The 72,089-nt window shown below is 34.0% G+C and overlaps 1 protein-coding gene across 1 annotated transcript; it reads left to right on the top strand.

The window, feature by feature from the left end:
* Positions 1–41,898: 41,898 nt before the first annotated feature.
* On the top strand, positions 41,899–70,661 carry LOC100460476 (phospholipid scramblase family member 5). Its single transcript, XM_054552816.2, has 8 exons — positions 41,899–42,119; positions 46,699–46,874; positions 52,093–52,135; positions 53,084–53,304; positions 55,342–55,503; positions 57,391–57,552; positions 61,098–61,180; positions 70,492–70,661. The coding sequence occupies exons 1-7, from the start codon at positions 42,107–42,109 to the stop codon at positions 61,134–61,136; spliced, it is 816 nt and encodes a 271-aa protein (XP_054408791.1). The 5' UTR covers positions 41,899–42,106; the 3' UTR covers positions 61,137–61,180; positions 70,492–70,661.
* The last annotated feature ends 1,428 nt before the right edge of the window (positions 70,662–72,089 follow it).

The following is a 72,089-nucleotide window of genomic DNA, read 5'->3' as shown; positions in this document are numbered from 1 at the left end:
ATGTATATTAATGGCTAGCAATGCATTTCTAGTTTAGAGCCTAAATATAAATCTTAATTTCTGATTTTACTAATTATACACTAGCATTCATTTGCCAAGGTTAAATAAAGACTAAATTGAAGGTCACATGGAAAACTAAGAAGAGTCACTTTTTTAACTTTTTAAAAATTTTTTATTATTTTGTTTAGTTTAGTTTTGTTTTTTGAGACAGTCTTACTCTGTTGCCCAGGCTAGAGTGCAGCAATGTCATCTTGGCTCACTGCAGCCTCCGCCTTCCAGGTTCAAGCAATTATCCTGCCTCAGCCTCCTGAGTAGCTGGAATTACAGGTGCCCACCACCACACCTGGCTAATTCATGTATTTTTAGTAGATATGGGGTTTCACCATGTCAGCCAGGCTAGTCTCAAACTCCTGACCTCGAGTGGTCTTCCCACCTAGGCCTTCCAAAGTGCTAGGATTACAGGCATGAGCCACTACGCCTGGCCTAAGAATGCCAACAACCAGGTTACTAAGGATTTGAACTTGGCATATCACTAGAAGAGACTAAATTTCAAAACAAATTCAATATCACATGCTAATAAAACTCCTATTTATCATTCATTCCAATCAGTTAATGATCAGATGGCATCAATAAGTCAATATTATTTATACTTCCCAGATTTCTTAATAAGTATGCAGGAAAGAACGCACAGAATTATGACAAGTACACAAAAATCTAACAATGCATTATTATATTTTAAGAGGCTTATCCCTTTAGGTTTATGTTCTCACTAAAATTACTAGATTAACTTTTACATAGGAGAAAAATAATTTCAAAAACACTAGAAAATTCAAGCTGTTTTAGCTTATTAATTTGGTAAAACAAAAATAAACCCTACAAAATTGTTGTTTAAAATGATGCTCCTTTGATTGATATTAAAACGCTTTTGTATAATATTTCAGAGAAGAGTACCTGAGAGTTAGGATGTAGGACATTTTCAATCTCGTTCGAATTTCACTTTCAATGTCTGCCTTAAAAAAAAACAAAACAAATGGTTGCTAATGTCATAATGATGTTTAAACTCTGCTACATATTGAACACAGTGTCGGAAGTACTCCTAAATGCTTTGCATACAGTATCTGACTTAATCCCCATAATAAACAAATAAAACATACATTTTGTATCCCAGTTTGTCAGATGAAGACTGTGGTTCAAAGACCTTAAGTAATTTGTACTAATTAGTGGCTGAGATAGAATTACAATGTCTCTCTGACTTCAGTTATAATCCGGTATGCTGATACAATATAATATCTACGTAAAGCCTGCTCCAAGCTGGCCTTGGTTGAAATTGAGTCACATAACTTTCCCTAAAAAGACACAGTCTTTCCATTGGCCAGGCCTAAGTCACTGCCGACCTCCAGAGTTGGAATGGAATCAACACCACCAGAACTGCATGGGCTCAGAAAGAAAAATACGTGATTCCTTCTAAAGCAGCACTGTCTAGTAGAAATATAATGTGAGCTGCATATGTAATTTTAAATATTTTAGTAGCCACATTAAAAAGGCAAGAAGAATTAGGTAAAATTAATAAATTAATTAAAATATATTTTGGCCGGGCGCGGTGGCTCACGCCTGTAATCCCAGCACTTTGGGAGGCCGAGGTGGGCAGATCACAAGGTCAGGAGATTGAGATCATCCTGGCTAACATGGTGAAACCCCGTCTCTACTAAAAATACAAAAAATTAGCCGGGCGTGGTGGCGGGCACCTGTAGTCCCAGCTACTCGGGAGGCTGAGGCAGGAGAATGGCGTGAACCCGGGAAGCGGAGCTGGCAGTGAGCAGAGATTGTGCCATTGCACTCTAGCCTGGGCGACAGAGCGAGACTCTGTCTCAAAAAGAAAAAAAATATATATATATATTTTTTATGTAACCCAATATATCCAAAATAGTATCATTTCAATCTTTTTAATACAGATAATTATTAATAAATGAGATATTTTGCATTTTCTTTATATTTAAAGTAAGTTTTCAAAATTCAGTGTATATACACTTTCACCACATCATAATTCAATTAGGAATTCTGTTCCTCAATTGCACCAGCCTTATTTCAACTGTTTAATGCCATATGTGACTAGCGGCCACAATATTGGGCAGCACAACTCGAGTCTAGAAGGCACTTGAAATATAATGTTATTGAAAGAAAATTAAACGCCATTAGTTCACAAGACAACACACTACGGCTTCCTAATTGGTTTCCCTGTTTTCTGTCTTTGAACATTCTGATCATATCAGTAAGACCAACCATAGACCAAGAAGTTAAGCAATACAGACTATAATTTAAATCTTTTTATCAGTTTGTCTCAATTTAGTTTTCAACCAATATTTCTGTGTCTAAGTTCTGACCCAGCCTGAGAGTTTTCATTACTGCACTGCCACATGTTGCTTAGTCAACACTGCAGGACTGGGTGTCATTTGGAAGGGGTGATATTCTCCTAGGGAACATTTAGAAACCTGTGGGGGCATTTTTACTGACTTGGTGACTTGGGTTTGCTCTTGTCATTTAATGGGCAAGAAACAGAGATGCTAAATATCCTGTCAAGGATAGGAAAACCTATTTTTTTTTTTTTTTAGGTGGAGTCTTGCTCTGTCGCCAGGCTGGAGTGCAGTTGCACGATCTCCGCTCACTGCTACCTCTGCCTCATGGGTTCAAGCGATTCTCCTGCATCGGCCTCCCGAGTAGCTGGGACTACAGGCTCATGCCACCACGCCTGGCTAATTTTTGTAGAGACAGGGTTTCACCATGTTGGCCAGGATGGTCTCGATCTCTTGACCTTGTGATCTGCCCACCTCAGCCTCCCAAATGCTGGGATTACAGATGTAAGCCACAGCGCCCGGCCCAAGAAGACATTTTCTAACCAAAATGCCAATAGTTGTTCCAGCTAAGAAATATGCAAGCTCTCCAGAAAAAGGAGAAAGAGCCAAGATGTGTACAATTTGCTGATTTTCATGGTGTAAATTCTCTCATTATAGCTAATTTCAGGCAACCAACCTGACATTTTTAAAAAATGGATATAAAATATTTTTTAAAATGCCTTTTTTTGGTGTAAAATTAGGGCTCCCAATGCCAAAAAACGTGTTTGAAAAGTATATTATAGTCACTTTTACTTAAATCATTAAAAAGTTAGCACATATAACAAATTCATAATAAAGATTAACTTTATCTGATAAGGGAACTGCGAACGGGAAAAAAATTAAAAGTTGACTTTAGAATATTATTTAATGTTTTATTTTTTATGAAGAGATAAAGAGAGTACAATAATGTAATAGTTATGTATGCATACATATATACATTATGTGTGTATATATACAATTTTAACAAAAATTTAAAAGCACTGACAACTGTGATTCTATTTGAGAGGGAGACAGAAATTATAATCTTACGTGAGAGTTGTATTATCTTTAGTTTACTTGTATCTGCTTGAAGAAACATGGAAAAGATGCTTCCCATTGAAATATATATATTTTTCTATCCAAAACTGTCAATTTTGAACTTAAATATTTAACTTACAAATTACTACTTTATCCTATATTCTTTCTGAACCTTAAATCCCGTATAAACTTTGAAAATATAAAATATCCAAATACCCTACATTGAAAGAACTTCTTAGTTGATTTAAGAAAATCATGTAACTTTGAAAAAATTTTTAACACTTTGTATCCTTGTTGTCTAAAGATTTCAAACTTTTAAAAGGCCAGGTAAATAGTTTCATGATTTTAACCTAAAATTGAAGTATAACTCTACATTTTTGCATTCATGGTAGTATATAATGAAAAAGATTAATGAAAAACACCTGAAAAGGTAAAATTTCTGAATTTAATGAGAAACCAAGCCAACGTATATTTGGAAACTATTATCTCTGGATTAAATATAAGTTTATTGGATATTTGTATCAATTTAGAAATACATACATGTATTGAAATACTAATAAACTGGCATAGAATTTTTTCTCTAAGAAATTACATCTCCCAAGTATGTATAATGAGGCTGATATTTATTGCCAGTACTGTCATAATAAAACAAATATGCTTTTCATTTTAGAGAAGCATTGTTATCAAGAAAAAAAAAACGGGGCTTATACTATGAAAAATACTTTCATAGAGAAACCAAAAACATGACATCATATCGCCCCCTATTGTTTATAATGGGGTATGCGTCAGAAATAGTTTCCAAACTGTATACAAATAAATGGAAATTTTGGTAACTCGTGGTGACTTTCAGAGTAGATACAAACATTTAAAAAAAAAGAAACTGGGTTCTTAAGAGGGCACTTCCAAAGAGTTTAAGATTTACAACTTGAATAATTTGCCCACTGAAAAGGAAAATTTCTAAGAGCTCCGGAAGATACAAAGTAAAACCCAATTGAGTGACAGTAACAGAAAACTTAATTTAATGTCTATTTTGATTTAATATGCTTAAATATTTTCTATTTTATGAAAATAATTACCCCAATAGACACCATACATGCCCATATAAAATGGGCATCATATAACATAACCCAAACTTTCAAGCACCATATAAAAATACCCTGAAATACAATCTTTCCCAGAGCAAAGCAGGTGTGATAGACGGACTAGCCACATGATGGCAACATTTCACCATGTAAATGCAGATAAACCAGCATTTGAGAGTGGAAATCTCGTTGAGTTAAAGAAAGTGCTTAAAATATGAAGTAAATAAAGGTCTATCTTCTGAAGTAAATATTACCTAAACCCCTACCAACTATCTCCATTTTAGTATGAATCCAATATACCCTTTACAATTTTATTTGGTGGCTATGTTAATTTTCACATATAATCTACTCTACATGCAATGCATACGTTATTTCAACCTTTTAAAACATTCTATTAAATTTAAATTTTCAATATGCGAGGAATATGATGACCCTCCCTCTCAGAACAGTTACGTATTATTGAATACTATGTTGTAGAGCTGAGCTATCTCCCTAATCTATTCCAAACCTGAGACCGCTCCCTCAACCAGTCCCCCAAACCCCTTCCTAGTAGGAGAACCCGACACACACCTTCTGGACTCCACAGCTGTTCCTGGCATCCAAATGGCAAATAGCCCTAGGGTTTGTGGGAATCTGATTATCCTTTAATGGAAATGCCTAGAGTGGGGAAATAAGACATTCTCATTCTCCTGACAGCTGGGCCCAAAATGGCTTTCTAAGAGAATCTTCAATTGTCTATGATATTGATGACAATTAAGCAATTGGGTCCACAACATTTAAAAGAACCAAGAGGGAATATTTGATTAATTACTGTGATAAAGATAAAAGCAAGTTGACTATTTTTCTACCATGTAATACCTTCAAGTTATATCTGTAACTTTATATGTAGTGAAAGTTAACTCATTTTCTGAAGTATTCTCATATATGCACTATTTATTCATTCACTGACTTATAAGGTGATAAGGGTGATAACTTCTCTACATATTAGCATACAATCCAGATCAAAGATGCTATCTTCTTAGAAATTAACTTATGTCATTGTATCATTCTGCGATCAGAGGGCAAGGTCTCAGCCCTGTCACATATAGTTACCCTGCATCATGAGGAAATTTATTCAAGAAAAATATTAATTTCTTTTTACAAACCCACCACTACTGAAAGAGAAAGCTGCACACCACATTTCAAAAACTGACCAATAGCAATATTTTGGCTTAAAAAAAAAATGTTCCATCATTCAGAAATCAGTTGGAAAGCAATGAGTATAAAATACACACACACACACACACACACATAAATACATAAAATTAGGACTACATTACAGTTTGCATGACTAACGTTCAAGAGGACGTAATAATAAATATGCATTTCAAGGAAATCAATTAGACATGAAAAATGACTAACCACATAACAAGTAACAGGTTACTGTGAACATCATAGTCATATATATAGATGTGTGTATGTGTGTGTGTATAAATATATATATTTGAAATTACAGAGCAAAGATGAAAGAAAATATACTGAATTATTCATAAACATTTTTGTACATTGATTCCACTTGTACTCAAGATCCCAAAACCTGTGCACCCCCAAAGCAGATGAAGCAGTTATAGTACAGAAATTCAAACATGAGAGAAGACTGCTATATATATTTACAAAATAAAGATATATTTTCTTGTTTCACTGATGATTCAGAATATTTCTAAAAATACATTTATTTCATAAGAAAAAATGTGCCATTAGAAATTTTCTTTTAATTTACAGCTAACTAAGAATTTTAGGATGCTTGATCAGCGTTGTTCCGTAGATCAGCGATCTGAGGAATCATTAGTAACAGTAATTTACACGCAGGATGACTGAGATGTAAAAAAGCCAAGGAGTAAGTTTTGTCCTACTGACTTGTTGTAGAGAGAAGAGGGGAAAAGGATTGTAAAAATTTTGTACAGGGGAATTTTGTTTCTTGGCAATAAGAAGCTCATACACACAAACATAGGTATTCTCATCCTTTACTAATATTATATATGTATATACAAATAATTATGGATTAAATTATTTCATTTACCATTTAACTGTAAAAGATGAAATGTTAATGACAAGTTACTAGCAAAGTATTTTATACTATTTATATCTTATAAAAATAGTTATTATTTGCATCTTTAATTTTATTCCACAGAACTGCTCTGAAATATCAAAACAAATGATAATAAGTTTTTGTCCTCATAGCATATTCTTCTTCCCACTAGGTGGTTCTGTTCTGAAAATTTCTCCTCTTAATTTTAAAATAATGAATATTTATAGTTTCTGTTTTTAATTGTATAGATACTTTTTATTAAACACACATTTACATTATGCCAGGCACTTAACTAAATGCTTTAATAGTGTATCTAAAGAAAAAGCAAAAATAAGTAAGTAAAAAATAATTTAAGTATTTATTTTAGTGCAATGAATATTAGCTACCTGTTCTTGGACACTATTACATATCAGGGATCCAATCTTTTGCCCTAATTATAGATCTGTTAGGATAATTTCAGCTACATCTTACACAGAAGCCAGTTCAAAATGGCCAAAACAAAAAGGAAATTTGGGGGCCTATATATTAGATAGTCTAGGGTTGAATAATCTGTGTGTTCTATTCTGACATTAAGGACCAGCTCTTTTGGTCTCTCTATTCTGCCATTAGCAGTATTTTCTTGTTCCTAACTAGCTCAAGAGAAAGAAAACACCTCTGCCCTAACAACACACCAAAATTTCATTCTATTGGACTAACTTGGCCAATTTGGTTATATGCCCAGTAATGTCACCGGGGGAATGCAATGCACTGGCTGCCGTATACCTAAGTTTCTGAAAACTGACAAGAGAAGCAGGAATTTCAGGATTACCTGGGAACCCTCAAGTATCTCCTCTTGGATTTGGGGACAATTTGGTAAGTCGCATGACACCTACATGTATGTGAGGAATGTACAAATGTTGGGAAATCAACCACAATCTCAACTCCCTCACTGAATAAATACACCATCCAACCTAAATTACTTAACATTCATACCTGATATTTACCATCCCAACTCTGAGTCAATGTTTTTGTTTCATTTTAAAAAGACTTCCCTTTGAAGTCTTTTGAGGGTTTGTTTTTTTCCACAACAAAAAGTTACCTTCAACTCCTGAGCATACCTTTTTATAATAAAGACATAGGTAAAATCCACATCCCTTTGAAAAAATGAACATGAAGAAAATATTTCACTTTCAAAGTAGCAAATATCCTTAGCTCTGGTATATGTGTACACTATGTATTTTTTGATACATAGCGTATACATACATTATGTACTTTTTGATAATTTAGACATAAAATCAATTACCTATTCTAGTTAAACTTTCTTGTGCCTTATCCTAGACTGTGTCAAATAAGGCTAGTTTCTAACAGTGCATTTAAAGATAATAAAGAGCCCACTTGAGGTAAACATGCATTTTGAGGGGCATTGTACACAGGGTTTGAGGTCCAACAGGTTCAGACATTTGCATGTAATGAACACTGGTCATGTTGTTTTAATTTTTTTTATTCTTCCATTGCGTCTACTATTTCTTCACATAATATTTGCCTCAAAAATAGTTAACTAAAGTTTTTAAATCAAATATGTACTTGTCACAGTCATGATTACACTTAGAGCAGATTCATATTCTAATTACATTTTTTTCAGTTGTTTTAGATTTATTTCATTATGCAAATTTAAGATCAAGATGATGCTGAGCACTTCACAAAAGAAAAAATGCTATACAAATTATTTTAAAAAGAGAAGGATGCTTATTCTACAAATTAAATTACTTACTTTGCTGAATTATCAAAGAACTCCTATTTTATAATCCCCAGTGAGAGTGATTTTTAATTTTTTACCATTTTGTTGTAATTTACTTTGCATTTTTAATTTATGTACTTTTTCATACATACCACAAGGGTATATAAAGTCTTGACTTTTTTAAGTTATAGACATTATGTATTTCCCATCAATAGTTAAATTGAAGATCAGGCATTTTCCATCTCTCTCTATTCTGTTAACTCTAGGATGTGTGTTTCACATGCAATAAGGAAAGTCTCCATGTTATTCTGCTCAAATCTGTATTACCTTTCATTGGTTCTTTTACATAAGGAGAACATCTGGCTTTGCCACCATTCAAATGCATGAAGTACTCTTTTGGATGCTTACTCTTAAAGGTGGCTGAGTGGCCAAATGCTGGCAGTCTGGTAGTTTACCAAAGGTCTGTGGTCTTGTCTGCTGTGATGGCTGTCGAAATTTTTCCAGAGCTGTTCAACCATCAGGCCTGCAATTCCTGCACCTTTACTATCAGTTGAAACTCAAAAGCTGAGAACAAAAGAGGATAATTCTTCCCATGTTTAAAAGAGAGATCAGAGAAGCTGTGTTGGACTTGCTAAATGATGACCCTAAAACAGTCAGACACCTTAGCCCACCACCTACCACAAGGGTGTATAAGAGGCCGAGGAGAGAGTGATTCTTGGATGACTTTGAGAGAACAGGTTTTTCGAGAGAATTGTCAGAGACCCCTGCTATTTTCTAGTTCTATAGAAAGGGGGAAAATGTGCTTCCTAGTCACCTCAAAACAACAGGAGAGTTTCAACCCTGTCACTTGGAAAACTTGATCTCAGATTTTGGGAGTTCATGGGTTGCTAGAGTCAGTGCCTGATTCTCAATTGGAAATGTGTGAAAATTAAAAATGCAACAGGAGGCATTTTGATATGTGAGTGATGGGTGTGAGATGGACAAGCATGTGTATGTATACTCCTTATAAGCCACATTGACCCAGGGAGGTCCCCAAGTAGCGGGACATGAAATGTTTGCAAAAAGGATCCAGCAGAAAGCAAAAAGAAGTTTGACCTATTATAAAATAAATGAATTCAAGGAGAGTCTAAGTCATCAGGAATAGAATAACTTTTCTATTTTCTGTGTGGTTATGCAACCAATAATATTTAGTTAGACTTATTGTATTTTGAGTTTGGCTTTTCAGCATTGAATCTTTTAAATTTAAATTAGTGATACAGTCATGGAAACAAGTAGATGGTTGAAAAGCCAAATCTACAAAACAAAATATATTCAATGACATCTAGCTGATATCTTGTCCCTTCTGCCCTGCTCCTGCACTCTGTTTCCTCTTCTCCTATAGGTAACTATTATTTTGTGGTTGCATTTGAATACACACCCATAATATATATGACATATAATATTTACACACATAATGCATATCCATATGTGTGTATATATAATATATACATATAGTATATGTGTATATGTAATATACAATTTATACATATATAGTATATATTATATATACATACAATATATAATATATACATATAAGATATATACATATATAGTATGTTGTATGTACATATATAATATATGGTATGTTGTGTATACATATATAATATATGTATATGTGTGTTATATATTTATATATCTCTAATATACATATATACATATATAGTATATATGTATATTATATATTGTATATATAGTATGTTGTATATATATAATACATGTATACATGTATATATACTATATATTTATATATAATACATGTATACATGCATTATATATATAGTATACATATATACATATATAATATACATATGTTACATATTATACATATATTATATATTATACGTATATTATATACATATATAATATAAGTATATTATATATGTATATGTGTATATATAATACACATATATAGTATATATAATATATATTTTGTATATATAGTATATATAGTATGTTGTATATACATACATAATACATGTATACATGTATTATATATTTATATATAGTATACATATATACATATACAATATACATATATTACATATTATACATATATTATACGTATATTATATACATATATAAGTATATTATGTATGTATATGTATATATAAAATACACATATATATAGTGTATATAATATATATTTTGTATATATAGTTATATGCATATACAGTATATTATATATACATATATTATATATATACACACACACATACAGAGAAAGTGGTGAAGTTTTCCATAGAACTCCATTGTGTGGATATACCTTAATTAATTCAAATTATTCCTTATTGATGTATATTTGGTTATTTCCAGTTTTTGCCATTACCAATAGTTGTTGGAGTTAAGAGAGAAACTTGGAGAAGGGAGGAAGATGAGCCTGGGAGCTAAGAATGGAACAAAACTTGTAAGGCTTAGAAGGTCATAATAAAAAGTTTTGACATTTTTTCCAAGGGCATCCATAAGCCATTGAAGAGTTTCAAGCAGAAAACTGACATGATGTAATTTTGCCTGGGTCTGTGTGAACTGAAGAAAAGAGCACCAGGAAGGTGGCTATTGCACGAATTGCAAAAGCAGTTCTCTGGTAGGAAGATAATTTTTATTTTTGAAGTATGTTCTTTGCTTATCCTGAAGGCTGCAATTTGAAATCATTTCCTAGGAGAGCAGATTGATATACACAAAGTTTGTAAGATACTTCAAAATAGGTTTCCAAGAATAAAAGCTCAAAATAAACTTTGATATTATAATATATTGCCTCGTCGAAATGCATATATTTATCTAATATATTTAGAGTATATCAAAAGTTCTATATAAGTTATAAGCTGTTTAAGAAATATGCAGAGTAATTTCTATATGTATACAAAGATATAAATCTAAAATAATTTTGTGGTCAATTAGACCTCTAAAAATTATTTAGTTTTTCAGAATCTCTGATATGATTTGGCTGAGACCCAAGTCTTTTATTTATCTTTCTACTAATCTTCAGTAGCTACTGTGGCTAATTTCATTGTCTACAAGATCTATGTATATCTCCGTAAGTACACTATGGCTGCTCAGAGTGGTGGCATATGACCAGCTGAAGGAGGAGAAGCCGGGATTTGGTTTATTAATGGGTTAGCTTAGGATATCAATATAGAATGAACATGCACTATATTGCAGTCATACTTATGTGCAGCCTTGAAGATATTGATGGAATCAATATCTGATTTCCAGATGGAAAACTTTCCAACATGCTGAGCTGCAAGCAGTATTGCTGTTCATCTATTTTGTGAAGAAGAAGTGACACAGAGTCCACTTATGGTGGAGAGAACATACACAGATTCCTTGGCAGTAACCAGTGGCCTGGCCTTCTGGTCAAGGAACTAGAAGGAAAGGATTGAGACAAAAAGTTATGGGGTAGAGTTACATGTCTGGCTATATGGAGTGGCAGAAAGTATGTATATTTTTGTGTCATCTTTAATGCCCACCACAAATCATACACCATGGAAAGGGACTAGAAAAACAAGTAGTCAAAATTGCTTGACAAATTGACATTAGCGTATGTCATCATCAACAACCCCAGATCTGTCACAAAGGGTACATTAAAGGAATAGTCATAATAGCAAAGACGGACACTACATAGGGACCCATGAGCATGGACATCCACTTATCAAGTTCTGCAAAGCTTTTCCTGTTTCTGAATGTGTAACTCGTTCAACAACAGAGACCAACTGTGCACCTGATTGTTGAAAAACAACTCTCCATGTGTCTCTCACATGTCTGCATGTCTGCATGTCTGCAGTGGCTCTGGTTTTGTTCAGAACCATCTTTTCAAGGGTGTTTTTACAGCAAATAACCTTGAAAGACAGATCTTGTCTTTCATTGGAGGAAAGGGCAGGTTTGTTCACTAGTAAAATAATTACTCCTCCCTCTAGGGAAAAAATACAAGTTACTTGTCATATAAAATATCTGTGTTCCCTAAAATTGTCCTGTAGTTTAGCTTACTGCATGTGTATTCCTTTTCACAAACCTCTTTGGGAATTGGAGCTGGGGAAACCAGAACAAAAATGATGATTACTTTTAGAAGAAGAGATTTACCAGAGGCTGGGGGTTCGGGTGGTGAACAAGGGAATGGGGAGTTGTTGGTCAAAGGGTGCAATGTTTCTGCTACACTGGAGGGATAAGTTTTGAGATTTATTGCACAGTTGGGTAACTATACTCAGTAGTAATATATTGTATATTTCAAAATATCTAAGAGTGTAAATTTCAAATATATCAACACAAGAAATCTTAAATGAGATGATGGATATGTTAATTAGTTCAGTTGAATCATTCCACATTGTATACATGTATCAAAACATCACATGGTACTCCATAAATGTAATACAATCATGATTTGTCAATTGAAAATAATATTAATTTTTAAAAAATGATCCTCTGACTAATGCTATTCCTTTAAATATTAACTGGCACATTGTCTCTTATCCAAGAGTCTCATTTTTTCTTCCAAAATCAATGAAAAGATGGCAGACAAATTAATTACTGACAAATTAGGTAAAATGTCAGATCCTTCACAGTTCCCGACATCAATATGTCCTTATTAGTTGGGGAGAGCAACCAACCACTTGGCCCCTCCCATACTGGAAAGGTCATCCGTATATTTCTCTTAGAGGGATATATGCCTGTTCTGAGTTTGATTTTGCCTTTTTTACCTACACAGTTTCAATCAGTCACTTTATAAGAATTTATGGAATTTCTAATCTAAAAGCAAGAATTTCACATAGCATAGCATCTGAGCAGGGGTTCTACAGAGCAGAAGTATAAGAGTGGGCCTATGACCATGGAATCTACAGGTTAAATCACATACCTAACATCCAGAAGCAGCTGGTTTTATCAAGGCTGGAACAACTTTTTAAAGGCAGAGATTTAGTACCAGCCCAAAGGTAATTCTCTGAAAGGATCGGATGCCATTCTTTGGTATGTTTTATATGAATTAAAACTGAGACCTCGGTATGATATTTTGTCCTCAATAGTAAAAATACATGGATTCAAGAACTAAAGGATATACACAACAGTGACCCTACTTATCATCGCTCCCAATTACTCACTGGGGGATTTTGTGTTACTCATCTCTACAATTCTGGGCTGTACAGGAATGGGAGTCATGAAATCCAAAAACAGTATCCTCTTACCTAGTAAAACAGCAAGGGTCTCATTAAATTATAAGCTACAACTGCCCCAGAACACCATGTCTTCCAAGGCTCCTTATATCCAGGGACTAAATAACGAGAATAGTAATCAACATACTAACAAGAATAATTGACCCTGAGCAACAGGTGAAGGTAGGGGTGTACTTGTTTATTTGTTTGTTTGTTCTGCAATGGGGACAAGGAGAAACACATGGAACTCAAATTATTCACATGAGCACCTCCTGGTACTCCCTTGCCCATTGAACATGCAGCAACCCAGACTTGAGTAGGGTATATTCATCAAGCATTCAGATCCTCAGGAATGAAAGTTTGAATCACACCACCAGGGAATCAATCAATATTTACTGATGTGATAGCTGAGCACAGGGATTTAGAATGGATTTTGTAGATGGAAACGAGTAAGCACCAATTGCAGCCCAAGATCCCCTGCAGTGACTGGGGCTGTAGGAGGAAAGACCCCTGGAAACAAAGATGCAACTTCTCCCAAACCAGGGTGGAGAAGTAAATCTATTTGAAGGAAGTGGTGGACTATGGCAGCCATGAAAATGCACCACTCAGACCTCTTGGTAAAGGGAGTGTAATTGACTGACAGCCATAACTGTTGCACCCAAATCTGCCAACATTATTATGCTGAGGCCACACTTGAGCACAGCAGAAATTCCTCTGATGGGTGGCTTTGGCTCAAGGGCTCCCCATTGGCTTGACCAAAACTTTTTACAAACTACACTGCAGACACTCATTTCTTCTTTTATTCATTCAGAACAGCATTGTGTATAGTCCAAAGAATTCCCCGTCTCCTCCAGCTCTTTTACACTTGTCCCTTATAAATGTTTTCCCCAATACATTTCTTGCATGTCAAATTCTATCTTAGTGTCTGCTTCTTAGAGGACCTGAACTAACTCAGTGACTTATTGTCAATAAATACAACGAGAATAAAAGGTTTTATATTAGGTAAGCCACTACCAATAGCATCAACAGTGATCCTCATTGGCTCTCGTGGATACAATCATCATTAATTTTGTGAATTTGGATAAGAAATAAAATCTGAATATCCTGACTTGCATTCTAAGTTCAAGGGATATTTCCATATTTTAAAATGGAAGGAGGTTCTATCTAACCTTCAATTTTAAGTAAATAATCTGAAATGCAGTGACATACTAAAAGGCAGTATCTAGAGAAGAATCCATCATAATTCTTTAAGTGCTTTCCATATGCTCTTGAGTTAATATCAGTATTTGGCAGTACCTGTCTGTGTGAAAGATATTTTCAAAGATTAAATACAGAAAATCTCATTACAGATCAGCATTAACAGGTGAACACTTGCAATTTAATTTGATCATAGAAAACACTAATTTTGAACCCCAATTAAATGACATAGTATTCTAAAAGATAATCCCATCTTCCTAATTAGTAGCCTTGGATTCCCCAAAATTATCTCCAATTTTTTTGTTTTATAATTTCATAAATAAGATTTGTAGAAACCTATTTTCCCATTTGTTACAAAAAGACCCGTAAAACATTCTTGATTTTGCCTCTTGGCTGGCCCACAAAACCTAAAATATTTGTTATCAGTCTCTTTAACTGTGACAACATACAGTACAGGTTATAACTATGACAGAGTCAAAAATTGAAACCATTTAAAAATCTTGATTTTTTGTATTGTATATTAATTGAATACCAGAATTTTTTTTTGAGAGCAACTCTATGATGCCTTTTTATTTAAAGGCATCATACTGGCAACAAAACAGATATGTGAATGGAAAAGTTCAATGAGTAGTTTCAGAATGATGCCATTTAGGTTTATATAACCCAGTTCCTCTAATACCACCTGAAGCCATTCTTTGTGACTTGACATAAGACAAAGTTATTTGAAATTGTTCAATATTTTCCATTATATTAGAACTTTCAATATGCTAACAGACGCACTATTAATTTAATTTGTTATTATGTTACTGCCTAAAATGTTTTAGCTGTATTTAAGACAAATACAAGGACATACCAATAACAGTAATCTAGGATAAAATATATAAGTATGCAAAAATTACATGTCTGGTCAGACCAGGAAATTATTCATAGATTCTACCTGTTTTCTGTCATACTCAGTGGCACATCAAAAAAAAACTATCTCAGACTGAAATAAATATATAGGTTATACACAATTGAGAATTTAATAATATAACATACTTAATGAACTTGTGTTCACATTAGTAATATTTAAAATGTATAATGTTAGAACTATGGTGCCCCTAATAATGATGGTTTTAAAAAGTATGCACACCCAAAATAAAGCTTTAAATTAAAAATAATAGATATTACTTATATTGCTTTTCTGAATGGAATTTCAAGACTGTTAGTATAAAACAAATTAGACTGAGATTGTTAATGTCCTTTTTATTATTATAGAAGATAAATGCTTTGTTAGAATTAAATTCATCTCAAACTTATTCCTTCAACATGCTAATTAACAGAACAGGATCACGGATTTGTTAATTAAAATGAGATACCTCAAGGAATTGAAATTAATTTTGATGTCCTAATAGATACCCTTACATCAATAAATCTCCCAGATGTTTTGTCAGCATTACATAAAAATGTACAAAGGCATTTTTAGTTTGATTTTGGCTAAAATTAGAAGGAATTATTCATTTTAGGCTAGTTACAATGTATGAGGTAGATTAATGTAGTTTTTCATTAAGACTAATCTCTATGGATATGTTAGAAATTTTAGAGTAAGCTCTCAAACACTATATATCTAAGTCATTTGTTCAAATGTGATCCTGTTTAATAGTTACTGAAAGCTATAACCATCTGGCGGATGTTTTCTGGCCTATGTGAAATGAGTTGAGGGGCTCATTTCTGTTTCTATTGAACACATGTCCAGGTCACCAGAAATACCACCACAATTTGTACCCTAATTAGCAATCTCAAGCATGTTGTGGACTGCATGGTAATGGAACATGGGCTACTCTCCAAATTTGGATGTAAATCTATTCAGATACAAATAGAAATGCCCTTGTAGGGTCAACATCAAGAGAGCTTGCATTTCTGTGTAGTGTAAATTTAAAGAACAAAAAAGATATTTTGGCTTATTCATTTGGCATTTTCTCTGAAAATTCTTCTTTCTCAGTAATAACTGTAAAATATAACACAGAGCAAAAGAGTATTGTGGCTTTGGTTCTTAACATTTGGGAAACACAGACCCCTTTGAGAATCTGATAAAAGCTACTGAGCATTCACCAAAAAAAAAATGTATATACATACACCAATATTTCTATATAATTTCAGAGTTTTCACAAAATATCCTTACTTTAGCATAATTAAAAATCTTATGATCAACATTTTCACTATGATGCATAGGCTAATATCAATAAACAAGGCTTTTCATTGCAATACTAAGGTCAATAAAAATACATGGTAAGAATTTTTAAATAAAAGGATTCAATAAAATCTATATCGTTTCTTTTATATCCTAGCTAGAATCACTCACACACGCACACGCGCACACACACACACACACAAATTCCAGATGATTTCCGAAGTTAGTAGTTCTTTAACATCTGAAGCTACATTTAAAGGTCTGTGGTCATATAGGCCACATGTTTATCAAGTCACCTGCATTACATGAGTCCTTGTATTTGGTTCGTAAATATCAAACACATACTATGAATGGCTAAATAGAATGTTCTTGGCCTGCTCAGAGAACCATTACCAGAGTATAAAAATAAAACTCATTTCATTGAGGGAAAGCAAGAATTTTCCTTTTACATCAAATGTATATAATAGTCACATGGGTGCTATGATCCAAATATTTGAGTCCTCTCTCTTCCAAATTCATATATTAACATCCTAACCCCCAAGATGATGGTATTTGGAGGAAGGATCTCTGGGAGATGATTAGGTTATGAGGATGAAGGTCTCATGGATGGGATTAGTGTCCAGACATCAAATCTTCCAGTGCCCTGATCTTGGATATCTCAGCCTCCAGAACTGTGAGAAATAAGTTTTTGTTGTTTATCAGCTTCCGAGTTTATGGTATTTGTTTTGGCAGCCCAAACACACTAAGACAGTGGGTATGTGGCACTTGGGAAAATTCATTCAAAAACATTTATTGAGTCAGAATGAAAGAAACAAGATAGGGGAAATTTCTGTCCTTTTGACAGAAACGAACATAAGGAAATATTTGGTTATAGCATAGCATAAAAAAAGCTTTGCTGGGGAAGGACAAGTTGACATGGTAGCCTCTGAGAAATAGATCTAAGAGAGAGCTGAGGGTCTCTGGACTTAGAGCTCCTAAAGGGTCATGTGTGTATTTCATTTGATTCTAAGTACTTTGTCCAGGACCATGACAGGTCCATAGAAAGGCTAAACAGAGATGTATTATTGTTAAAAATCCAATTAACAATGGAATTGGTGGTGGTGATGGTGTGTGTGTGTGTGTGTGTGTGTGTATGTGTGTGTACGATTTATAGACCATCCAAGTTTTTTGAATAATCAATATGGATAATTATTTTTACATTTTATAAAAATTTTTCTAGAAATCTGAAGACCAGAAGAGACGTATGAGGTAACATTATAGATTTTTGAGTTGATAGAGATTAGAGCCAGCACGTAGATACAATTGTTCAGGGAGAGGGTATAGAATGAGAAAATTAAAAAAGAGGATCAAGGATGAAGCATAGATAACACCAAATTTAAAAGTTAGGTAAAAACAAGAAAGCCCTCAGTGTCATAAAAGCAAAACTAGGGGGAAACACTATCAAATAAGCCAAAGAGGGAAAGTGTTTTGAAACAAGGGAGTTGTTAACAGTCAATGCCAAGAGAGGTCAAGTGAGTAAGGATTTCAAAGCATATTTAGGTTTGGCAACCAGAGGGCCATATGTTACCTTGGAAACAGCAGTTTCAGAGAAGCGATAGGCCTTTGAAATAGCGAGCGGAAGCAGATTGCACTTGTGTCAGTAGAGAATGGTGGGTGGTGGGTGGGGAGAGAAAGTTGACAAGGCAAATATTGACACATGTTTTAGGAAGCTTCTACTCAAATGAAAGAAACAAAGGGTTTGACATTGCAGAGCTGCAAAATAGGAAAATATTGCTTCACAGTTTCCACCATATAATATGTAAATCCTGAGCAAAGAATTCCACACAGATTTATGATCTTCGTGCCAGGAACGAGAGGTCAAGAAAACATTACAATGAATTACTAGAAATAGTTTATGGAACCACCCTTCCTCTATGTTCATCTGTCCAAATTACTTATAAAATGTGTCTGAGGTTAATGAGATAAAGCAGATAAGCCCTGGACCTCCCTTAAAATTCCGTAGCACTATCTACTTCTTCTACTTTAATTAGTCTTCTGTGGAACCACTTCCAAAGCTAATGTAACATTTCTCAGATTCTTCTTGGTTATAAAGAAGATAAAATATAAGGGAAAAATTAAATAGAGATGATGTGTAAGCCCTTGCTTCAATTTCCTTATCTACAAATACTTGCAACCAAATCCTAGCCAGATCCTACTATAATTTTCACATTTCTTCCTTGCCATTGTTTTGTTTGTTTGTTTTACTTGACTAAACAATGGGTTTTCTTCTTGAGTTCTTTTGTACACTGATATATCCAAATGTAAATAAATTGAAACAGTCCAAATGAATTAGATGAAAACTTATGTATTCCTTTTTTCCTATACATAATAATTTTTAAAATGGAAAACTCTCAGATATAGTTTGTTTTTCTTTGTTGATTTAAACTGGAAGATCATCGGACCTTTCGCTTTCCTCTAGCATGCCAATAAGGAGGAGGAGTATGGTGGGCTTCTGTGAGATTCCCTATGGTCTCCTGCTTTGGAAATCCTATTTCAGTTATAAATGAAAGATAAATCTACCTTGGATTATTTTCCTCTCACTCTTTTTTTAAAAATTTTTTGATGTCTTATTTCTTTTTTATTTTTAAATTTTTGTTTTTAATTTTTGTGGGTACATAGTAGGCTTATATATTTATGAATTATATGAGATATTTGATACAGGCATGCAATGCAATATCCATTACCTCCTTTGTGTTACAAACAATCCAATTATACTCTTTTGTACACTCTAGATGTGTACCAAAAAAATAGAAAGAAAGAATAAGACCTGGTGTGTGACAGCACAACAGAGGGACTATAATCCCCTCACTCTTTTATCAAGATATCTTGGTGGCAGAGCCACTTAAGGCATTCTGTGTTACTTGATAGGCAAGTTTCATACCTCTGCCTGCCTGGACAAAATTACAGATTGCTTCCAGATTCAGCATCAACATGAAAATGCAATATTTATACAGTAAATGGACAAATTATGCTTGCTTATTAATTGAATATTATCTTGATAAATGTAAGAAGACAATAAGAGAACTCCCTAAAATAGATAAATGGCAGATTTTAAACAGGAACATGAAAATAATCTTTAGCCCGAGAGTTCACAGGGTACTCCCTTTCTCACTTTCACTTTCTGAAGGAATTGCTTACGTGGGATGGCATATTTGTTTAATAAACTGTCTGGCTTTCAATGACTTAATGGACCTTTGTTTGTGGAGCAAAATAGGTAATACTGAGTTTTTTGTGAATAGCAACCTGAATATTACTTTATTTCTACTTAAGTGTAATATTTGAAAGCCTTATTCCACTGGTATATTAGAAGAATTTTGAGTGAACATGAAGTAATTAATCACAAAATTTTCAGACTTTCTAGGCCAATTGTTTTAAATAAAATTTTGAGATAAAACCAAAACTTCCTGTTTAAAAAAGAGGAAGTGGGAATCCAGAATCCCACCTGCTCAGCCTCACTGAAGCCCCCAATCTTGTACTGACCCTCATACACACAGCTGTCCAAGAGACCTCTTCTTGGGACCTGAGGTTTTCTCAAGACACATTTTCAAATTCATTGATCTGGTTTGTTATTTTATCACCTTTCTTTCCTTTTCTAACTTGGGTTATTTTATGGCTCATAATCACCTTCAACTGAAAAACAAACAACAAACATGGCTGGAACCAAATTTTGTAGAAAACATACACAGCATTTGTGAAATTAAGAGAAAATTACTCACCGTATCGATTCGCTGTAATTAAATCTGTGTGTGTGTCTCTGTGTGTGTGTGTGTGCACGCAATCCCTTATTGTAGCATCTGATGCAAAACATGTTAAGTGCATGTGAATTTTCTTCCTTCCCTTTTCCTTCTTCAAGTACTCCCTTTCTCACATGAAACAAGGGATGTAGAGATACACCCTAGGCTTATTTTTTAAGAAAACAATATTATTTAAAGTCATTATTCTCTAATAAGAATTATTTTGTTGTGTTTCCCAAACCATGGGTATACATATTCTAAACAAGGGCTGTAGAAAATGGAATAAATTTGAAGGGATTTCCCAATAATGGCTTTTAGGACCTGCTACACCTTGATGGGACTGGTTTCCCACTTCTGAGTTCTATCAGTGTGACCCTGGTGATGTAATAAATTTTAAAATCACAGTAGCTCCATTTTACTGGTTAGAGGGGGCATTTTAAGCAAAAGACATGACTCATGGAGTCATGCTAGGTTCCTAATTCTGAATTTTTGCCCACACATGAGGCGTGGCTTTGTAGGTTGTGCAGTATACAATGTGGTATTATCTATGAGAAGGCCACTCAATTGCACACAGGGCAAAAATCATTGATTCCAGTGAGTTTTACGACAGACGAAAGTAACATCTCGGTTCTAACAAAATCAGAAAAGGTCTCAATGTAGGGATTCCATGACAGATCTTTATTTTAGCCCCAGACACCCACTCTCTGTCCATCTCCACCCATCCCCACCCTGCTCTCTGCCCAGGGAAGCTGACTTCTTTCTCCTACAAAACAAAATTTCCATCCTCTATCTTCTTGTTGGCATTTAGTCAGTGAAGAACTGGGAGATTGGGAAGGTCGGAAGAGAGTGAGGTCAGAGTAGCTATTTCCCTGTCTCAATCCCTCTCAAGACAGCCAACCTCCGTGACTCTATTCTTCTGGATTCTTGTTTTAATTCATATATTTCTCTTTAGGAAGGACTAATAGACTAAGTGGTATTTGTCTTTTGTCCCACACTCACAGATTTATAAATAATGCCTTTGCAAATGAGCATTCTGGATCTTCTTCCGTTTTGAAGGTGTCATCGAGTTTCTATTGGTACCCTGACTGCAGGAGGTCCCTTCCTCATGCACACTCAGGCATTGCATGTCTAGCCCTTCCTTGTGCTCATGCTCCACATTCAGAATCTCAGTTCCACTGATTTATGCCTCTGCATCTCCATAATAGGAAAAAGGAAGCAAGGGGACAATCTGAAAAGAAGTACAGAGGCCGGGTGCGGTGGCTCACGCCTATAATCCCAGCACTTTGGGAGACCGAGGCGGTCGAATTACGAGGTAAGGCGATCAAGACGACCCTGGTTAACGCAGTGAAACCCCGTCTCTACTAAAAAAAGTACAAAAAATTAGGCGGGCTTAGGGGCGGGCGCCTGTAGTCCCAGCTACTCCGGAGGCTGAGGCAGGAGAATGGCGTGAACCCGGGAGGTGGAGCTTGCAGTGAGCCGAGATGGCGCCACTGCACTCCAGCCTAGGCGACAGAGGGAGACTCCGTCTCAAAATAAATAAATAAATAAATAAATAAATAAATAAATAAATAAAAGTATAGTAGAAAATCTAGCAGATATGTTTATGTTCATCTTCAATTAGGAGAGAAATAAAAATTCCTAGACACTCCCTTTTTCTGTGAGAAATGCCACTACAGATTGCAGAACAATAAATATTTTGATTTTAAATTTATTTAAAGTGCCTAGTGCTCAAAACATGATATCAAACCATATAAAAGTTTTAAAGTATGAGTTTTATATTCCATTTTCCAAACTCTGGTTCCATTGTATTTTTAAACAATTTACTCATTTTTCTTGGGATAGAGGTCAGAAAATAATCTTAAAATATTCTAAAAATATTCAACTCTCTAAATATTATAAATACATAGAAACACTTATAAGATTAACCTAACATAATGCTTCCAATTCCTGATTTATCAAGTTAACAGTATCTATTTATTCTCAATATAGATTAGCTATCTAAGGAAATCACACTTTCTTTCTCCATATATATAAATGTGTGTGTGTGTGTACACATACACAACTGCTGTTATGTTTTCAAGGTTTATATAATTTATCTTCTATTATTTATGTATAACCAAGACCTTTGGGTTTTATTCATAGGTGGATTACAAAAAGTGAAGACCAATAATAGTATTTATAATATAATGGCATATGATACTTCAGAACAAAGTTGCATGAAAGAAAAAAGTACAAGTAATCTTAAGCTACTAAATATGAGCCACTAAAGGGAAAATATTCTCAGCATTAAGGTCAAATTAATTCTGTTTTCAGATAATCAGTTGCTCAAAATCATGAATGTGCTTGTTTCTCCACCTTGAACTGCAAATCTAGTTATATATAATTTTAAATGGAAGATAATTAAAAATAATCATATAGTCATCAATATATTATACACAAATATAACATTATTTATGTTAAACTTTCAATGAATTTATTAATCCTAGGAAAAACTGATAATGCGAATGAAATCACGGCTTCAGAAGGGTAACCTTGGTAACAGTTTGGCTTGGTTTCCATGGTTACAAAGAGTACACTGAGAGGCTCAAAGAATCACAATTTCCTTTGATTGGTAGATTCTCAAAAATGATGATTTGGAAAGTGACAGAGGATTAAAAAATAAAACATTTTTCTCATGAGGAATGAGACATTGGAAGTAATAATAGCATATTGATGGTTGGACACATGACAGACCTTTGAAAATTAATGAAATTTTGCTTCTTCATTAAAATATTGGTAGAATATCTCCATTTTTAACAGTATGAATCTGCAAACAAAAATTCCTGCTCCTGATTAACTAGCTAAAGTATATTAGATTGTTTATAATCTACTTTAAATATTAGCTTAAAAATCTATTACTTAACTTCCCTTGTGAATGAACCCAGACTAAAATACATATTTTTTTAAATCTCTGTATTATTTTATGGAGTTTAATAACAAAAAACTATGTTGTAATAGAAAGCATAGTAAGAAGAGCATTTAGAAAACTAGAGTTGGGTATATCTCTGTAGCTAGTTGCATAATTTAGGTACATCATTTTAGTTGCAAATTGCTTTTCTCCTCACCAAGTAACTAGCAGTACACACTATCAAAAATAACACAAAAACTGAAAAACTACCTAAGCTACTGATTAGGAAACACTATTCTGCATGATTTTAAGAATGTCCTGCATGCCTTGAATCCCATGATTTTAAAACATTTTCTTTCAACTTGAAACATAAACTTGAAGAGATGCGTAGACAGTCCAGGTAAAAATTGTGGACAAAGCTCTATATACTTTAGTCCCCCAAGCCTCAGAAGACTCAGGAAAAATATTCAACACTCTTCAGGGCTTTTTCTCAGAAGGAAGAATGTTCAAAAGAAAAAGAAGAAGAAGAAGAAGGATTGAACGATCTTTCCCAGAGTTAACTTGGAAAAGCAAAGCAATTGAAGACTAAGCATTAAAAAAAAAAAAAAAAATGCAGTTTTTGGTTTTTTGTTCTTGCTAGGTGGGAATTGAACAATGAGAACACATGGACACAGGAAGGGGAACATCACACTCTGGGGACTGTTGTGGGGTGGGGGGAGGGGGGAGGGATAGCACTGGGAGATATACCTAATGCTAGATGATGAGTTAGTGGGTGCAGCGCACCAGCATGGCACATGTATACATATGTAACTAACCTGCACATTGCACACATGTACCCTAAAACCTAAAGTATAATAATAATAAATAAATAAATTTAAAAATAAAAACTAAAAAAAAAAAAAAAATGCAAATCCCCTGAGAGAGGGGAAGAAGGTGAAATGAGTGCACTAAAGGCCATGGATTTAGTAGGGATCATAACGCCAACCTCAGTCCCCTCTACTATGCAGTGCCTTAAACCCTCAAATTCTAACCTCATAGTCAATAGATCAGTCATTCTTGAAATTTTGTGATCAAAAGCAACAGTTTCTACTTGTGTTTCATTCCAGTGTGAGGAGAGAGTGTGGAAATGGCTACTGGAAGAAGTGATGAGAGAATTACCTAGGCTAACCACCTCAGGAGCAAAGGAGGGCTCTAGGGTCCACTTTATTTTGAATGCAAGAGCACCCACCACAGAACAGAAGCAGATGCACAGCCAACTTAGTATATTGAAACTTGATACAACATATTTCACAAAAAAATGGAAAAAGGAGCACAGAAAACATATCCTTTATATAAAATATCACAGAACCTAAGTTGAATTCCCCTCTTGAAACTTCGTGGTCTTAGGCTGCATAAAAGTAATGCAATGTGAAATAACAGTGTTAAACTGAAGCTCTGTGAATTTTAAATTAGGTTGAAAAATTTACCCACACTGCGTCATAACAATTAGAAGACCATGATATAGAAAAAAGAAAGCAGCGTGTCAACACTGCAAATATACCATTATAAAAGGAAGGAATAAAAAAGAAAGAAAGAAACAGATAAAAGAAAGAGAGGAAGGAAAGAGGAAGATGAATGACCAAGGAGATAGGAAGGAATAATGGACTACAAAAATGAAATAAAAAATCAACTCTAGAAGAAAAATATTACCTAACAAAATAAAGAAAAATATTGCACTGTTTCTTGGCAAATAACTTACAGAAAACACATTCAAGGTATCAGTATACAAAGTTTACAATAATAAAATAGCAGATTAAAGTGAAAATACAGAGCTAAGAGCAAAACTGAAGGGGAAATATCAGTATTAAAGAACTAAAAAATAATTGGAAAATAACAGGTAAAGTAAGTAACCTTGATAATATTAAATAACATAAGTAGAACAGATAACACAGCCTTGCGGCCATAAAGTGAATGCAGAGAAACAAGACCAAGTGATTAAAGTAACCAGAAAAAAAAAAAAAAAAAAAAAACTGTAGACACAGAGCAGGGAATAAAAGTAAAACCTAAAATCCAGAATAACCTTATATGCTAAGTAGAGAACACAATTGATGGGACAAAAAAATTTCTTAAGAAAAAAATCTAACACATGGTAGTTCACCTCTTGAGATTCAAGGGTAAAGATAGACTTCTTCAGTCATGTAAGCAGTAAAAGCAAGACATTTATGAGGTGGAGAATGCATATTGTCTTCAGACATCCACATAAATATTCAGAGACTGTAGAACAGTCTACAATGTAACAGGACATGAAATGTAAACAAAGAATGCTATACTCAACCAATCTCCCAAGCAAGTATAAAGGCAACAGAAATTTTCAGATACACCTGAATTAAGAAAATACGAACCCATGAACCCTTCATGAAAACACAGCATCATGACAAATATAACCACCAATGATATGGTAATGTTGTGGTTAAAAGGCTAATGATAAACTGTAAAAATTCTATATATAAGACTTAGACTTAAATGTTAAGAAATATGATTGTGGAAGACAACTTTTGACTTTATTAGATATGCATGATCAGTTTGTAAGGTTGAGGCTCTAAAAGAATACAAATAAAACCTTTAACTTCCAAGCCAAGAAAGAAAAAGAAAATAAGGAGGAAGAATTAATAAAACTTTATCAATTCAAAAGGAGACAATGTGACTTTTTAAAATGAATCAGGAAAATAATATGTAACATATGAAATAAGATGGTAGAAATGAGCCCAAATAAATCAGAAATTGAAATAAATATAAAAGTAATATACATATTATATACTTATCTACTGGAATATGTATATTACCAGATTGGATTATTTTTAAAAATCAGCTATATTTATTTTACATTTAAAATTTTGGGGGGCATATGATCTAGAAATTGAGTTAATCACAAACCTGTTTAATTCAACATTATCAGAACCATCTCTTATTTAGGTATTGCTTTACACTAATGTACTTGATGCATGTATTGGTGTGTATCTTGAAATACCTTTAAGATTGTTTTATGTTGTGTATTTCAACTATTTTGTTGTCATCTTGAGAATTAACTGTAGGGAACAGGGGCAGAAATAAGTTTGTTTATGAGATGACTGCAATAACACAGGCAACAAAATATTATGACTGGACTAGGATAGAAGTCGTAGAGTGCTGAGAACTGGTTGGAGTCTTTATGTATTTTGAAGGAAGAGCCAAGGGATTCTGTATGTAAAATATAAGGTACATGATTTTTTTTTCTATGAACTCTGCAGAGAAGTGAAAATATAAGGTATGAGATAAAGAGGGGAGTCACTAATGGCCACAAGATTTGGCCTAACTGGAGAGATAGGGTTGGCATGGACTGGGTGGGTAAAGCAGATTAGGAGTTCAGTTTTCATCCTGTTGAGTTTGAAGTGTTATTATACAAGTAAAGAATGCAAAACAGGAGCCTGAGCTAGAGATATAAATTGGAACAGTCAACATGTATAGTTTATTTAAAGCCATGAGACTAGACGAGATAACCCAGGAAGTGAATATATAGATAAAGGGATTAAGGAAGAAGACTGAGGCACTACAAAATAGATGTCTGAAAGAAGAGGCATTGCCAGCAAAACAGACTGAGAAAGAATGATCAGTAAAACCAACACAATGTGGCATGCTAAAAGCCTATTGAGGAAAGTGTGTCAAGAAGGAGGATGTGATCAACTGTGTCAAGGGTTGTCAGTAGGTCAAACAAGAGGAGACACAAAAATTAATCATTGGACTCAAGGACAGGGAGATTATTATTAACTTTAACATGCAATTTGTGGAAGAGTGAAGGCAGGAGCTTGAGTGGAGTGGGTTGAGGGAGTATGGGAGGAAAGAAATCAGGGGCTGCAAGTACAAAACTCTTCTGAAGAGTTTTGCTACAAAATGGAGCAAAGAAAGGGACAGCAACAAGTAGGGGGAGTCGGTCAAGAAAAAACATATTTAAGAAGGGAGGGAGGTGGATATGGCTAATGGGTACAAAAAATAGAAAAAAAGGAGTAGTACCTGCTAATATGATAGCACAGCAGGGTGACTATAGTCAATAATAAGGTAATTGTACATTTTTAAATAATTTAAAGAGTGTAATTGTATTGTAACTCAAAGGATAAATGCTTCAGGGAATAGACACCCCATTCTCCATGATGTGATTATTTCACATTTCATGCCTGTATCCAAACATCTCATGTACCCAATAAATATGTACACCTACTATGGACATGATCATGTGGAAAATGAAAACTTGATGAAGTAGGAAAGAAGAGAGAACTGCTGGTGCACTGTCCTTGAGTGTAAAAGAGAGAATGAGACCTAGCGCACACGTGGAGGGAGGAGGCTGCTGTATCATCCTGGGAAATACGGGGGAAAGCGGACTACGTGTGGGTGGACTTGGACACTGGTGGGGAGATATGGTGGGGGAGTTTTTAAAAGTCATCCTCCGATAGCTTCCATTTCTCAATTTATGTAAAGTCACCAGCTGAGAACAAGCGTAGGATAGGAGGTGTTGGGTTCTTGTGAAAGAAGTTTGAAATAGTCATCTAGGAGACTGGGTGACATGGACATCTTGAGCATTGAGGGCCCACTTGATTTTCAGGTTTATGAATATGAAAGTGAGACCAATCAGTATTCTTTTGCTTGCTTTATATGTGTTTAGGCGCAAGCTTGGAGAAGGAGAAAACTCAGAATAAACCAGGATTTTTCTTTTTTTCTTTGATCAAGTAAGTACTATCTAACAAGATATGCTTATATTCAGGAGTGAAATTATAAAAATTCTTTCTGGAATTTAGGCTGGGTGACAAAGAGGATGAGGACATCAAGGAGGCAAAAGATAAATGAGATCAAAGAACTTGGTGCATCAAAAGCTCATTTCAGTGGCAGTACCAGAGGGAGCGGGCCAGAAGTAGAGGAAGAAAATAGGGCAATAAGATACATGAATTTGATATTATGGTAGGACTGCATTTACAAGTCACAAAAAATCTAAGTTATAGCTATAAAATTAAGTTTATTTAAAACAGGCCGAGGTAGAAGAAGAGACAAGATCATTGGAGAAAAGTAAGAGGACATGGAAATGTTGGAATCATTTGTATGTACATGGAGTTTTCTAATAATTAAGATAAGGGTGATACAGGCCTACCTTAGAGGTATCACTGGTTCAGTTCTAGACCGCTGCAATAAAGCAAGTCACACAAATAATTTTGGTTTCTCAATGCATATAAAAGTCATGTTTACACTATAGTCTATAAAGTGTGTAATAGCATTATGTCTAGAAAACAATGTACATAACTTAACTTAAAAATATTTTATTGCTAAATAATACCAACAATCATCTGAGCATTTGGCCGGTCAAAACCTTTTTGCTGGTGGAGGTTCTTGCCTTGACGTTGATGGCTGCTAACTGGTCAGGGTGCTATTTGCTGAAAGTTGGGGTGGCTGTAGTAATTTCTTAAAATAATGCAACAATAAATGTTGCCACATCAATTGACTCTTCCTTGTTCAAAAGTTATCTGTAGCATGCAATATTGTTTGATAGCATTTTACCCCTGGTAGAATTTTCAAAAGTGAAGTCAATCTTCTCAATCCCAGCTGCTTTATCAACCAACTTTTATGTAACATTCTAAATGTTTATGTCTTTTCAACAATGTTCACAGCATCTTCACCAGGAGTAAATTGCATCTCAAGAAACCTCTTCCTTTGCTTATCCATAAAAAGCAACTCCTCATTCATCAGATTTTATTGTGAGATTGGAGCAATTCAGTCCCATCTTCAGGCTTCACTTCTAATTCTAGTTCTCTTATTATTTCCACCACAAGAGAATTGGTAATCACTTCCTCCACCAAAGTGTTGAACCCCTCAAAGTTATCCATGAGAGTTCTTTATTTCAACTGCTAATGTTGATATTTTGACCTTCTCCCATAAATCATGCTCTCAATGGCATCTATTATAGAATGGTGAACCTTTTCCAAAAGGCTTTCAATTTACTTTGCCCAGATCAGAAGCTAAGAATTGACTTCTCCTCTTTAGGTATGAAAGTTCTATCTAGTATCTTCTTCCAGTCAAAAGCTGTTTCATATACAATGAAAATCTACTTTTTGATGTAGCCACCTTCATCTATTATTTTAGCTACATCTTTGGGAAAACTTGCTGCAGCTTCTACAGCAGCACTTGTTGCTTCACCTTGCACTCTTATGTTATGGAGATGGCTATTTTCATTAAACTATGGAGATGGCTATTTTCATTAAACATCATCAACCAACTTCTGCTAGCTTCAAACTTTTTATTTACAGCTTCCTTATCTCTCACCCTTCATAGGATTGAAGAGTTAGGACCTTGTACTGGATTAGGCTTGGATTTAAAGAAATAATGTGGCTGATTTGATCTATTCAGACCACTAAAACTTTCTCCATGTCAGCAATAATGCTGTTTCACTTAATTTTCTTCAAGAATTTTCCTTGGCATTCACGACTTGGCTAACCGGTGCTAGCGTTCGACCTATCATGGCTTTTGACATGCCTTGTTCAGTATACTTAATCATCTCTGACTTTGATTGAACGTGAGAGACATGTGACTCTTACTTTCACTTGAACACTCAGAGACCATTATAGAGTTATTAATTCGCCTGTTTTCAGCTTGTGTCCCCGAGAATAGGAAGGCCTGAGGATGAGGAGAGAGAGGGGAGAACACTCAATCAATCGGTGGAGCAGTCAGAATACACACATTTATTGTTTGCCATTTTATAAGTTGATGGTTCTTGTGTTTCAACAAAAACAATTACAATAGTCGCACCAAAGATCACTGATCACATATTGTCAAAAAAGATACCATAGTAATGAAGATGTTTGCAATGCTGCAATGTTGCCAAAATTTCCAAAAAGGGATACGAAGTGAACACATGCTATTAGAAAAATGGCACTGATGAGCTTGCTCCAGATGCAGGGTTACAAACCTTTAATTTGTGAAAAACAAAAAACAAAAACAAACAAACAAACAAAAAACCACTGTATCTACAAACAACAGTAAAACAAGGTATTCTTGTGTTGCAAATGGTGACAGAAAGCCAGGATCTAAAATCATTAAGAAGTAAAAAGCAATGTCAGATACCAGCAACAGAATGAAATTTGTTGTATTCTTACTTTTTTACTAAACACTTTTGTCAATATCTACTTAGGTAATTGTATGCACATCTACTTCATTATTTCTAATATTTGTGTGCTATTCTACAGTGGGCCTCCATCACATTTTACTTTTATCAATTTTTTTTTTGTTATGAACACCTGAGTTGCCTACAACTTCTCATTATCTCTAGCTGTCATGAGTGTCCTCTATGAGCCCATGGAAGAATTTCACTGAGGTATGTACCCTCTGTATACACACAAATACTGCCAGATTACACTCCAAAGTGGCAACACCAATCTACAAACCACACCAGTTAAGAATTGGAATATTCCAGGAACTAAGAATCTAATTATAGGTCCCTACCGTGTTCATATATCATTCTCTCCCCACTAAGGTAACTAAATATCAGTCTGATATTTGTATTAGTCATATGCTTGTTTTACTTTTTAAAGTATAGTTTTAGTATACAGGCATGCCATTGGTTTAGGTCATTTCAAATTATATAAAAATTTAATCATACTTATAAGCAGTTTTCTGTGAATTGCTTTTTACATTTGACACCATGACTATAATATCCATGTTATATGCACGTAGCCATAGGTCGTTTATTTTCACTGATGAATAGCATTTCATTATATAGGTATGCAACTATCTCATGTTTGGTAAATGGACATTTTGGTTGTTTTCTATTTGAGGTAATGATGACCAATACTTCTACAAATAATTTTATGTAGTGTTCATGGTAAAACTATGCAAGTTTTTAAGCCTATACACCTAGAAGTGGAATTGCTATGACATAGAGTATGTATCTCTTCAAATATACTAAATATTGCCAAACTATTGTAGAAATACACTCAGTTGCCAGGAGTGTATAAGAGCTGATATTGCTTTATGTTCTTCTAACACTTTGTATTGTCAGTCCTCTTAATTTTTGCCTCTCCAGTAAGTATTTAATGGTATCTTATTTAATTTATCTCTACTACTGAATTGGTCAGTGTACAGACAAATTTGTATAGTATTTCATATACATAGAAATTATAATATATATATTCCATATATAATTATGAGCACATTTTTGACCCAAAATAGATATACAATAATTAAAGTAATTATTTTGGGGAAAAAGAACTGGTGGCAGGGGCAGAGATAATATTTTTAATTTTTATTTCTCATTTTACAGTATACTTAAAGTTAGTTTTTATATCAATGTGTTACTTATATTTTTAAAATATAAATTAAAAATTGAAGTTAAAAATTATTTTCAAACACTTATATTTAAACAAACTCATAAGGTTACTAAACAACATGTAATCTGTCACGAGCCAAGTCTTTTGCTGCTGGATCAATACCCCAGGATTTTCATGTTCAATACAGTAGCCAATAGTCACATGTGGCTACTGAACACTTCAAATGTGCCGATGGCCACATGATGAAATAAAAGTATTTTTTAAATAGTTGGTTAAATAAAATATATCATTTAAATTAATTTAACCTATTTCTTTTTATTTTCAATGTGATTTCTAGAAAATATTAAATTGCCTACATTGCTCACAGTATATTTCTACTGACAGCAATGCACTGGAATCTATTTAGTAAATTGAGAAAGGCATGACGAAGGCTGTTAAAAAAAAAACTGTACAAAAATGTACTTCACTTGAAACAAAACAGAATTTGAACAGTGTTCACAGAAAGTGAAATAGGAATTTATGAATTATTTTATAAATAAGATAGGCAACAGTAGTTTAGTTGAGTATTTAATATATTTTAAATTGATTTACATGCATCTTTTTACATGCATCTTTTTAAGAATTTGCTTAATTTGTACAATAAACTCACTGTAGTTTCATGTCTACATTTATTATCGATGCCATTCATTCAGCCTGGAGTGCTAGTGTTTTATTACTCTACTTGGCACAATACTCATACTATTCAGAATCGAGGTAAGATATCTCGTCCCGTAAGAAGTCTCGAAAGCCCTAACACCAGAGAGAGTGTTATCCTCTTCTTTATGTTACACATACTTTAATTATAGGACTTTTTACATGTTCTGCTTTGCATCATAATTTGTTTGTATAGCTGCTTCTCACTGGACTACTCATTGCATTTTTTATTTGATCTTCTTAGCCTCAAAACATGGTACAGTACATGGTACTTCCAAAAGACTCAATAAATATTTTTGAATTGACATTTGATGGATACCTCTTAAGAGCTATGGGTCAAAGTGCCTGGTCAAAAATTTCATATAAATCGTGTGTATAAATAAGGTAAGTAGGAATATGAATCTGAGGTAAACTAAAAATCTCAAAGCCTAAATTTTTGCCATGTCCATTTGCTCATTATTTAATTCTGTGAAGAATATCTTAATAACATGTTTTCCAAAATTTCTAGCAGTCTATATTTCTAGTCATACCAAAAATGCAGTAGTGCATACATATAAAATATATATATATAAAATCATGATTGTAATTTGAAGTCAGGAGCAAGACCATAGTTTTTATCTATTTTTCAAAGTTCAAGGTCAGGGCATGGTGACTCATGCTGTAATCCCAGCACATTGGGAGGCTGAGCCTGGAGGATTACTTGAGCCCAAGAGTTTGAGACCAGCCTGAGAAATATAGTGAAACCCCATCTCAAAAAAAAAAAAAATTAGCTGGGAGTGGTGGTGTGCACTCGCAATTCCAGCTACTCAGAAGGCTGAGGTGGGAGAGTCACTCGAGAAAGTTGAGGTTGCAGTGAGTTTTGATCATACCACTGCACTCAAGCCTAGGTGACAGAGTGAGACCCTGTATATCTAGAAAATCCCATCATCTCAGCCCAAAATCTCCTTAAGCTGATAAGCAACTTCAGCAAAATCTTAGGATACAAAATCAATGTACAAAAATCACAAGCATTCTTATACACCAATAACAGACAGAGAGCCAAATCATGAGTGAACTCCCATTCACAATTGCTTCAAAGAGAATAAAATACTTAGGAATACAACTTACAAGGGACGTGAAGGACCTCTTCAAAGAGAACTACAAACCACTACTCAATGAAATAAAAGAGGATACAAACAAATGGAAGAACATTCCATGCTCATGGGTAGGAAGAATCAATATCGTGAAAATGGCCATACTGCCCAAGGTAATTTATAGATTCAGTGCCATCCTCATCAAGCTACCAATGACTTTCTTCACAGAATTGGAAAAAACTACTTTAAAGTTCATATGGAACCGAAAAAGAGCCCACATCGCCAAGTCAATCCTAAGCCAAAAGAACAAAGCTGGAGGCATCATGCTACCTGACTTCAAACTATACTACAAGGCTACAGTAACCAAAACAGCATGGTACTGGTACCAAAACAGAGATATAGATTAATGGAACAGAACAGAGCCCTCAGAAATAACGCTGCATATCTACAACTATCTGATCTTTGACAAGCCTGAGAAAAACAAGCAATGGGGAAAGGATTCCCTATTTAATAAATGGTGCTGGGAAAACTGGCTAGCCATATGTAGAAAGCTGAAACTGGATCCCTTCCTTTCACCTTATACAAAAATTAATTCAAGATGGATTAAAGACTTAAATGTTAGACCTAAAACCATAAATACCCTAGAAAAAAACCTAGGCATTACCATTCAGGACATAGGCATGGGCAAGGACTTCATGTCTAAAACACCAAAAGCAATGGCAACAAAAGCCAAAATAGACAAATGGGATCTAATTAAACTACAGAGCTTCTGCACAGCAAAAGAAACTACCATCAGAGTGAACAGGCAACCTACAGAATGGGAGAAAATTTTCGCAACCTACTCATCTGACAAAGGGCTAATATCCAGAATCCACAATGAACTCTAACAAATTTACAAGAAAAAAACAACCCCATCAAAAAGTGGGTGAAGGACATGAACAGACACTTCTCAAAAGAAGACATTTATGCAGCCAAAAAACACATGAAAAAATGCTCACCATCACTGGCCATCAGAGAAATGCAAATCAAAACCACAATGAGATATCATCTCACACCAGTTAGAATGGCAATCATTAAAAAGTCAGGAAACAACAGGTGCTGGAGAGGATGTGGAGAAATAGGAACACTTTTACACTGTTGGTGGGATGGTAAACTAGTTCAACCATTGTGGAAGTCAGTGTGGCCATTCCTCAGGGATCTAGAACTAGAAATACCATTTGACCCAGCCATCCCATTACTGGGTATACACCCAAAGGACTATAAATCATGCTGCTATAAAGACACATGCACACATATGTTTATTGCGGCACTATTCACAATAGCAAAGACTTGGAACCAACCCAAATGTCCAACAATGATAGACTGGATTAAGAAAATGTGGCACATATACACTATGGAATACTATGCAGCCATAAAAAATGATGAGCTCATGTCCTTTGTAGGGACATGGATGAAATTGGAAATCATCATTCTCAGTAAACTATTGCAAGAACAAAAAACCAAACACCACATCTTCTCACTCATAGGTGGGAACTGAACAATGAGAACTCATGGACACAGGAAGGGGAACATCACACTCTGGGGACTGTTGTGGGATGCGGGGAGGGGGGAGGGATAGCTTTAGGAGATATACCTAATGCTAAATGACGAGTTAATGGGTGCAGCACACCAGCATGGCACATGTATACATATGTAACTAACCTGCACATTGTGCACATGTACCCTAAAACTTAAAGTATAATAATAATAAAATTTTTTAAAAAGTGAAATATTCACCTAAAAAAAAAAGAGACCCTGTCTCAAAAAATATATATATAAATATATGTATATAAAAAATATATATACACACGCATATACACACACACACACACACACACACATATATATATATAGTTGTATCAGAATTGTTAAGGAGGAAGACTCAAGCCAGATGCTTAGAGTGACATCTGTTCCATCATTCTTTCAATGAGCATTTCAGGAAAGCAGATAATGGGCCAGGACCTGCATTAGCAGCTTCTCTCCATTAGGCAATAACAAGGAAAAAAAAAATTCACAAATAGCACAAACAGACCTTTTTCCACCAAACTTTAACCTTTCATTCAGGGAGGCAAGGTTCTACATGGCATATAGGACATATCCCACACTTCTAGCCACTGCTTAGCAAAGCATGCTTTCAAATGCAGGAACATTTTCTCAGTGATTTAGCCTATAAATAGCACCAGAAGTAAACACTAAACATACACTATTAAGCATAAATTAACTCTAATGTGTTTTGCCTATATATTTAATGTATATTTAACATAACAATTATCTCAATTTCTTGAAAACTTTGCTCTTGGGGGATCCAACCTCAGAGAAGCTTATTTTCATTGCTGGAAATGCAAAGAAAATGTGCTGCAGAAACAATTTACACACCCTTGCTGGCACTGAATTGCAGCTGCACTGGCTGTGCATGATATGGCTGCTGTCAATGAAGGCAGTTGTATGCAGAGCACTGCTGGGCTGTCGGCTGCAACTACCAAAGGGCACGTTGCAGTATTTTGGTGATATCTGAAGATGCAGACAGATGTTGGGAAGACAAAGTGACCACATTGAGCAAAGCACAAGAACGAAGGCAAAGGTAAATATCATTTAAATAGTGGTAGAAATAAAGAGATTTTAAAAATAGTAAAGCAATTCTTGATGGAAAGAATTGGGGTCTCTGAAAATTGTTAATGTCTTCTTAATTCTTCCCTCCATCTACTTAGTATAGCTCCAAATTCTTCTTTTCTCCCCTTCCTCCCTCCCTTCATCTCTCTCTCTCAGACACATACATAAACATATACTCTGAACAATATCTAGATAAATAGTCTTTGCTATTTCATATCTCTGTAGAAAGCCATTTTCTGCTTGCAATTTCCATCTCGTTTTCTTGTAATATAGCCTAGAATGTTTACATGCAAGAACCTCTCAGAATATTTGCTGTTGTTTTTAGACTCTTTAGAGGAAAGTACCATTATGAACTATTAAAAGTTCATATTGTGCATAACAAATCATGCAAATGCCGGAAGATGAAGACACTAGTCTTGCTCAAAGAAAATGTATAAGGCTGAACATTTAAAAAGAACTTCTATAGATGAAACTTTTGCTTCTGCCTTGGGCTTTACAATCTACTGATAATGAAATACCATTTGTCCCATGTTGTGTCTGTGCACAGGACTCCAAATTAGTTTTTTTCCATGTCATCTTGGTACATGGAGACCTAGATATATCTGCTCCAGAATTATCTTTTTCTTAGTTTCGGACAGATTCTACCATGTATCCAGGATTCTTTTTCTTTCATTCTAAAGAATGGATATTGGATCAATATAATTTTAGGTAGGCAGAAAAAGAGGGGATTAAAAAATTGTCTGTTATTAGAAGCTAAGAAGTGTGATCCAGTTTATTATCCTCATTATGTAAGAAAGAATACCTTAATAGTTATTACTTTCCTGTTTTAAAGTAACAGATTAAGAAAAAATCTGACAGGTATGTGTGAAGTAATGAATTTCTCATTTGAATGATACATTACTCATTCTAATTTCATTTGCTTTTAAGAGAGGATGAGTTATATCATTTTATTTTCTGGAGGTAGTAATTAACTTAAAATTTTAAAAAATTGCAATATCGCATCCTTGTATTATGATACTCCACTAAACTACATATTCCCCAAGGTGGAGTTCACATCATTAAAGATCAGTATGCTCCACAATGTCATGTACATAGTAAAAAGTTAGTAAATGCTTGCTGAATGAATAAATGAATGAGGCACTCCATAAAATGCAGGTTTAAATCAGATACTAAAAAATGCAAATTGATAGGAGGTTTACAAAAGGTGAATAGCTGGCTAATAGAAAAACACATTCCCAGAAAAGAAACATCCAATGTGCATTAAGAAACTGGGTGTTTCATATTTAAGATGGTAGTTTTAAATCACATGACTCTGGAAAAACTATGTATAATATTTATTCCCATATTTGTTTTATTTCTATTATTTTTTATTTACACATACACTTTCTCCACAATGAATTTTTTACTATGGAAAATTATAAATCCAGGGACAATAAGACTTAAGCATAGAAATGCATGTCTTAGGTGCTGCATGGTTGAATTCTTATGTGGATTCATATTTTAGCAGATCATACCAGTAGCATCACTGAATGAAAGGAGCTATTTATCACTAACGTATAAACCATTTACACACCATTCCCCACCTCTACAGTCACTTTTATAACAAATTATTCACAAAATGTGCTATTATTCTTATATGATGCAATATAAGAAAAGATGTTTTTTAAAGTGTTTATGTTACCCAGATTATAATGTAATCAAGACCTCTGAATGCTGCCTTCTCGTGAGTGAAAGACCCCTAGTTAATCCTCTACTACACTGACCAACCCAGTATTGGAAAGGATATGTGGCAGTAGGAACTCTTATCCACTAATGCTTGGAATGCATATTGGCACAAGTACTTTAAGATCAATTCAGTGCTAGCTGGTAAAAATGAAGATCTTCCTACCCCATAAACCAGAAATTTTATTTCTGAATATATACCTTCAAAAGACTGCTACAAATGTGCATAAGGAGAATTGCTTTACATAATGGAAACAATTTAAATGTCCATTAAAAGGGCAATGGCCAAAAATTATGTTCATTATATTTATAAGATGAAATAACATGCAGTGATTTAAAATATATGTAATTTTATGTATTATCATGAATTTTTAAAAAATATAATCTTAAGAGAATAAAATTTGTTTTAGAATTATACCTAAAATAATATTTATATAACTCAAAAAACAAATAATTATCTCTCACTCCATATATTTGCAATATATGTATGTATATGTTTGTATATGTATGTATGTATGTATATAATTTTTAAGATACATACATTTTATAGTAAAGCCAGAGGAAGAATAACCATAAGTCCAGTAAAGTATTTCTAAAGCCAGTTCATCCCAGTCCTTGGTTTTGCCCCAGAACTGTAAGATTATGTCTTACTCCATTTTCCATTCTAGAGAATATTAGTCTTTGCTTTGATTTATAACAGGCAACATTTCTATTCTGTCACTATATAGGTTTAATTGACATTTCTCTCACCTTGTACTGACAGAAAGCATTTTGATGCATCTTTCAGACACTAAAATGTAAGTCAAATACTAGCCACTAAATAAAGAGTAAAGTTATGAACATCACTGTAATATTGAATGGACAGCTCTTTAGAAACAGCTGTGATATGTCCTGAAAATAGTCTATGGGCAGAAGGTAATTGTGCAGCGATTATGGTGCAGTTTGTTTCCATTTCCTTTTGGCTGGAACTGAAGCAAAGGGGGGATATATGAGGCTCCTCTTGTTTCAGGAGGGACAGGACCAGAAAGGCTGATCATCCTAAGTAAAGGAGCAAGCCCATGCAGCAGAGCAGCAGACCAGTGGCTCAGGAGAGAGCGATGACCAATAGGGAGTTTCCTGGGAAGAGGCAAAGCCCATTCACCCTATGGTTTCTGATATTCATGTTCAAGTTTCCTGTTTCTTACAGCAATGCCCTGGATGTGATCTCAAGCCTTGAGTACTGTCTGTTAGACATGCCCACGTTGGGTTGGAATCAAGTGAGGGGGCCAGAAAAACTGCAGGCTGGTGGCAAAATGAAACTGATGCTTCTTGAAAAGGTCAAGGGCTTCATGGCACAGAGCGGAGAGGACGGTGTGACCATCTTGAGTAATAAATGGTTGTCCTGGTTCTTCTGGGAAGGCAGCAGGTGTTAGGAGAAGAGCACTGAGTACTATGAAGGTGAAGTGGAATGGCAGCAGCAATAACAACAGGAGAGAGGCCAGCTTGTGGAGCAGCATCTCCCCGTTGCGTGAACACGCAGTGTTAGGACACTTGAAACATGTGAGAGTCCTATTAAACAGAGTTTGTGAGCCTGTCTTTGAGAAAAGCTGAGAAAAAGAAAAGAATGAAGGAAAGGGAGATCTCAGGTTGGCAAACACTGAGCCTTTAAAGAGAAAAAAACAATATTGGTATTGTCTTTGGCAAGACAGGGAGAGTGCATAGGAGAAGAAAGAGGCATTCACTATACCTCACCAGTAGCATTACCAGGTTCGATGATCTGAAAAGCCTTCACTGCAGATTAAATATTAAAAGATCCCATCAGCCAGTCATATGCCCATGTCATCATATGCCCAAGTCATATATGGTTGTCCTTGGAGAGTTCACAAATATGTTTAATTCACTAAGATTTTTATTTTTATTCCAAAATTTGTGCTGTGTAGGGCAGTCAAAATTAACTGGTGAATTATTACCACATTTCAAAACATCTTGTTTGACAGCAGCATGATTTATATTCCTTTGGGTATATACCCAGTAATGGGATGGCTGGGTCAAATGGTATTTCTAGTTCTAGATCCCAAGGAATCGCCACACAATTGTCTTCCACAATGGTTGAACTAGTTTACAGTCCCACCAACAGTGTAAAAGTGTTTCTATTTCTCCACATCCTCTCCAGCACCTGTTGTTTCCTGACTTTTTAATGATTGCCATTCTAACTGGTGTGAGATGATATCTCATTGTGGTTTTGATTTGCATTTCTCTGATGACCAGTGATGATGAGCATTTTTTCATGTGTCTGTTGCCTGCATAAATGTCTTCTTTTGAGAAGTGTCTGTTCATATCCTTCACCCACTTGTTGATGGAGTTGTTTTTTTCTTGTAAATTTGTTTGAGTTCTTTGTAGATTCTGGATATTAGCCCTTTGTCAGATGAGTAGATTGCAAAAATTTTCTCCCATTCTGTAGGTTGTCTGTTCACTCTGATGGTAGTTCCTTTTGCTGAGCAAAGACACGTGCACACATATGTTTATTGCAGCACTACTCACAATAGCAAAGAGTTGGAACCAAGCCAAATGTCCAAAAATGATAGACTGGATTAAGAAAATGTGGCACATATACACCATGGAATACTATGCAACCATAAAAAATGATGAGTTCATGTCCTTTGTAGGGACATGGATGAAGTTGGAAACCATCATTCTCAGCAAACTATTGCAAGGACAAAAAACCAAACACCGCATGTTCTCACTCATAGGTGGGAATTAAACAATGAGAAAACTTGGACACAGGCAGGGGAATATCACACACCGGAGCCTGTTGTGGGGTGAGGGGAGGGGGGAGGGATAGCATTAGGAGATATACCTAATGTAAATGACGAGTTAATGGGTGCAGCGCACCAACATGGCACGTGTATGCATATGTAACAAACCTGCATGTTGTGCACATGTACCCTAGAACTTAGAGTATAATAAAAAAAATATATATATAAATCTTTGATAGTGTTAATAACTTAATTTTTTGCGTTAAAATTTTTCTAAATGTTCATGACAAACATGAGAAAAAACTTAGGAAACATACAGTTTAATTTAAAAATACTAATCATATTCACACATCTTTTCTGCAAAACGACAACTTAAATAATGGTAGCTTTTTTCAACTCCAAAGACTAAGAAAACTACAACAACAAAACCACTCCTCTTTGTCAAATAAGGAAAACTCAAACTTTTGGCAGTCTGCAAACTGTGAGGTTGACTTTATAATTTTTCATCACCAGGTATACCTCCTGAAGCCTCTTAACTATTTTTAGAAATAGACAGTGTTGCTGATAATGCAATATATCCTGCATGTTCAACCTTTGTGAATCATACCATCTAGGGCAATTGACTTGGTGAGAAAAATCTCCATGGTCACCTGGGCAGCTGCACTTAGAAATACAAGCTGTCCAGTCAAGGTTACAGCACTTGTTTTCTTTCCTTAGAATTCAATGCAGTTAAATATCATCTGTAAATTTGGATTAGCTTTGCAAGGCTATTGAAGGTTTGTGTATTCCAATGCCTCTGATTAATCAAATTCAATTAAAAATGAAAATAAAGATTTATTTATATAATAGTAGGGAATATATCCTCTTCTTATTTGTTTTAAGTTGAAGAGATGGAGATAAATCCAATAGAAAAATAAGAATAATAATGTTCAAACATTTTCAACATGTAAAGAATTGTACTTAGAACTGTCAAAAATTTATACGATAGGATGTTTTATCACAGAATCTGGAAACGAGACTTCTAGAAATTAAGAAATACAGGATATTTTTGATATAAGACTGAATGCAAATGTGTATATTCTAAGAAATACAAAAACAACTTGGTTAAAAAAAAAAAAGACACTTAAAATGAGTGTTGTGTGCTTTCCTTTCTGGTTTTTATTATTTTTAAATTGTTCTTTCAGCCACCAAAGGTATATGATGGTTTCTGAACAGTGTTTACTTTTGTGACAGTGTCATCTCACTCTGTTGTCCAAACTGATAAAGTCCAGAAGTCTAGAAACAGCAAGGGACTCCCTTCCTCTGTTATATGTAAGCTGACAAGAGGTAGACAAACACGTTCTGAAGTTTTGTGCATGCTGCGTTTTCTCTCCTTGCTGCAACAAGAAAAGCCTTTGTTTTCCAACCTGGCAACATTTGAAGAAGTGACTCAGACATCTTCATGGCCTCTAAAGGTAAGAGTAAATATAACCAACTAATAATTTTTTCTTACATTAAGACTTAAAATATACAATTGTGGATGTGTTACAACTAGTTAGATTGGTACTTTAAAAGCTGTCATTTGTCACTTTTGAACATTGAGATTTTAAAAATATTAACTCCCAGGAGCATGTTGAGTTAAATGTAAAAACACTTTATCTGACAGACTGTAAAAGTTCAGATGTAAACGATGTATTAGTTATCATGAATACAAATATAGTGAATTAATAAGAAAAGCTGCATAGCAAAGTTTAGAATGGGAATCTTCAATGTTAAACACAAGGATAGGGTGATATTTTAAGTTTAAAAGGATTTGAAGGAAACTTTTCACACATAAGTTAGAAAATGTTAAAGTGCAATTTAATAATTTTTTTTTAATTAAAATTTTAAAAATTTATGTGGGTATATGGTAGGTATATATACTTATGGGATACATGAGATGGCTTCATACGAGCAGGAAATGTGAATTAAGGACATAAAAGGGAATAGGATATCCATCCCATCAAGCATTAGGCTTTGAGTTACAGACAATCCAGTTACACTCTCTAAGTTTTAATTTCCCATTTGTTATTCAAATTATGTGATATAGCCATTTATTATAAAGAATCTGACATACGTTATTATTGATTCTTAAATGTGATGGGCTAGAAATAAGTATTTCTGAATTATAAAGCAAAAATATCTTGAAATTTCCTTATAGTAAATGAAAGATAGAAAACAAACAGAAAATATCTACTTTAAGCACACAGATCACTTAGCAGATTTTTGGGGAGCAGGACTGATGAGTTTTTTCTCAAATTCCTAAAATTGCAAAAATATCATTACGTTATCTTACTTTAAAGAAGTTCTAAAAAGGCAAGAGATGTAGTTGTTTTTAAAGTAAGTTGCAATCTCACTAAAAACACTTGTGAAACTGTATAAGAAATAAAATTATAATATGCTTTCATTTCATTGTCAGAATGAACCATTAAAGCCTAGGCTATAATGAAAAGTTTTAGCATGAAGAATTATGATTAGTATAATTGGTGAAAACCTTTTAAATTAATTACAAATAGGATAATAGGGCCCATCAATTTGTAATATCCTAAATTAGTGATCCATTAAAACAAATGTGTATGCTTACTTGCTTCCTTTATCAAAACACACTTTTGGACACTATTTAATATGAAACAAATGAGATAATCTTTCCATTTTTTATCAATCTTTAATGTAGACCAGTCCCTCAGTCCCTCAGAATCACTGAGAAAGCTCACACAAATTGTAAAATATAGATGTGAAATAGCAAAATCATGAATTTAATATATGTGTCCTTTTTTTCTATCTGAAGACAAATAAACAAAAAACCTTCACAAATATTTCCTTTCGTTTAAGACTGACACTACCATTTAGTCCAAAATACTTCATCACTTTATAAAATAAGAGTTACAGCAATACTGTAGCCTGTAAGGTAAAGAGTTGCAGAGTGTATAAAATATTTATAAGCTAGTTATACATTTTTAAAAGAGTAGATAGAAATTCAAAGCCAGTACGAAATTCAAAGGAGTTCCTTCTTCATCTGGTTGTCTGAGTCTTTGATGAAACTTGTGACTGGAAAGTAATATTATGTCAAAATATGATTAATCTACCAGGAAGCAGTGATGTTCCATAATGATAAAGACCCAAGTCTAAACTTAGAAGCAAAACTTGAGGTGGAAAACTGACCCTCCTTCTGCAACTGGCTCAAAATATTTAACACATGGAAGGATAAAACACCTATTAGAGACTTCATACTACCTAGGAGAATATAAGTGATAACGAAGCTTTCTTGTGAATTAGATATCTTGTTTAAGAGGGCAAGTCAAATTATCACCATTATCTAAGTAAAACATTTTTGTGGATAGTTTTCTTCAACCGTATATAAAGACATTATTTATAACATCATGTTTTCTTGCCCAGTAACTATATTGGCAATTAGCATTTTCCCAGGGAATGCAGACTAATTGTACATTTCACACGTTTCATAGGCAGATCAACCAGCACTACTAAACCAAAAGACAGTCTAAATACTGGGTGCCATTAGAACTGAAGAGACATTTGTGTGATCTGGAGCACACTGGCTTAGTAGAAATTAACACAATTTAAGAGCAAGTTGCTCTCAAACAGGGAGATCTGTACTGAGCAAGAGCTGTCTCCAAAGGTTGCTTCAATGTGAACTAAAATCCCAGAAGAAGCAGCAAGTGATCTCAGAATAGTGATGTCTCTCAACAGTCTCAGGCAGACTCACTCATACTCTACTCCTAAATAAAGACTTTGGACATAATATCCTCTGAGCCCAAAGTGCATTAATGCCTCTGGACCGGCTGTGAAGTCTAAGGCCCTCCAGGCCTGGGTGGGAATGTACAGCTACTTGCCAAATGCTCCATAACCTACTGCATTTTGTTAGGGCAAACATAATTTACAAGATAAAATTGGGGTAATCTGTGAATCCCTTTAACAATTAAGTTTACAATGAGAGAGAATCTAAAAATCTAATACCAGCTATTGTTAGAAATTAATCCCTACACATGGTTTTTAATTGAGAGATAATACGTGCAGTGAAGTACATAAAGAGCACAAAACCTAGGCTCCATGATTTTTAAAATAAGGACACACTCATGACCACCACCAAGATCAAGATATAGACATTTCTTGATTCTATAAAGTTCTCTTTCTAGCCAATAGCCATGCATCCTCCCTTTCCCAAGGTGGACCACTATTCTGGATTTTATCATGTGAACTAGTTTTTCCTAGATCATAATTTTGCCTCTATGTTTTTCTGAAAGTGATAATGGTACATTTTGCACTAATGCTCAAGGGCAGGGGAGGTCTAAAGCCTATATCCTTTGTATCTGCCCCAGATGTATGAGAAGTTCAGGATGGGGGTCCTAGTGGAAACCAAATTGCTATAGTATTATCAGTAGGAAGCTGTATTTTAGTGGGGCCATTTGACAAGTTATTCCATTTGGTCCTAACCATAAAGCATGTCTACATTCTAAATATCACAGACCAGTACAAATTTAATGGCCCTACACTAATAATAATAAACTCAGTTTATTCTCACAACCTTAAGGTTAAATAAATGAATGAATTTACTTCATGAATAAATAAATGAATGAATGAATGCAGAATATGCTTGAGTTTTCTTAATGATGAGAAATTTACTATCACCAAAGGAAACCCAATTCATTTCTAGAATTTATTTTTCACAGATTTAAAAGATAAAGATATTTCTTCCCCCCCCCCGCCCCACACACAAACATTCATGAATTTGAGAGTCATTGCTGAAGTGAGAACATTGTAATTTGCTGCTAATTATATGGATTCTGATTCAATTTTGATATATGAGTAATGAGAATACTTATTCAAATCTTTGTGTAGCTGTTATAAATTTCCTACTTGTTGTCAATGCAGAAGCAATTTCCTTGTCCTTCTCTTTTATATGTCTTTAGGACAATCTGATTTACTTGTCTTCATAATGGCCCTTCTCATATTTGAAAATATCTGTCACAAACCTTGCTTCACATCTATACCCAATCTGAAACAGCGTAATGTGGAAAAACTAACTGAATGCACTTGTGAAAGCTCTAACACTTCGTTGATTACTAAACATGAGAAGTAAAAATACTGATATTCTTTGAAAAAAAATGATATCTAATGAGGGAGCTATCCAAATGGTAGTTACGTGAGAAGAAAAAAATAGTAGAAAGGCTATCATTTATATTTTTAAACAAAAAGAATTTTGCATATACCACCTTATTAGGGGTTATACATAAAATTACACAGAGCAATGCAAAGTAAATAACAAACCCCCAAATTTCAAAATAAAAGATGATTAAAATTGTAACATATTTACCTGGCAATAATATAGGAAACAGGTGTCTTCTCTAAAAATGTTAGTCAAACTTTATAGAATTATTTGATTATGAAATCTTTTACATTTTGTAATATTGGGTGAGCTACAAAAGGATGCATAGCTTCAAACTATTATTGGTTATATAAATATAGACATATAAATATAAATATATAAAAATAAGTATATATATAAATATATAGACATATATTACTGCATATATATTCAAGTAACATCAATTTATATGTATATACCTATATATTTATATAATGTATAATTTATATATGTTTAAAGTAATCAATAATCACTCTCCACATTTTGCTACGTATATGTATATAATATATAATTTACGTATGCATATAATATATATGCAGTAAGTATATGTATTCAAGTAATTATATATATACACATACATATACACATATGCATATTTTTTTCTAAAGTCATTTATTTTGGCTAAATTCAACTTTTTCTCACAACTACTACCAGCAGTCTTCTGCATTTCTTTTTTTCTAACTTAAGGGACAAGTAATAATGGCAGTGAGTAGTGAAAAGAAGGAAAAGGGCATTAAAATGAGAGGCAAGAGATAAATTATCCATCAATCAAGAAGTAACAAATATTTTAAGAAGGACTAAATAAAATGGCCTAAATTTAAATATGGGTTGGGATTTCCATTCTCTTGCAGATGCCCAGAACCAAAGAAGAGGTCTGCCTGGTTTTCTTCCTGGAGCTCCAGACCCAGACCAAGGCCTTCCTGCCTCTTCCAATCCAGGGAACCAAGCATGGCAGCCGAGTCTCCCTCTGCCAAGCAGTTTCCTGCCAACAGTCAGTCTCCCTCCTGGTCTAGAATATTTAAGTCAGGTATTTTTATCTTTCTATTACCACAGATATGTTCTACCCTTAAAATTAATACAAACTTTATTTCTGGCTTTTCAATCAAAGTTGAAAGACTTTAACCAATAATTTACTGAAGTGAAAAAAGCATTATAAATCATAAAATTATAAAATATCAGTTTTATTTATTTCTACTATTTTTAAAAGTGTATCTTATTACTACTTTTATCTTCCTTATTTATTTGACAGAATGATGAAACTAAATATTTTTGATGGAGCTGTTTAGCATATTTATCCACTTGTTCATTGTTCAAGGTGTCAGTAAATTTTTCCTCAAGAAATTGTCTAATATGCCAGGCACGGTGGCTCATGCCTGTAATCCCAGCATTTTGGGAGCCCATGGCATGTGGATAAGCCAGGAGTTCCAGACCAGGCTGCCCAACATGATAAAACCCTATCTCTATAAAAATTATCAGGGCATGGTGACATTTGCCTGTGGTCCCAGCTACTTGGGATGCTGAGGTGGGAGGATCACCTGAGCCCAGGAAGGTCAAGGCTACAGTGAGCTGTGATCTCACCATTGCACTCCAGACTGGGTGACACAGTGAGACTTGCCTTGGAAAAAAAAAAACAAACAAACAAAAGAAAAGAAAAGAAAAATTTTCTAACGTATCTAGTCATCTACAGCTATTTAATTAAAGAATATTTGTCGAGTGCTTGCTATACTCGAGACATATAAAAAGCATGAAACCTAGCCCCTCTTACCCAAAAGTTCTGCAACCTAATTGGCAAGACAAAAAAAAAAAAAAAGTTAATGCAAAGTGCAAGCCTGTGTACAAATGACTGATAAACACACTATTGTAATTTGTGCAGGTGTATAGAGGAGAGAGAGGTTGTTAAGGATCAAAGTACTAGAGAGACTTCAGCAATGAGCTGAGAGTTCAATGTCTTCAACTGAATCTCAAAAGGAGGACACAAATCCAAGAGAAAGCAGTTATAAAGTGAACATTGTCTGCTGATACCACTGCATCTCCAGGCCAATTTGCTTAAAAGAGCATATTGCTATTGGGTATAGTCACTGTTCTAGTCATTGTAGAGTAGGCAGGATTCAAACCTTATAATAAATCAATCAAAATATCACTATCTGAATTTTGTGGCATATAAATAGCTATTGCTATTCGTGTATGTATATTATTGTTGCTTTTGTATTTTATCCTAAAAAAGATTAGAAGTACAATTACACTAATATTGAGATGTCAGCACATCTGCTGCAATTTTCAGCTTGTTTGGCATTCTTTCAAACTATAAAGTCTATCTCCTTTATCAAAATCAAATCTCTTTGTTAATTCCCTTAAGGTACAAGAGATTTCTGTTATGCCTGATAGGGTTTAAGCTGCACGCAGCATATGTTCCTGGGAAAATGTTTATAATTGCAGATGCCTTCTCCAGAAACCCACTGGCAGACAAATGTACTTTAGAGACTGGAGAGCTCAGGGAGATATGTAAAAGAGCTGGAAACGCAAACCTACCATCTTCCATCTGCAGAAAGGATCAGCTGTAATAGCTGACTAGAGTTGATTAACTGCTGCAAGCTGTTTGGGAATGTTGTCAGACAAGGTTTTGCCAAGTATAAAAGTGATATACCAGTGCCAGAGGGCTGAGGTTTGATGATCACATATGGTCATCACATATTCTTCTTCCATTCATGAATGATGACACACCCGGAGCCAGATGCTTGACATGAATACATTTTTGTTATGTTCAATAAGTAGAGATATGAGCCCATTGGCTTTGGTTCTAAAATTGAATAAATTTTCCAAAAATATACCTTTGTTAATCGTTCCAAGAAAAGAAAAATATGCCACCAATTGTTGAATATTCTATTCTAAAGGGAAGGATAATTTCCTCACTTTATACTAAAAGAACATTTATTTTCTTTACTTCAAAGCTGTGCACATATAAAAGGATGAATGAGCACTTCAAAAGTGTTATGCCATGAGACTGGAAGAGACACAATATAAAATGAATATTTAGACGCTAACTTTTCTCTAAAAGCCACAAAAATCAAACAAAATAATGAACATTTGGAAATGGTACCTTAATCAATGAATAAACAGGAAATATACAATAAATATCGTTCTAAATTAAAAAATTTAAATAAAATATTTTAACTTCATCTATTCTCTTTTAATCAAGTCCATCCAATTACTATTGAGAATCTTGTTTCCATGAACAATTTCAAAATATACATATATGCGTGTTTAGCTATATAATGTACATTAAATCTAAGAATAAAATCAATAGATTCTTTCCAGATTAGATTTACATGTTCATACAGTCAATAACATTTTACAGTATAGTGTCAAAGAATAATTATTATAATTTAGTCCTCTATACATAAGAGTAATGAGTTAAAGTCTACAAAACATGTAAATATCCAATTTATTTTGAAATACATATCAAATGGAATTATTGATACCTGTCAATTTGATTTTTTAAAAAAATTAATTATTAAGCCATACATCTAATCCTCTCATTGCATTTTCATTTCTACAGCTTTCATACTTAAGGAGTTAAGTTTTACTTGCCGTGACAACTAAATGTATAATTCAATCTGTTTAAAGTTTCCAAAATTCCTAGTCTATCAATCAATAGAAAAAGAATGGAAAATGCCCCTTTGGGCCATGGTTTATAAGTGGCTATGTGCTATTTAAAGAAAACTGCAAGAACAACCTAAAACAAACAACTCCCTCAAATCCAGGAGATTTTTTCACAGAAAGAGCAAATCAAATGTTATTACAGATGATGGGGAGGGTATAAGAGTAAAGAAAATAGGAAAGGTACTCAGGTTTCATATCATCACTTAAGATTTATTTCCCTCAAATTTAGCGTAGTGATGTCAGTAAAGAAACAATAGAATGCATGTCAGAATTGATGTCCATTTACAAGTTCTGTGATGGTGGGCAAATTACTTAATCTCTGTGGGCTTGTTTCCTCACATTTAAAATTAATGATATTTATCTCTGAGTTTTTGTGAGGATTAAATCAGACACTGTCTAAACATCTAGCACAGTGACTACCTTATGGTAGTTATTCAATTTAAAAAAACTATTATTGTTGGATATTACAGAGGTACTACTTTTTCATTGTCAGGTGGATTTCAATTAATAGTTTCTAAATTTCAACACTAGAACTTGATTCATGACAACAGTATTCAAAGTACCTAAACTCCCACTTTATTCTTGACCACACAGATCTCCATTTCTAAGTTACTTTTGCATAGATCAACTACTAAATAATAATGTATATTCTTGTTGAGGCTTACCACTCCATTTTCCTCAGAAGATAACAGAACTAATGCAGTACACTACTGAAGACTCGGTCTAGTATTTTTTTCTAATAAAAGCTTTCTCATTATTGTTAATTTAGGTTTTAGAATATCTTAGATCATAGATTATTTTTGGAAAAATATTTTTTTGAATCTTAAAAAAGAGGCCACACATATTATTTCATCAATAATAAGATTTAAATAGAGAAAATGATATTAGTTTACCTTCACCTTAGAACATACAAGGAGAATGAGGGAAATCATGTGGCTTCAAATGTTCTGAGATTGTGATGTCCACTCAATACCAAATTTTAGTAATGACGGGTTAGTTTAATAGTTACTGGTGAGTTTATTAATGCGAAGGGAGAATATGGTGAAGAAAATTTTAAGGTGAAAGGAAAAATGAAGCATTAGAAAATACAATGATCAGCAGCATATTCAGTGTTTATGCTTTTGCATTACTGGATCTTCAAGTACTGAATATCAGATTGAAAATAAACACAAATAGGCCAGGCACAGTGGCTCATACCTGTAATGCCAGCACTTTGGGAGGCTGAGATGGGTGGATCACTTGAGGCCAGGAATTTGAGACCAGCCTGGCCAACACTGCAAAACCCTGTGTCTCTACTAAAAACATGAAAATTAGCCAAGGATGGTGGCGTGCACCTGTAATCCCAACTGCTCAGGTGGCTAAGGCACGAGAATTGCTTGAACCTAGGTGGTGGAGGTTGCAGTGAGCCAAGATGGTGCCACTGCACTCCAGCCTGGGCCACAAGGCTGAACTCTGCCTTAAAAAATAAAAATAAAATAAACACAAATAAATTTCTTTATAAGAACATAACTTTCCTATTTCCTTTAAAAAGCAATTTGCATTGCAGATTTTTTAGTTTAATCATTTCTCAATTATCTGTGGATACTTTATCTCTGTAAATTAACTTTATTTTTAATTACATAAGTCAAATTTTCTAATGTATTTAGTGCCATAACATTTATTTGACTTAAATTGGTGTTTTGTTGGCATCCACAGGAACTCATTTTTATTCTTAGTCCAAAGGAAAGTGTGAATGAGAGAAAAATGTATACAATAACCTTTCAGGTTTAACAAATATATTCCATCACTGAAAGATATGAGTTGCAGTTTGACAGAGTGATAGTAGACGTAGGCAAGGGTTAAGAGGAGAGGCCAGGCATTCAAATCATTATTGTGTTGTTTCATGTCTTCTAAAAAAATTGAGTTATAAAACATCTTAAACATTATAATTCAGAGATTGTTTAAAAATCTTCACAAACTCTTGTTTTCAAGATCTACTCTAATTTTCTCATTATTGCGGAGTTAACACAGAGTTAGCTCTGTCTCAGCCTCCTTTTTCTTTCTTTTTCTTTTTTTTAATTGAGACAGAGTCTCCCTCTGGTGACTAGGCTGGAGTGTACTGTGCAACGCAACCTCGACCTCCCATGATCAAGGATCCTCCCACCTCCGCCTCTCTCCCGCGTAGCTGGGACTAGAGGCGCACGCCACCACAGCCAGCTAATTTTTGTATTTTTTGTAAAGACGGGGGTTTGCCATTTTGCCCAGACTGGTCTTGAACTCCTGGGCTCAAGTAATCTGCCTACCTTGACCTCCAGAAGTACTGGATTTATAGGCATGAGCCACTGCGCCCAGCCCCGTTGCTATTCTTATTCTTGCTCAGTGCTGCCTTGGAATTTTCAGGGTTCTTCTAATTTTTTACTTAAATAAAAAAAAAAAATTACTTTCTTTTGCATTATAAAATGTGAGATATTTTCAACTGTTTTCCTAATAGAAAGCATGAAAATCACTAATTTTATGTAATATAGTAAATAGGGTAATAATAGTATCTCCAAAGGTTTTCGATGTGATGTTAATACTTTTTATTTCCTTTATGTCATCCTTTACAGTTAGACCTGATAATTATACACCAGCAGGTGGAGCTGCTTGGAAGTAAGTGCATTATATATATTATGTATTTATTAAAACTATTGAAAATATTTTAGTTTTCGGAAGTTTCTTTGCATCTAAATATGTTATAAATTAGAAAGTTAAATGTGTAGAATAGAATTAGATCAAAAAGAGTAGTAGGTCTTTTTTCAATTAAAAGCTGAAAGTAAAATTATTAGTCTTATTTAGAGAAAATAGAAGCATAAAACTCTGAATCTTTGGTGATACTGCCGTTCAAATTCTGACATTACATATACTTTAAAATAGTAAAAAGTATTTGATCATTTCCATGGATGCTAATCATTTAAGTTTCTTAATAATTTCAAAAATGGAAGTCAAGGTTTTGACTAAATAACAAAAAGTTATCAAAACAAAATGTTACTGCTTTATCGTCTTATCAGTGATTTACCAAATAGGCAAATTATTTAAGAATCTACAAATTTACAAGCATGACTAACTGGATTCAAATTACTTGAGTATTTTCTGGGTTTAGTGCTCTATATTATGCCTAAATATATATAAAAATTGAAATAGCAGGATAGCATACACCTTTAGGTATATTACCAGACAAATATTTTAGACAAAATCACTATTATCACCATGAGTTGTCCCAATAGTTCTATAACAATAATATAATTATTTTTTGAGTTATAAATTATTCTTTAAAGCATTTGTCCTTTAGTGAAAAGTACACTATATGTTCTCAAGCAGGTCATGTATCTGGAATAAACATTAATTAATTATATAGCTTTATTCTCACCATTTACTTTTATTTCCATGGCTAAGTCCTAAAAATTTAGAGCATAGAAATAAATTTGTGTGAAGAAGATACCCCATATTTAATAATTGATCAGACACTGTATTCTTTTAATAACATCTCCCCTTTATTTAAAGTTATCAATGCTAAGGAAAAAAATGTTTTTTTAATTCTTTTTTTTTTTGCTCCATTAGTGATACTTGGTACTGAGACCTCCAACAAATATGAGATTAAAAACAGCTTGGGACAAAGAATTTACTTTGCAGTGGAGGAAAGCATCTGCTTCAATCGCACTTTCTGTTCCACTCTGCGATCTTGCACCCTGAGGATCACAGATTACTCAGGTCAAGAGGTCATTACAGTGAACAGGCCCTTGAGATGTAACAGCTGCTGGTGCCCTTGCTACCTACAAGAGGTTAGTTACTGGCTCTGGTTGTCTTTTTGGATTTTTAAGATTAGCATTTGTTTCTTTAAAAGGAATTCATCTGGAGCAATGAGGCAATTAATCTGTCAGTTGTTTTAATTATTAATAGTATGTTGCTCCTTTAGGATCAGATCAGCTTGAGGATTTGGTAATTCACTAAACTTTTTTCCTTCCCAACAAAAACTATGGTGGCTTTCATGATGTAAACTGTTGAGGACAGCTCATGCATCATGTAAATGAGATAGACCTCCGGAATCTCTATAGTAGTCATGTAATTGTAATGTCTACAGGTTCCACCATTGGGCATATACACCCTTTGTCTTCTCCAACTGGATCAAAGTCCAGGAAGTGCTAAGTGATATTAAACTCCTCTAAGGTGTCCTCTTGGATAGGTATTATTATTTAGTATGGAATCTCACAATGCATTTACCCATTTATGACAAAGCCCAAGTTTTGGCAAGACAATGTTATTGTTCTACAGGGAATAATTCAATTATTTTATTTTAATATATAATAGATTTACGTTATTATTTAGTACACCTATAATAATAACTTTCATTGACTTATGCAGTAAAATTGACACAGAACTTTTTCTTACTTTACTGGCTTTGATACCATGATATTCTACTCATGAGCAAGAATAGAATCATGAAATCTCTAGGAGCTAGAAATAATTACTCTACATTTGGCAGTCAAGGAAGGAGAGTGGAGGTGGCTACCTATGACTATACATTCAAGAAATCAGGAAATATTATAGATGGGACTTGAGCCAGGTGTCCTAATTTAAGCCCCACCTTCTCTGTTAGAACCTGTGGATAAGTACTGGCCTTAAGATGATGGGAAAATATTAATATGAAAGATGGTTATTTAGGGAAGTTTCTAATAACATATATCAAAGCTAATTCTCCAACTATTTTTAGGTAAGCATCTGGCTAAGTGATAAGATGATTGAAGTGCTCGTGCATGGAGCCCAAGGATTTCCATCCGTCTACTGAGGATATTTAATATTAATATGCTCCAAGAGAGTGTAGTCATTATGATCACAGAAATATACTCATTTAAAAATTTTTGTTAATTAACTTTTTCTTTAATGGTAGTGCAGGGTCATAAATTAAACATAATATATATCTTGATACCTATTAGTAACTTTTTAAAAAATTTGATCAATAGCAAATTAATAACTTTAAAAGTGATTCCAGAGCAAATCTATATTAATTCTAAGCAGTCTAGTTGAAATCACTTTTATCTATCCAAGAACGTTATAGACATATGCATAAGACTATGAACTTAATAAGAAAAGTCAAAATGAGATCAGATGATGGAGAGATGTCTTGGTTTAAAAACAAACATTTAAAAAATTTGTACCCACCCCCAATTTATTTTACAAAATATTTGACTGGGTTACATAAATATGTAAAGGTAATGGAGTCAAATGCTAAAGTAATGCCGGATAATGCAAAAATCCAACTACTAGTCTTGAACACTTTGGAAGCCACGAACCAGCAATCAAACTGGTGTTTAATGACTATAACTCTGCAAGAAGCATTTGTTTTTAATTAAATATAGATAATCTGGGAGCTTATAATCTGAGAGAAAAAATATGAATACTCAATAATTGTTAAAGGAGACTTAAAATAGATGTGTGTTGTGGCTACAATTAGAAGGAGTATGTATGAGTAACTACATAGGAACAGCTTCAGTGGTTGACCAACGGTTGTACTGGGATAAAATGGCAAAGAAGCCACTGTCCTAGAGTCAGAAGATAGTCGTGGGGTAGATTCTCTTTAGGGAAATAAGACATAGACTTTTAGTGCACAGTGCTAAACATATGTTTATACAGTGAATTTCTTTGTTTTCTGTAAAATATTTTATAAAATCTGTATCCTTAGAAGCAGGTATTTAGAATGATTTGTAGAATACCAAAATAATTTTATAACAGTATATTGTTTACAGGTAAATTGACATTATAGTAAAATTAAAATATGATAACCTAAGAAAATCTTATTTTGTCATTATCTCTTCTTACAGTTAGAAATCCAAGCCCCTCCTGGTACTATAGTTGGTTACATTACACAGAAGTGGGACCCCTTTCTGCCTAAATTCGCAATCCAAAATGCAAACAAAGAAGATATTTTGAAAATTGTTGGTCCTTGTGTGACATGTGGCTGTTTTGGCGATGTGGATTTTGAGGTACAATTGACAAAATGAAAGAAGTTTTCATTTAGGTCCTGATTTTTTTTTGCAACATAATTCAATTTTTTATATGTTCAAATTAATTTCATCTAAAATAAGTTCAGAAAATAACATATTTGTAATATAATGTAATCAGCCCATATTGTACATGCTAAGAATAGGAATATGTAAATCCAGAGATATCAAGTCCGAGGATTTTTTAAAAATAATATTACAAAATTTATCACCTTGGCCATCATATCTGTCATAGACCAGTGTAAGTATTATCCAAAGTAATTTTAATAAATTTTACTATAATAAAAGCATATTTAGCTAAATATAATTCTATGTGTTTTATGGACAAAGCTACTATACCTCTTTGATTAGAATAGTAAATGTGTTGCTATTTTAATGTGTCCAAGACTTTGAATATCAAAAATTTTTGGACACATAGCTTTGCCTTTTTAAGATAACCAATATTTCCTGATTTTGAAAATTAGCACTTCATTCTCTATTCAGTATGTTTTATTTATGTAGAATCACAGGACACACGGCATAAAGCCAATATATATAGTTTAGAATCACCTAAATTATGTGTTTTCTTTCCTATGGCCCTTGAGATCACATATCCCAGTTTACATCTCATTTCAGCAGCATGTTACATTAAAACAGCATTAACTCAAAAGGTGTGTTTCTAAGACTTGCTAAGTTAGTTTTGTAAAAAAAAAAAAAAAAAACCTTCTTCTTGTATTTGTATACATTGAATATTTAAAAAATAGAAAGTTGCAAATTTGATCTGTAGCAATATAAACTATCTTAACAGGTTGTTCTGGACACACATCTTAGGTAGAGGAGACAACCTAATTGAAAGTGTATATTTATTTTTCATCCATTCATGCATAAATATCTCAGAAAGGGCATTTAGTTCTCAGGACTTCAGGAAACACTATGCACATAGAATACAATGCAAATTTTGCAAACTGAGCTGTTCTAACTTCACCCTATCCACAAAGGATTTGGCATGACTTTCCTAAGAGTAATATGATTGAGGAGGACTTTAAACATAATAGTTTTAGCATTCATGCTATAGAAATGTCCTAAGTAACCCTCTCTATTCTCTATCTTTTACTACCCTGAAAAAAGTGATAGTTTCTCTTCAGCTACTTTCAGCATCAGGATGGGAAGCAGAATAAACAAATGAATAGCTGATAAAGTTGATTTGTGAACTCCTAGCTGAGAAGGACTGATTGATGTCTAGTTGGTCTTAACTTCCTATGTGGTACATTAACCAGGAGGATTTTTTTAATGTAAAAATAGGATTTAGGATTTGTTAGAAAGTATTGACCTAATAAATATCTGAGTATAATATAAAAATGTGATTTAACAATGGCCAATAATATTTAAATGTTTTAATAATTATAAAATTTTAGCAACTGAAATTTGAAAGTTTACAAATTATGCCTAGAAATTAATTTAATTCTTTCTGAAATATTTTTTCAAACATATCTTCTTTTATGTTTTTAAGATGGAGAATTCAGGTTTAAAATCTGGACCTCAGGTAAAGAAATCGCCTTCATGCTTAGATCATACAATTGAACTATGTACCTGCTGCCATCTTGTGGTGGCTGAGCCTTAATTATTTATCCTGATATTCTCCATCTGCATACAAAAAAGAAAAAGAATTATGATGGACTAGGAAACTGTCAAAAAAGCAAAGTTTCTAAAAAGTAAACTGAAAGCTAAATTTACCAACCTATGCTTATATGATGGAATGAGTAACATGGAATTGTCATTTGAAGATGACAAATAAAATAATTCAAATCTCTCATGAAGTAAACACCTTCAGAAGTATAAAACCAACTTTTTTCACTTTCAAATTTAATACTCCTTATTTTCTTTCTAAAGGTGAAAACCATTAATGAAAAGCTTACAATTGGGAAGATTTCAAAGTACTGGTCAGGATTTGTAAATGATGTCTTCACAAATGCTGACAATTTCGGAATTCATGTTCCTGCAGATCTAGATGTAACAGTCAAAGCAGCAATGATCGGTGCCTGTTTTCTCTTTGTAAGTATGGGCTTTGAGAGCACGAGTGATTTGTTATTCTCCTTCTTGCTTGTTAATTACAATATAGCCTATCCCATTTACACAGTTTTTACCCCCAAAGAGTATATTTTATTCATAGAAGGATAGCTTAGGACCAATGTTCTTCAAAAATTAGAATTTAGAACCCTGCATTTCTGTTAGGCAGCCCCCCTCCAGTGATCTCATATCTCCTTTCTCAAAGATTGAAGTGCAATCACATCCTATTCATCATTTTCTTAAAAACCGAGTTTCTTTTCCCTTGCTTTTAAGTTCAATTTAGATTTTTGGCTTATTTTCTCTTTAACTAAAAAATATGCAAACATAACTATCACATAATTTATCCTGGGTAAAGTTCCAGACTGGTTCATTGCATGATAGTGAGCTAGATGATATTAAGAATGTTGCCTTCTCAATATGAACATAAATACATGAAATGATTTGATGAGTTAATAGGTACCAGTTGCCATTATTTCTAAGATATTATGTTCTTGTTATTATTTTCCAACTTACAATTATATTGAAAACCTTTTCTTCTTTGGTGTATGGAGATTGGTGATAGAAGAACAGAAGTCAAATAATACCTGTGTCAAAATGCTTGACTTATATCCTGTTCTTAGTTTTCCCTCTAATATTTACCTAATTTCCTACCATTTTCAATGCAGCTATAAAAACTTACGGAGTTTGTACTTTTTGATATATAAACACATGTATTTTCTATAAATACATGAAAAAGATGTGTATACACAGGCACACACATAAGTGATTAAAACAAATAGCATAAGAGTTGAGAGTAGGTCGCAGACATGATGCCTTTTCCCCTAATTATGTGAGTGTGCATTTCCTAAAAACAAGGAATTTTTTTACGCATCACAGTACTATTGTCAAAGTCACGCACTAAACACTGATTCAATGCTATTATCTAATCTACAGACTTTATTTGGGTTGCACTGATTTGCATAATGATGTCCTTTCTAACAATAGAAAATCCAAGATCATGAAGTATGTCCATTTTGTCACATCTCATTAGTTTCCTTTCACCTGGAACAGTTCCTAAGGAGTGTGTGCGTGTGTGTGTATATGTGTGTGCATGAACATGTGCACATGCATGTGCATTTTCCTGAGTCTCATGACATTGGCATTTTTGTTTTTGTTTTATTTTTTGTTTTATTTTTTGAGATAGAGTCTCGCTCTGTCACCCAGGCTGGAGTGCAGTGGCGAAATCTCGGCTCACCACAACCTCTGCCTCCCAGATTCAAGCGATTCTCCTGCCTCAGCCTCCCGAGTAGCTGGGATTACAGGCATATGCCACCACACTCAGCTAATTTTTTTGTATTTTTAGTAGAGATGGGGTTTCACCGTGTTAGTGAGGATGGTCTCGATCTTCTGACCTCATGATCCACCCTCCTTGGCCTCCCAAAGTGCTGGGATTACAGGTGTGAGCCACCTTGCCCAGCCAACATTGGCATTTTTTAAGTGCATAAGCCAATTATTTTGTAAACTGTGGCCTAATTTCAGTTTGCGTCATGGTTAGATTCAGGTTATGCACTTTTGGTAATCATGAAATTTTTATGAAGCTTAAATTCCTTCTCATGTTTTATTGTTTTCTGGGGTTTCAGAATGCTAAATCTGATGGTTTACATTAATGCCCTATTTACTGAGTCTCTTCTAATGATATTTGGAAAATATATGAACTAAAAATTATTCCCTGATGACTTCACTGAAACTCAGAATTTAATACATAGATATATATATATGCATATATACATATACATATACATATACATATATGTATATTAGGATTATTTCTCCAGGATTTCAGAGGAATTATTTTAACTTACCAGTCTCCTATTATTGCTAGAAGGTGGAAGTAATATCTATAGAGTGGTAGGTTTTTAAACTTACTAAGTTGTCACTTACTCTCAACTCCCATTTTCATATGCAAATCTAACCAGTTTAGCCCACCTTGCCTGTTGCCTAATGCCATCTCTTCCCTATTCTCCTCTATCCACTGGACAGTGCTTTTGACTTGTCACCCTTCCTTTGCTTACTGTTCCCATCTTTGATCATTCTGACTTCAACACCAACCCCCCCCACACACACACCCTTTCCCCAAGATCTTCATTAGGCCTTTCTGATTAAACCCCACACTTAACGTTAATATTTAGAAATAGATCCTTTTTAATCTGCCCTACTCACCTATTTTACATAATAAGCTGATAGTTAAAATGTACTGCCAAAATTGGAACTACAATTCTCTGTATTTTAAACCTTACCAGTTTTTCTTATTGTTTCAGAAACCCTCTAAACATACGTTCTTCTTGAAAAAGCATGCATTTCTTAGTCCATATGCTTTGAGAGATTGATAAGATGTAGGTTCCATAGAGGTTGATCTAGGTCATACTCAAAGTGTGGTGCAAAGTGCAAGCATCTGCACCACCTAGAAGCTTGCTCAAAGCAAAGAATCTCAGATCCCACCCCAGATGCATCAGGACCTGCACTTGAACAAGATGCCCAGGTGCTTCCTCTATGCACTATAAATTTAAGAAGCACTGATCTAGATAATACCCTAATCATCTAAAAGGATAACTTTTAAACTCCAGCATTTAAGGGAGAAATGTTCACTGAGAATAGTTAATGACTCCCATTCATTTCTTTTTTTTTCTTTTTACCATCATATTGTAAAACACTTGCCTTTTTTTGCCAGCCAATATAGCTTTTAAAACTATTTCTTACATCTATTACCAAGATAAATTACTTTCTTCTATACATAATTTTATAGAAAGAATTATGTTTTTAATTTTTAATTGCTGTTTCTATTTTGTTCAGGTGAAAGCTTTAGAAAGCTGCTGGTATAAGGTTATTTCCTGATTTAAATACAAATCTAAATTCACAAATGAAATCTAATTTTTGGTCTCTTCTGGTTCCAAGATACTGCTTCACAACCCACCACTCCTCCAACTCACCACTCACTCTTTGAGTTCTCTCTGGTATAGTTTTCAGTACTCCCTCAAATAACCACCTAATTGCTGACCACATTGTCTGTGGTAATATATCTAATTTTTGTTCAAATATTGGTATCCATTATAACTTCCTACACTGACCCAGAATGCATACAGTCTAATTCTGCAAAGGGTTTATCACCCAAAACTTTGACAATACTATGCAGATTTAGATAAAGTTTCCAAGTTACTTATACTCTGAAAATTCAACATGAAAATAAAAAGTCACGAAGCTTAAAATTTTAAAATTTTTCTTCTCCGGATAAATTATATAATACTGGAACATTTTGACAATACTATGCAGATTCAGGTAAGGTTTCTAAGTTACTTATACTCTGAAAATTCAACATGAAAATAAAATGTTGTAAAGCTTAAAACCTTCAAATTTTTCTTCTTCTGATAAATCATAATACTGGAACACCACTGGAAATATAATTGCTTTACATAATCAAAGCTTGCATGTCAAACTTTTGATCTTAATTGTTGTCTTTTTGTAAATTCACTTATATTCAGTTTATTTATTTGTAGGATTTTATGTTCTTTGAACATTCACTGGCTGGATTATAATAACCAAGATAATGAAAACAATAAAATATGCAGAACATATTTCAGTAAGTAAAAAGGAAGTTTAAATGATCTCTTTCCCTTTGAAGATGTCTATATTTGACGCTATCTAATTCTTTTTCATTTTCTTCTAGAAATCCCTTGGGGCTCTGGATTTCATTTCTGAATGGTTTGAATGTTTGCTTTTTTGTTAAAAAAAATGTTAATTATTATATTTATTAAAACAGTTTAATGAGGCAATTATCTAGTTGTGAATGCATGATAGCTAAATACGTGATTACTGGCCTGAGCACAAGGTTGCTTTGAGAGATTACCCTTCTTTCTTTTTATCCTTTTGAAGTTATTGCAATGGTAAGCATGAAAGACGAGAACTAAGGCTTGCAGCCTCACTGATGAAAATTCAATGTTTAGAGAACACTTTGAAGTTTTTCTGGTACTAAGGCTGGTTACTAATCAAAAGGACTGAGTTTCTAAAACATTTTTTCAAAAGTAGTCCCTTTATACTTTGTTTATTAATTTTCTTATTGTAGTGAGATATTATTACTTTACACTGGAAAAGTTAAAAGTTGGGTAAATAATATATCTAAAGATGAAGAGGAAGATAGATGGTATCAATTCATTCTAGTGGTAAGAGGCACAGTTACATTCCATAAAGAAACTAGCATTTACAAAACAAAGCATGCTTTAAATACCTACTCATGCCAGAGATTTAAATAAGCATATAAATAGACCTCTAAGATCTGCAGTGTTGTCTAGCAGGAATTTTATCTACTGTGCAGTGAAAATTCAATCAATTAAGTGATCTAAGTCTCTGAAAAATAGACAACTCAAGGACTTAAAAACAAGCAAAGGAAACCAAATAAATAAAATCTTAATCCATGAGTCAAATGCAGAAGTAAAAGAGTCCAGTACATTCAATTAAATTAATATCTTTCACTTCAACATTTATGGAGTTTTCCTGATTACTATCCACTAGTTATCAACATATCTCCAAAACCTACACAAAAGGAAAATTTGTTATGAATGACAATAATTATTCTCTCCTTTTTCCAAATGGAACAGATTTCTTTTAAGCAAGGCACCATGTAGCCATGTAGGCTCTATTTTAGATTTATACAAATACCACCTACAGTTTTATGCACATATAAGGGTGTTTCAAGAAACTCCAGGCGGTTCTTCACTTAGAAAAAGAGAAGGTATGCTACAAAATCTGTTACTAAGTTAGTCAAGTTAGAGTCATTTGAAATTAGGAGATGATCATTTCCTAAAAATAATATTATGGGTGGTAGGTAAGTTCCCCAGAGAACACACAAATGTCAATTTAGTTCTAGACTCTGGAGTAAGGGCTTTATGCTGTATAACACAAAAATGAAAAGCTTCTCTCCCCCATACTCTGGTTCAGTATTCTTCAGTTTCTTTGTCCTTATTTACACCTTAACCTTTTCTGACAACCCCCTCCTTTGGCATACAAAGAATATACATTGCCTCAATCGACCATAACATATCTTGTACCTGAGGCAGAGTAGTTTAGGTATTAACTACCAAAAAATAACTATATTTTAAAATCACATGCAACCTTTCTCCCAGTCATACTATTTATTCTTTCAGTGTAACTGGTATCACCTTCATGCTGGAAGCAATGCAGTCATAGAAGGGAACAAAAGCCTTGTATACAATAGACATAACCTGGAATCTAACTTTGCTGTTTGCCAGTGCTGCAACCTTAAACTGTGATCTTTGGGGATCTCCTTGAGATTCTCATATTACCTTGAAGAACTCTGGTGATGATGAAGGAGAGCTCAGCATTCCTTCCCTTTCCTCTCAGTCTATTGCATGTCAAGTATATGGGATTTATGGTTTTCTTATAATCAGCTAAAGTAAATTACACTTTTAAAGCTGATGCTTATTAACTAATAAAATGGAGGACAAATAACATGCCAGGCACATGCTTTATATAAATTTCTGGTAGGGTAACGAAATGAAAACAAAAGAAAATCAGGCAGTATGAGGATAACTGCCTGGAAAATTGTCTTCCCGCCTTCCCACCCATCACCCTTGCTTCATGTCCCAAATTTTCTTCCTAAAGATAATCTTGCTTTCCTATCTTCTCTTGTCCTTTACTTTTGATTTCTAAAATATAAGATTTTTATAACTGATGTCGCAGCAGCAACAGCTGAAATTTTCACCATGGGGCAAAAATGGGAAAAAGAAATTATCATTTGTAAGTGCTGCATTTTACCATGATAAACTGCCTTGGAGACTTTTTTTAATATTAAATGAACCCTAAAACTATTGGACAGAGCTATTCAACACTTACAGCTAAGGGAGACTCACTAAAGATTAAAATCCTTCTTAGAATATATCACTCATTTTAAAATTGGCTGCATTTAAATAAAAACCTAATGTAGTACTTTGCTTCCAAGTTGGCATAGTACAATAAACTGAGACCCATTCTGTCTCTCCTTTCTTATTAAAGGTAAAATTGATCTTCTTATCTCTTTTATGCTCTACTTTTCCCTTTTCCACCAAACGTAAGTCCATGAGAGACTAGCAAGACCTTATGATTTTTAGTGAAAAGCATGCAGCTCTAGACCAGGACTGATACTTGTACAACAGTGTTTCCTAGTGCACTACTGCTTCTTGTCCCCAGGACAACCCCACAACACAGGCTCCAACTCTGTTTACTCCAACTATGTTTACTGTGTTTACTGGGAAAAACTTGACCAGATTCACACACCTCTCATTCATTCATTCACTTAAATAAATATTTATTTACTTGCTCTTACATGCCAAATACGTAGACCGTTCTCTTATAGCGGTAACAGTTTAGTTGAAGAGATAGCTTTTAATCCAATAATGACAAGAACACAGATTACGTTTCAGATATGAGAAGTGTTTAATGGAGATGGACAAGATGCTAAGGTATGGCAATTTGACTTGGTCAGAGAAGGAGGGAATGATGCTGGATTTAATTACCACTCAAATCAGCCTCCCTGAAAATTTGAAGTCTAGGGTTTTTCAAGAATCATTTGGCAAGCAGGGGGCTAGGGAATGGGTGCTGCTGATTGGTTGGGGATACAAACATAGGGGTGTGGAAAATGGTCTTCATGCACTGAGTCCATGTCTGGGTGGAAGCCACAGGGGAGTTGCTGGTCTAGGCAGGACCATTCGGTTATTTGAAATGCAAAAGCCTGAAAAGACATCTCAAAAAGCCAATCTTAGTTTCTACAATAGCAATGGTATTTACAGGAGTAATTGGGAAAGTTGTAAATCTTGTGACCTGCAGTATAATGGCTGGTAATCATTTAATTACGCCTACATCTTAGCAGAATTCAGGCCCCTCTCATCCTTTTAACCTGGTGGCCTTTCATTAGATTTATAGAGGCAGTTTTGTTCTGGTAAGGGCTATTCTCTTTTAAACTACAAACTAAATTTTTCCAAAGTTCTTTGTCTCACAGCTGAGAAAATCAAGAATGCGACATGCCAAGGGTGAGGCTAGAGCAGCAGTTTAATAAGCAAAAGAAAGAGAGAAAGCTCTCTGCCACAGAGAGGGGTCCCAGAAAAGGGTTGCCATTTTACAGTTGAATACACAGGCTTTTTTAAGAAACCAATGAGGGCTGGGCATCTAATTTGCATAAAGTACAAATTTCTGGTAGCTCCACTCTGTCCTCCTAGTGTGCATGCAGGCCCTTACCTTGAGTTACTCCATATTGCTTTGTTCCCCTTACTGCACACGTGTCAGGGGATGGAATTTTCCATTGCAGACATGTCTGGGAAAGTCAGCTGTGTGGCCTGTCTTATCTATGCAGTGTGGCCATGTCTTAGGCAAGCCCTCCTATGCAAGTTCCCTTATTTATGCCTGCAGGCTGTTCTTTTGTTTGAAAGAACTCAACCCAGGACCCACCCTAACTGACTACCTGACCGGTTTCTTCCTACCTACTCTCTGTGAGGGAGAAAGGATTTGTGGCCTATGCCATTTACTGACAGAGGAAATATTAAAAGAGGATCTGGTTTAGGGGGAAGAGCATAGGTTCAGTTTTAGTCATTGAAATTGCAATGCCTTTAAGTCTTTCAAAAAGAGATGTCAGAAACAAAAGTGGGTATCTTTTCAACTAGAATATTTCTAAAAAGAGAAGTGAGTTTAAGAGAACTATATGGACCCATTAAGATCTGAATAATTTCTGGTTTACTTCAAGGATGTTCCTAAAAGTGTTTTAAATAATACATGGACAATTAATCATTTTTTCATTTTTATTTATTGTATAATTGACCAATAAAAGTGTAATATTTATCATGTACAACATGATGTATTGAAATATATCTATACATTGTAGAATGGCTAACTTGAGCTAATTAACATAGGCATTATCTCACTTTTTTTTGTGCTGAGAACACTTAAAATCTACTCCTAGCAATTTTCAAGAATACAAAACATTGTTATTAACTACAGTCACTCTTAAACTTTTTCTTATTCATTCACTTATTTAGCTAATATTTTTGAAACCACTTCTATGTACTAAGCTCCATATTAGGCACTGAGGATATTGTACTCAATGGTACATTGTCCCTGCTCTAAACTCTCTTCAACAAATATTTCTGGAATGCATACACTGCATTAGGCATCAATGTCAGCATTAAGTTATAGCACTAAACAAAAGCAACAAGGTTCCTGCCTTTGTGGAGCTTACATAGAATAGAGTTGATAATAAACCAACAGATAATAACATGATAAGGTTACCATAGATAATCACAAATATTGACAAGGAATCTACCACTCAATATCTAAAACAATAAGCTGAACTTATTACTTGTTCAGGCAAGGGAGAACTGGTTTTGCAAGACACAGTTTATAAGCAAAGAAGGTAAATTATATAGGGTTTTGGGAAAGTGTGGAGTTTAAATGCTGGAGTATTGACTTTAGCTATGTAAATATGTTCACTGGCTGGTTGACTGGCTGACCCTTAGGAATCTATTCACTGGACTAAAGCTATTGCTGATTATTTGATTTTCAGAAATTACGTAAAGAAGATGTTTCCAATTGTCTTTCAGAAGTGTGTGTACTTTTGTAATCAATCATTGATTGATTAAACAGGTTTAATACTAGTTTTGATTGTTACTCATTTGATTGTTAATGCAAGGAGTGAACAATCAATTCTTTCCTAGAAGGATGAGAATTGTACACCCTCAAACCCATGAAAAAGTATTTCAGGGTAACAAAATAGAAATAGAACTGCTGTTACATTTTAGCATAGACCAGAAAGAAGAAAGCAAGACTCAAGAATGTTTAGGAAAAGAGTGTACCAGGGAGATATAAAAGTAAATGCAGGGCAGGTGCGGTGGCTCACACCTGTAATCCCAGCACTTTGAGAGGCCAAGGCGGGTGGCTTGCCTGAGCTCAGGAGTTCTCGACCAGCGGGGCAACATGGTGAAACTCCATCTCTACTAAAATACAAAAAATTAACCGAGCATGGCAACGTGCGCCTGTAGTCCCAGCTACTCAGGAGGCTGAGGCAGAAGAATTGCTTGAACCCGGGAGGCCGAGATTGCAGTGAGCCGAGATCGCGCCACTGCACTCCAGCCTGGGCGACACAGCAAGACTCCGTCTCAAAAAAAAAGAAGCAAATTCAAAGGCTCTGAGTCAAGAGCAACTGGGCAAGTTTGAGAAGCACAGGAAGCCAGTATGGAGTACAGTAAACAAGAGAGAGAGAGATAAATGAACTGCTGTAGGAAAAGTAGCCAGGGGCTAAATCACATACAGTCCTGCGAGGCAAGGTTAAGAAGAGGAATTGACAAAACTTGGCATTTCATTAGATATGGAATGTAAAGGATTTTAAGAATTCTAGTATAAAAATCAGTTCATTCCAATTTTTGTCATTAGAAACTGAAGGTATGGCCATAACACTCATGAGAACAGGTTCAAGTCAGTGTTACAGGTGCTACAATAGAAAGAATGTACCACAAAGGCACAAAAAAAGGAAGCATTCAATACTATTTAAGGGGGAAGGTTAGTACCCCTAGAGAGTAGCTAACAAATAACCCATGAGTTGAATATGTGTCTTCCATAGGTGGGGTCAAAGCTAGGAAGTGTTTGGCTGGGAGAACATTCCAAGTCAAGAGCACAGCACAAACAAAGGCACGGAAGAGATAGAAATATAGTAGTCAAAATGAAGAATGAAGAGGCTGCATAAGATCAGAATGTGCTTAATGAGATCAGACTCTCTTAGGCTAGACCACATCGTCCTACTCAGCCGTGCCCCAGGTATCCTCCAAGTAATGGTGCTAGATCATGATTCAACTAATATTTTCTTCTGAATTTATGTACTTCGTCTGTATTTGGCCAAAGCATCTTCTAGGGGCTTTGGAAATTGTTTAGAAACTGTATTGAAACTCGGAAGCTGAATCTGAGTGAATCGACAAGTATTAAGAAGGAACAAAACAATATCTTTCCAAAGCCATAATATCTGGAAGGAAGGAAGCTAAAACTTGTTAGATAAATCAGACTTCCCTACAAAAGAGAAGTTTGGATGGATGATCTGAAGAATTCAGGTTATAGCCCAGACAACTTTGCACACTGAAATTCTAATTCATTTGAGCCTTAATTAGAGGTTTATGGACATATTATTTTTAGATTTGTTGTATTTTATTTTCAAAATGAAAACAAACTGAGGAAATAACATAAATGTTTACTACTTCATAATTTACTTTTACTCCTGTTTTGTAAGTTTTATATTATTGTTTCTTTAATTGCTAAAATAAGGGGAAATGAAATTATTGTTTATCATATTTTGACTTTTCAAATTAAGCATTTTTTCCTTTCTATACACTTTGATTTTTATCATTTCTCCTTACATTGTGTTTCGCTCATCTTAGAAGAAAAAATTCTTTTTAATAAAATTTCTCTACATAAGTGTAAATGGATTTTGTCTATTTCTTATGCTGTGAATTTTTTGCCATTAAAAATAGGTGGGAATTGTACTTAGTGACATGTATTGTGGTTCATTCTAACTGTCTAGGTGTTAAATTTAGGCATCACATATTTAAATAATTTGAACTGAATAATTTAAGGAATCTATAATATATTTTAAAAAGAAAAAAATTTTCATTAAAAATCTTGTTAAAGAAATGGAAAAAACCATAGTAGCTTTTGCTGACTGAGCCTCTATTTTATGACTGTCTGCCAAGTATTATTATCAGCATTATTGAAAATGCATTTCAAGGCATTTTTGATTTAATTATAAATATATTGTTTTTAAAAAACAATTACAATGGAACTATAAGAGATTTCAAATATTAAAATTTGATATTTTGCCTGAAACAAAATTAAAACACGGTAAGACTATTTGTTTCACAAATATATAAAGCCTAGCATTAATGAGCATTATGAGACACTGGGCTAGACTTCTTACATACATTTCTCATCTGATTCCAGTGCCACACATTATAAGCCCAAAGGTACAGATGAAAAAAATCAATGCTCAGGAAGGTTAAGTAACTTTACAGATTTTACAAAACTGTTAGCTTTCTGTCAGCCTTCCAGAATGAAGAATATGAGTGGGCAGGAAATGGCACAATGAAATAACTTTTAAAATAAAATAAAACGGGAATCCAAAAAACTAGGGGAGAGATGCTTTTATTCCTTTAAGACCTGAATTAATAATATTCTCATCAATATTATGTGCTCTTTCTATTTAGAAAGGTAACATATAAACAACTTTAAATCTTTCATCCACTGATAGTACATCTGCGGTATTATTCTGTGGATATCTTTGTGGTTATTATTCCACATAATAGATGAAGTAGCCAATGTGTAAGCCTGAAAAAATACCTTTGAGAAAAGGTTTACATTATATTGGAGTAATTAATAAAAAAACTTTATTAAACATAAAAGATTTGGAAAATATTTTCCAATATCAATAAATCATAAAAGTGGTTTTGGTCTACCATTTCATTGCCTCTTCAATATTAATTTTAGCTTAACCAAATAATAAAACAAAATAAAATGTCAGTATTCATTTTGGCACCTATATTATATTAAGTACATTGAATGTTTTAAACTATACCATATTTCTAATTACGTTGAAAGCTAGCTGTAGAAAATACATAGAAAGACTAATAGAGAATTAAACAGTTCTTACTTTTTAAAATCCAGTTACATATGCCTAGGTAATATATATGTTTAATAAGTCTTTCATGCTGCAGATGGCAGCAACACTTCACATTATGATGGCATTGCTTAGCTACACCAGCAGAATCTTGAAAATACAAATTTCTGTTGAGTATTCATTTTGTTCTTTCTGTAATCTGGGAAATAAAACACATCAATTTTGTATGTAGAAGGGTAAAATTTGATGTTATGTTTTTAATAAACTGAGAAACACTATATTTGTTGATGTATTATGCACATGATGAAAGTTTAGTAATTATTATTTTTAATGAGCAGACTGAATTGATGGACAATTTCCATCAATTTAGTGAATGCATGTATTCTTATTTCTCTAAGAAAACCGAGTAACATTGGTTTATCAAATAGTTAAATAAAAGCACCATAAAATCAAGCATATAACTGAAAGTAGAGTCCCAACTCTGATTTTCTATTCGTCATTTAAGAGCTAAACCATCAGTACACAAAATCTAAAATTATTTAAAGTTATACAGAAAATCCACTCATTTTTGGTCATTTGTATGTTGCATCTCGATCACCTTCAGAGGAAATTTATAGGCCAAGCCAAGACACATCCATGGAGTCAAGTCCCAGTTTTGTGACTCAAGGTCATTGAGCAAGTGTGAGTAGGTCTAACAATGGATACAAATGCCCCACCATTTTAAATAGGCTTTTAAGATAACAAGGTGGTAAGAACATAAAACCATAATAAATATTCTATCTAGAGTTAGGGTCAGGGGTCAGAAGCAGGAAAAAGCAATGTAAATGTAGAAAAATCAACTTATCCTATGTTGACTTTTAACCCAGGCTAAATGTTTAAATAACATAGCTATTTTTTAAAAAATATCCATACCCAGACCTCATTCTGTACCAATTAAGTCAAAATCCCTAAGAGTATCTTTTAAGTCACTTAATTCTTTTTTTTTAAAAAATGACTAGTAATTCTAATGTACAACCAGTGTCATAAACAACTTCTTTTCTAGTGCTGACAAAATAGTATAACTTTCATTTTTAAGTCTGGATCTAAAATTTGACTTTCAAAAGCTTTAGTAATCAGTGTCTGGCTTACTTATATAGACTTTATTTTAACCTGAGCCTTTATATTATAGTACTGTAATGTCCCTCTGGAATCCCATTATAGATCTCTAGCCTATTATCTTTAAGCAATAATAATAATGATATCATCTTATTTTTTAGAATTCTTTAGAGTATTTCAAAGCACTTCCACACATATGAATGGCCTGCACTGGATCTCACAAGAAAACAGAGGGTTTCAACTGTACATAACATCAGAGATGACCAGGTGCAACCTCCGTATATTGAAGACTTAGAAAATGAGAAATATAAAAATTAAATTACTTTGTTTTACTTTGTGCCCACAAGTCTTTTTACTATACAAGAGTATATGCAAAAAGACTATACATAAATATATAAAATGCTCAACATGGTAAATTGTTTAATAAATTATGGTTCACATATAGAATGGAGTTCTGTTTTCTTAGAATGAGATTTTTAGATGATAAAATACATAGAGAGATAGACAGGATGGAAATTATTATATAGTTGGTAAAGGAAAAGCATTTACTTTGCATGTGTGCAGAACTATGATTCAATTCTTGTAAAATTAAAAAATAATTACATATAATGTGTGTGTGTGTGTGAGATAGAGAGAGAGAAAGAGAGAGAGAGAGAGAAGTGGAAAAGGTTAAATTTCCTAATTGCTACAGCAGAAGCACAGGTATGCAAATCACCTAAAAGCCATATTGATTTTTTTAAGATATACATTTAAAAGAATGCCAGCCAGGATATAGATCTACTCTAAGGTATTTCAAATTAGTAGCTCACCTTTCAAAACCATGAGATAACTTTTTTGATCAACAGAAATATTGTAAAGATTTGAGAGAAGTATTAAGCTCCTAGATCTAACTCTGGGGAACCCGTATGATTGTGATCAAATTCAGAACAACACATATTTTTTGTGGAAAATAAGTTCTTCCCAAGGGCTGTTTATAAATTTAACTTAGTCAGCAACCTTAATGAGCGAGGTTATTCTGGCCTACAAAACACAGCTGGGAGAAATAGACATGCAATCATAAATAGGAATATGTGTCTTCCTGATTTTTGGCAGCCAAGCCCCAGAAACATAGTTACTGGCTCTCACAGCCTCTCAGTACAAATAAGAAGAACTACAGGAACTAGGACAGTTTGGTTCTTAGTAGAAATTAAAAAAAAAGAAAGGTGTACATAGTCCAGAAATATAATGATGCTTACTCTATATGGAAAGTTAATTTATGATAAAAGGATGTTTTCAAAGGAATAAGTCAATAAATAAATCACTATTTATTCATTGAATAATCATTCAATAAACTCTGGTAAAGAAAACCTTAGCCAATATGGAGCCACTTTTGTTTAGCTAGTGCATTTCCAAACTCCCTTTTGTCCATATCAATCTCAGAGGCTAAATGTGCAGTCTGTGTGTGTGATAGAGAAAGAAAGAGAGAAAGGAATATGAAAATGTTACGTTCCTCATTTGCTACAGCAGAAGCATAGGTACACAATCATCTAAAAGCCATGTAAGATGTTTTTGATATGTGTTTAAAAGCATGATAGCCAGATTATAGGTCTAATCTACAGCCCTACTTCTATTACTTTCTCAGCTTCGTTGTGTCTAGGGGCCCCATGTAGTCAGGCATTGTCAATGAAACGGAACCGTAACTCTATTAGGACTTTTAGTAAAGCATTTACTTTTCTGTAAAAAGAGGAAGATGTTGCTGGCTCTATTTTTCTGATTACTT

Source organism: Pongo abelii, chromosome 2 (assembly GCF_028885655.2).
Source record: "Pongo abelii isolate AG06213 chromosome 2, NHGRI_mPonAbe1-v2.0_pri, whole genome shotgun sequence".
Taxonomy (NCBI): domain Eukaryota; kingdom Metazoa; phylum Chordata; class Mammalia; order Primates; family Hominidae; genus Pongo; species Pongo abelii.
Note: the sequence above shows the minus strand (reverse complement) of the source record. Positions and strands in the feature narration are given on the sequence as shown.

Bases quoted from the DNA above. Each gene is read 5' to 3' on its own strand.
- LOC100460476 (XM_054552816.2), top strand. The intron at 55,504-57,390 runs GTACAATTGACA...TTCTTTCTAAAG, and splicing joins TTGGCGATGTGGATTTTGAG to GTGAAAACCATTAATGAAAA. The intron at 57,553-61,097 runs GTAAGTATGGGC...ATTTATTTGTAG, and splicing joins TCGGTGCCTGTTTTCTCTTT to GATTTTATGTTCTTTGAACA.